The sequence below is a fragment of the Leucopleurus acutus genome (genome assembly GCF_964270905.1).
Source record: "Leucopleurus acutus genome assembly, chromosome: 4".
NCBI lineage: Eukaryota > Metazoa > Chordata > Mammalia > Artiodactyla > Delphinidae > Leucopleurus > Leucopleurus acutus.
Genome location: NC_139146.1, coordinates 118,127,066 through 118,199,154, shown reverse-complemented (window position 1 = coordinate 118,199,154; position 72,089 = coordinate 118,127,066).

Here is a 72,089-nt window from a genome sequence, read left to right as displayed (position 1 = left end):
AAACTATACTTTATGGCACTGTAACATTGGATACATGAGGTTATACATTTTTCAAAACCTATAGTATGCTAAAGCACAAAGAGTGAATGTCAATGTGCATAAATTTTTAAAATTCATTTAGGAGGTCAGAGGATCCCAGAGAAGGATAAATATCATAACAAGAGACTCTAATGGTATAAAACAAGATTGGGGACAAGGTACTGACATAAGTAGCTTTGGAAATGAATGAAGTCTATAAGACGAAAGGCAAATAGTACTGCACATAAATGTAACCGAGCTAATAAAGCTGTTTCTTATAGAGGAAGGGATTAACAACTCTGATACTGCTATATGTATGTATGTATGTGTATATATATATGCACACACACACATACTAGAATTGAACAAAAGGATTAGAACATGGTGAAAGCCAGGTTTTTTTTACTGCTGGAGTGGGAATTGACAGATAAGCAAGGGGAGGAGGCTAGAATGATCCATGTGTCAATGGATTAGAATTGGAGGCATCAGTAAGAATTCATCTTTGACTTGATATGCAGATTGTTACATATAGAAACATTTATGTGTGGGTATAAATACACGTAAATATACACACATTTTTTTTTGCTTTATTAGATGAAAGAATGTAAAACAAACAACACCCCAGTAGCAACAGGCACACTTAGTATCCAGATCTTGGTTTCTAATACTATTATCCAAAAAAAAAAAGAAAGGAATCTGTGCTCCTTGGAAAAATGGCTGATTCTAGGATTGGGACAAGAAATATACAAGATGAGCCTTGAACATCTCATAGGTACATAGGTAAGGAAGTGCTCAAAAAATTGATGGGTGTACGTCAAAGGGTAACAGGGACCAACTGAAAGAGCTCCCAATGGCCAAGGCTGGAACAATTTGAGCAACAAAATAAAGTAGTATTGTATTATAACTCAGAGTATAAAATAAATACTCATGAGTCTATACTGACATAAATAAATGATTGAATAAATTAATAAATGAGGAAGAAAAGACAAATATCCCATACAAAACATTCCAAATAAATTATGTACAAACTCCACCCTAAAGTAGGGGGACCTTATCTCCCCACTCCTTAAGTATGTGCTATGCATAGTGACTTCCTTCCAAAAAGTACAGAATGGAAAGGGGTTAAAAAAAAGAGTAGTTTTACAGTGGAGAAAATTGATGAACACTTCTTTAGCCAGGTGATCAAGATCAACATCAACTGTCATAAATCATAATCAAGTATATACCCTTGATAGGATGTGATGAAAATGGCCCTTACCATTGTAGTATTCCTGTCTAAAACGTATAACCCCAGTCTAATCATGATAAAAAGCCATCAGACAAATTCTAATAGAGGGGCTTCCTACAATATACTTGAACAGTACTCCTCAAAACTGTCAAGGTCATCAAAAATAAGGAAAGTCTAAGAAACTGTCATAGCCAAGAGGAACCTAAGGAGACATGACAAATAAATGCAATGTGGTATCTTGGAATAGAAAAAAAGAACATTATGTAAAAACTAAGAAAATCTAAATAAACTGTGGATTTCACAGTTTATAATAATGTAGCAGTATTGGTTCTTTAACTATAAGAAATGTACCATTCAAATATAAGATGTTAATAATAGGGAAAACACTATGCAGGGAGTAGTGTTATATGTGGGATCTCTCTGCACTATCTGCTCAACTTTTTTTCTAAGTCTAAAACTATTCTAAAAAATAAAGTCTGTTAATTTTTAAAAAACCCTTTAAATCAGTTCTATTTTATATATTAACAACAATGGGAAATCAAAATTAAAATGCAATACCATTTAAATAGCATCAAAAACATAAAATATGTAGAGATAAAATTTATAAAACATAAGAGTGATATGTACACTGTAAAGCATAAGACATTACTGGGGGAAATTAAAGAAGTCCTAGATAAATGAAGATGTATTTTGTTCATGGACAGAAGTCCAAATATTGTTAACATGTCAATTCTCCTCAGACTGATGGAGACATTCAATGGAATACAAATCAAAATCCCAGCAGGTTTTTTGGTTTTCTTTTTTGGTAGAACTTGACAAGCTGGCTCTAATAAGTATATGGAAATGAAAAGTACCTAGAAAAGTTGAAACAAATTTTGAAAAAGAAGAATAAAACTGGAGGACTGATTTTAAGACTCACTATAAAACAACAGTATTGGAGTAAGGATAGATATAAAGATTAATGGAATGGAATAGGGAATCCAAAATTGAACACACATATGTATATGGTCAATTATTTTTAACAAAAACGAAACATTAGAAAAGGATACTCTTTTCAACAAATGGTGCTAGAACTACTGGATAGTCATATACAAAAAAAAAGTGATCTTTGGGGCTTCCCTGGTGGTGCAGTGGTAGAGAGTCCGCCTACAGATGCAGGGGACACGGGTTCGTGCCCCGGTCCGGGAAGATCGCACATGCCGCGGAGCGGCTGGGCCCGTGAGCCATGGCCGCTGAGCCTGCGCGTCCGGAGCCTGTGCTCCGCAACGGGAGAGGCCACAACAGTGAGAGGCCCGCGTACCGCAAAAAAAAAAAAAAAAAAGTGATCTTTGACTCACATCTCACACCGTATACAAAATATGATTCAAAATGGATCATAGACCTAAATGTTAGATATAAAATTTTAAAATTTCTAGGAAAAAATAAGAGGACGTATTTATGATTGGGGGTCCGATAAAGATTTTGTAAAACTAAAACAAAAACTATAAGAAAATAATCTTAAAATCATTATGCTAAACAGAAAAGAAAATCCAATGTGTGTGTACATAATGTAGGACTTCATTTTTATGATACGGTCGAAAAGAGAAATCAAGTCTGCACTGACAACAGACCAGTGGTTGCCTGGGTCTGGGGTTTGGGCTTAGGGATTACCTGCGATGGGGCACAAGAGAACTCTTCAGGTGCTGCACTTATTCTATATAATAATTGTGGTAGTCATACGGATAAGTCATTTGTCAAAACATCAAATGTACATTTAAAATGAGTGTATTTTATTATACATAAACTATACCTTTTAAAGTTGACTTTTACAAAAACAGAAGAGCCCTTTTTATGTGTTCCTTTTGCATTTAAAATTAAAAGGGAGGGAGGAAAAAGTAAGAAAAGGCTGAGATGAACCAATCCTCCCCACCCAACATGCCAATACCACCACCACCAACCCCCCTACCCCGCCCTGCACGCTAAGCAGAACATCTTTTTTTAAGAATCAGAGAAACTATTTTAATTGGTTACATTTGTCCCATATGGTTCACAGGGAAATTTTTCGATTAAAGTGAGAGAATTTGTAAATGTAACCCAGGCCCAGGAAGGAGGCAAGTTATAAGTTAGTGTAATTAGGTCAAGGTTTTTATTTTGGGAGGAATAACATATAAACTTCAGTATTCTTGAGACTAAGGGATTCTGAGAAGAAAATCAATTTTTTGTGGCAGCAAAATATATTTGTTCTTAGACTATAAAACAGCAAAATGAGTGACAGCCATCACTGATGGAGAATTGGAACTAGATTTGAAGTATCTCTTTCCCTTCTGCTTTACCCCTTACTGATGGCCCAGAGAACATTCCTCTTCTTCACCCCACCCAGCCCCCTGAAGCTTGGGCAGCTGACCATATTTTGATATCCAAACAGCATGAGTGTGCAAAAGGAAGGAGGTGACTTGGAGTTGAAACTTTACTTTAGAATGATCTAGAAGTGACAATTTGTCAATAAATCATGTGGCCAAACCCAGCAGGAAGGAGCCCTGCCCAAGTGAGGACACTACAAAATTTCATGGTGAACAGGGTGTGGATCTAGGGAGGGATGAAGAATTAGGGCCATTAATGAAATAAATTGATTGCAATCATTCTTCATGCATGCAGTTATTCAAGTCCCTCTCACATGCAAAGTCTGCTCAGACCCATTGCAGGACCCACAAGTTTTTTCAGTTATTGTCTTAAGCTCAAAGTCCTGACACAAATAATGTCAGTTCCCTGAGCAAAAACTCTGGTCGCTCTCCAAGGCATTTACAAAAGTGTACAATACCCTTCACAATCTGACCTCAACTTCCTTTACAACATCAATTGCTCTATAAGCTCAGCCTCCTCTCCTAGGCAGGCAATATCTAGCCTCTCTCTATTACTTACCACACCTAGCACATTATGCTCTTCTGTGTGTTGATGGCTCACTCTGGCTCTTCTTTCTTCCGTTACTGCCCCTAAGCAAACAACATTTCTATCACTATGCTGTGAGTTCCATAAGTGGAAGAAATGAAACTGATTCTTATTTGTATCCTTAGCACCTGGAACATGGTAAGTACTCAGTAAATGTCTGTTGTAAGAACTAAAACATTCAACTGTAAAAAAAAAAAAAAAAAATGGAGGCCTTTGCTTGCAGATAATTTAACTGAGTCAAACTTCATTGCTTTTTCTCCGTACGTCAGTCTGGAAATCTGGAACTGGAAGTGGAACTCTAATCTACATGGTGCTTAGTAAGCAGTGGCATTCAAGTCATAATTTACACAAGTAGATACAGGCATTTTCTTTGCTGGCATGTCATATCTACATGCACGTTGTTTCTCTTCCTTGTCTGTTTATCCAGGAGGACTGAGAATCAATTTATTAGAAGCCCCACTCTTTCTGGTTTGTGCTTCAGTGTACGATTTGGGGGAAGAACTAAGGGAGGCTTAAAACACAGTTATAACATGACAGAGAAAGAAAGGGAACAAAAGAATGTGTAGGAGATGATTAAGTGCTTCTGAATTTACACAGTGAAATATGGACAGTTTAAATGTCTTTGCTACTTGCTTCTTTTCAAACTGTGAGCTGTTTCAAACACCCCATGCTGCTCCGAGATTAATTGAGTTCTGCATGCTTTCGGTTTGCTCCGGGTACCAAGGAGAAAGGATTTCCACAGAACCTGTATTTGCCAGAGCAAAGAGAATATCTCATTAATGTATGATTAATAGTCATTTGTAAAGTGATTAATTAGTCATTTTGACAATAAACTGAGTCTATGTACATGCCTTTGCTGGACTCAAGTTTCACATGTAGAAGAAAAAGAGAATGTCTTGCTTCTCCTTGCTTTCTTCCTGCACCAAGACTAGAAAAATCCAAAGACCTTTGCATATTCTGGTCTTGCCTGATTTCATCTGGTTTGTCTTTAAGAACAAAGGCCCTGAAATGGAAGCTCTCCAGCATGATTGATGGCTTCTCTTTCTATTTGCAAGTTGGAAATATAGAGAACAATTTTTTTCCCTGTAGGTCCTACTGCTTATTGGTACAAGAGTTATTTCCACTTTGCCATAGAATTGATTTGCAACATTGGTGTATGAGTTTGTATATTTTTCTCACTGGCCCGTCACAAAGCATAAGTCAGCAAGTCTTCTGCAGTATGATGGATTATGTAGCCAGGAGCCTCCTAGTAATGTTTCCATTAAAAGGATGAGCACATTGTCATTAACTTTGGGGGGCTGGAATCATCCAAATTCTGTACCTTGACATCTCACAAACTATATTATTTAGTAGCACTCATTTCCCCCACATCCAATACTATCCACTGAACCTCGGGTAGGTTCCTGAATCTCTGATCGCCCATTCTGTAAAATAATGACATTAGTAACACACTAAAGGATCAATAGCAATAGGTCTAAGCTTACATCCTGCTTCCTACCAAATAAAACCACTTATTTAATTCAAAAGAGGAAAAGAACAAAGTGGGGAAGAACACATCCTTATCTAAACTGTTACAAAGAATCATTCCTTTCAAGACATACTGAAGCACGTTAAGAACTTAATTAACCAAATGAAAACAGGAGCAGAAAAATCATACTTAAAACTCCTGATTTCTAGTTTTTTGTTAAAACCATTTGGTAGCATAGAAATGCTCATCTCCTCCTCTCCTTGTCTTTCCTCTCCTCCATCTCTGTACAGTTTGGTGTAAGAATTATATGAGTGTGAGAGGGAGGTATATTACCAGAAGGCTCTTTTAGAACAAATTTCAGTAAAACTAAATAAAACAATGTAATAAAATAAATATTAAAAACTAATTGTGATGTGTCTGGGAGAGGCATCACAGTGGTTAAAAAAAACAAACTGGCTTTGGATTATGACAGCTGGGTTTGAATCTTGGCTTCACTAATTTTTAATTGTATAGCATGAACAAGTAGCAATTTTATTAAGCCTCAGTTTTATTTGTAAAATAAATATACTAACATTTACCTATGAATATTGTAAGATTCAGATTTAATGCCTATAAAATGTACAAACAATGTCTGACACATAACTAAGTTTCCCTAAACTGATGTTAGATATCTAGATATCTATGCCTGTGTGAGTGTGTGTGTGTGTGTGTGTGTCCAACACTTTTAGTATCATTATTTCTCATCATTGAGAGATGCAACATGCCTACATAGCTTCAGGTACAACCATGGGGATATAGTTAAATGTGAGGGTCCAAGTGCTCTAGGGGCATATAGGGACGCCTGAAAGGAGATCTGCAGATTCTGAACAACCAAGGTCTATACCAATAAGAGATGAAGAAAAGTTTTAGTCTTCAGAACATTCTGTTACATAGCCCTGACTTTAGTTACAACCTTTCTGGAGAATATTTAGACTGAAAATTATATCTTTTAATAACTGACAGGTTATTTTTTTTCCATATTAACAGTCAACACACTGAAAAGCACACTGTATCACCAGTTATCCTTGACAGACATGGCCATATTACCATTTTCCAAAATTGTGTGACTCAGATGGGGAAATGAGAAGCCTCTGAAGTGGAGAGCTTAAAGAATACAGCTAATATTCTTTTCTAATATTCTTCTCTTATCATTCTAAGACATATTTTCTTTTCACATTTTATCATCTCTGATTGAAATCAGAAATGTCTTATAATCAATAGTCGGCCTCAGTTTAATTGGCAGCATTTTTTATTTCTTAATGGAACATAAAATATTAGTGTGACATAATTGATGAAGTCTTAGATTTGATGAAATATATTAAGTGGCTTGTGTGAACAAGAGCAGATATTTCCATAGAATACTCAGGGGTTCCATTAGGTGGCCTCCGGAGGGCAATGAGGGTACCACAATGGGACAGCAGAGCCCATGTCTGTACACTGCATACCACTTGTCAATTTAGCCAATATTTTAAGGTGAAAGAGCTGTTACGGATTTTGGTGGCAGAATATGTCTCAATTTAATAACAGTATAATTGAGAAGAGTGTTAGATAGGGTAGCAACTTTTTTGAATATGTAATAATAATTTCTATAAAGCATAAAACAATGGCCTTATCTTCTGAGTTAAGCATAGTAAACCTAATAGGAATTAATAGAGTGCTTTATTGTCACTTGACAACTTCCATTACCAAATTCACCATAAAACTAAATTATATATCTCTAAGAAAACTCAATCAATATCATAGCCAAGTCATGATGTTATTTTATGTAATTTCAAGCCAGCAATAAATATCTTTTGATTTTTTGATTTGCTCTAAGTGTCTGAAATGAAGTGAAATACTACCTGAAAGCAACTAGTTGACATCTTCCATTTTATTCTTAAGTTTTCTTAAGTCTTTGAATTCAGTCCTCCCAGGAATATTTTTTACCTTAAGAAATTTCTGGCTATAGTCTTACTTTTTTTCAGTTAATGCAAATGACATAATGACAGGATCATATGTATTATTTATAAATGGATAAGAAAATGAGCTTTATCTTTGGCATGAATGATTCCTGCTCTAAAATAAGGAAGAATGTTATATTACTAAAGATTTGTAATAATGAGAAAGTTACTGAGAAAGGTGTTGAATTATCCTTTCTTTCAAATAGAATTTATTTTTCATATCTATTACTTAGAATTTACCTACTATAGTTAGGGAGAAAAAAGTGAGTTCTAAATCCCCAGTTAAATCATAACTATGTTTTAATTCAATGATAGACATTCATTTACCAAAATCTGTAGTAGGTGGGACTCTCAGAAATAAAGAATAAAGTTTGTCTTCCCTGAATTATGTAACTTAAATCAAAATTGGGCACATCAAACATATTCCAAATTAGTAATATATTACACTCCTTCTTAAATATGTTCAGACATGGGGATTAAAGAGGGATTTTTCCAGTAAGCTAAAAAGCAATGATAAAGCACAATAAGCCAATCCCAGATTCATATTTATTTTTTTAATTTATTTATTTTTATTTATGCTTTGGCTGTGTTGGGTCTTTGTTGCTGCACACGGGCTTTCTCTAGTTGTGGCGAGCGGGGACTACTCTTTGTTGCGGTGCACGGGCTTCTCATTGTAGTGGCTTCTCTTGTTGTGGAGCACGGGCTCTAGGCAAGCGAGCTTCTGTAGTTGTAGCACGCGGGCTCAGTAGCTGTGGCTCGCAGGCTCTAGAGTGCAGGCTTGGTAGTTGTGGCACATGGTCTTAGTTGCTCACAGCATATGGGATCTTCCCGGACCAGCGCTCAAACCCATGTCCGCTGTATTGGCAGGCAGATTCTTAACCACTGTGCCACCAGGGAAGCCCCCAATTTCATATTTAAAAATCTGTCTTTAATAATAAACATAACAGTAGAGTGGAATGAAATTCTACTCAGTTAATAGCAAAAGATTGCCTTTCTCTGAAACTAAGATCAAATTCAAGAAAATGGGAATTCCAGATTTATTTGTAATTTGGATAATTATCTAAATGGATTTGAGTTCTGTGATTATTCTATTGATCATCCTAATCTTAGCCATCTTCAGTCATTAAGGTATTCACTGAAAATATTTAATATTTAAAATCACTGGTGTGACATTTCCGATATTTGCTCTCTCTTTCTCCTCAGCAGGTATATTTTCAGGGTGTGTGTGTGTGTGTGTGTGTGTGTGTGTGTGTGTGTGTGTGTTTAGCTATGTTAACCATGGGAAGATAACAACTCTATCCACCACTCAAAACCCACTTGATTTCCCACTCAACCCTTGACAGTCACTGATGAATGATGGAATCCAGTTTAATTATAACTTTTTGATGTCTGTTCTATGTTAGTACTCTTCTCTTGGCTCAATAGCATTCTCTTATGTGTGTTTTTATTCAAATTACTTAGTTTTAACCTATTTAGGTTCATACTCCTCTTTGGAATTACCATGAAATCTGAGGACAGGTTCCTTTCCAGAATACTGTTAAGTTCACACAGACTAACTCTCCACAGAAACTCAATGGGTGTGTGGCATTTAACATAATGGAAGAGACAGGTGAGATGAGAGTGATGGGTCTATGGCACATGGACAGCATACGTTCACTTGATTTTTGCGAGAAGGTGACACAGCTGTAGCCCTTTTGCTCTAAGAGAAGAAAGAAAGGCAGACCTTCATGTGAAATCTCCAGAATTTTGAATGTGAAAAACTAATTCAATTTTAAACATAAGATAGGCCAAACTGACATATTTTGGAGCCCAGAGTAGCTAGTGAGCCCTTCAGGCATGCAACCCCTGCCCAGGGAATCCAGCTAAAGACCCCTTCTCTCAACAATAGAATTGCTACAGCCATTCCCAGAAGAGCCATTCCCACCTGCCTTAAAGAGAGGGTGGAACTGACAGCAACAGGTTTCAATTCAGTAGGTGATATTCAGAGATGCCTCTAATCAGATGGATTTTCTCATAATCTCAAATACACAATCCAATATTTCTGATGTGTTCTGTTCCCACAGGTTCTCTCATCTCTCAAATATCTTCCAAATTCACAGGGTACACACACAATATATCTTTACTTAGGACCTATCATTTCCTGGCTCTGTGCTAGGCACTGGAGATACAATGAAAATAAACACAGCCCTTCCCTTGCAGGCAATCACAGACTACTAGGACTAGAGATATACAGAGAATTCATCATATGATGTCCGTGATATTGTAATAAATGAAATACCAAGGTACGATAGAAACATGAAAAAGAAATGGGGCAACTCTCTGTGGGAATTCATGAAAGATTTCACAGAAAAGCAAATACTTGGGGAGAAGTCACCAAGCACAGAAGGAGAGGATGTATGTTCCAGACTGAGGGAGGATAATGGGTGATGGCAAAGAGGAGGGAAACAGAATAGAGCACTACAGTGCTTTGGAAAGCATCAAGGGGCTTTACATGGCTAAAGTGAAGGTTCAGGATTGTACTTACAGAGACGGGTGGGGGCCTTGAATGCTCTGCTCTGCGTGCTATCTGAAAGAGTTGAGTTTTTCCTGTTCAGGATGGATAGAAGTAGGGTAGTGAAATGATAACTTCAGGATATTCAAATATGACTCCATACGATCCAATTCTTCCTGGTAGTTAGGCACTCTGAGTCTCATCATAGGCCATCCCCACTCAAGGTGGCCCATCTATATACGAAGAAATGTGTACGAGCAGTTTGGTCCCGCACCCCATGCGGTTTAATTTCCTTGAGGCTGCTTTCAAGCTGGCAGAACCAAAACAGCAGCAAACTGTATTTTCAGATTAAACAGAATTAAGGGAGGAAAAAGAAAGGAAATTAAAAACAGGTGTATCTGCTCTCAGTGAGAGAAGAAAGGAGTAAGTTAAGCTAGTCCACATGGAGAGACATTTGAAATGGAACTCAAGAACTGGCCTCATATAGAGACACAAGAACCTGAACTCCTTTGCTCTGCCTGATTACTTCTGCAATAACTTGCTAGTTTTATTTAGGAATCTCTCTAGTTGGGGAGGGAGTCTCTTATGTCGTTCAAGTACCAGCACTATATAAATGAAATAGCATTATAAAACAACAGACAGATATCTGCACCTATGCATATTAATGATGTGTTAATTTACTGCTGTGGTTCAGAATTCATAATGAGCTTTCTTTCTGCCATGTGCACAGTGGCGCAGTATAGGTAACATGTGTGCAATCACACCTTTAAAATAAATGCAGTCCATTAATCAAATATGGCCCAGGGTAGCAGGGAAAAGAAATCTTGAAAATGTGATTTTTATTTTATTGCTTACCCTTCCATACAAGTTTTGGCTCCTGGCCACTGATGGAGAGCTATTCCATGTGGCAAGGGACCTGAAGCTGACTGTAAGGAAACCTGCTGTGTTTCTTCAGTTTCTTTTTAAAAATGAACATGGCATTTTAAAAATCAACTGAGTTCAGACTCTTTCTTCCATGCACATAGTTGCATAGTAATAGAGCCCAAATCCTGGTCCAAGAGAAGCTGTGTTATAGCATAAAGGGGAAGAGAGATCACTGCAAGAGCCAAAACCATTCCTTCAGTCCCATTCACATACTTGAAAAGCTAAGAATTGTCCCCTCCCTGCCAGGTCATGCTTTTCTGCTGCCTTTCCAAAAGCATGGGTCTTCCCTATAATTTTTTTACCACTATGCAAGGAAACTAGTCACTTCAGAAATCCCAAATCTTTCAGATTATTGCCTGCAAAATCATATGTGGTTGATATCTAGGTTGGAGTTCACAAAAAAACCTTATTCTGTTCGACAAGATAACTGTAGCCTCACTAAAACTTTGCTTGAAATTTGTATGTTAAGTGAGATTGCACAAGTCTAAGAGGAAAAATGCATAATGACATAAACTTAATCTTTCCACCTATTTGTTTTCAGTTTTATTCTAAGAAATGAAATTGCAGTCAAAAATATTATAGTTAACATTAATATTATATAATAGAATCATTATATATCATATATAAAATATCATAGTGCATAATATATTTACAAGTAATTACAAGTCACATAATTATATGTGTAACTGATAGAATAAGCAGACAAAAAACAGTAAGGCTATAGAAGATTGGAAATTAGACTAATAAACCTGAACTAATTGACATGAGAGTACTACATCCAATAAATGCAATTTATACATTCTTTCCAAACTTACATAGAATATTTTAACCAAACTTTGCCAGTTGGTTAGCCAAAAAGTAGACTTCAATGCATCCCAAAGAATCTTAATCATTCAAAATATATTCTTTTAGCACAACAGAATTAAAGTAGAAATCATTAATAAAGGAATAGCTTTTAAAAACCCAAATGTTTGGAAATTAACCCAGGCACATATAATTAACTGAAGGAAATTACAAAGAAGAAATTACAATGAAAGTTAGAAGTATTTTTGACTTAAATATATATATATATATATAATATATTAAAACTTGTGGGGAGAATTCCCTGGTGGTCCAGAGATTACAACTCTGCTTTCACTGCTGAAGGCCCAGGTTCAATCCCTGGTCGGGAAACTAAAATCCTGCAAGCCACACTCTGTGACCAAAAAAAAAAAAAAAAAAAAAAGAGAGACAGAAAAAACTTGTGGGATATAGCTACAACTGTGTAGAGAGGACAACTTATTGCCTTATTTACACTTACTAGAAAAGTTGAAACTTAGCGATCTAAATATCAATCTCAAAAAGTTAAAAGAGCAGCAAATTATGTATGAAGGAAGTAAAATAATAAAGATAACAGCAGACGTTAACTAAATAAAAAACATATTTGCAGGACTTCCCTGGTGGTCCAGTGGTTAAGACTCCACCCTCCCAATGCAGGCGGCCCGGGTTCAATCCCTAGTCAGGGAACTAGATCCTGCAGGCTGCAACTAAGAGCCTGCATGCTGCAACTAAAAGATCCCACATGCCACAACTAAAAAAAAAAAGATATCGCATGCCAAAACTAAAAGATCCTGCATGGTACAGCAAAGATCCCGCATGCCGCAACTAAGACCTGGTACAGCCAATAAATCAACAAGCCAAAAATTAGTTTTTTGAAAAATAAACCTATGGAAGATAAAATTGATAAATCTCAGGAAAATTGATCAAGAAAAAAGAAAGTAAAAATTATCAGTATCAAATATGAAAAAGGGACATCATTACATACCCTACAGAAAGTAAAGACAAATACAAGGATATCTTTAAAAATCTATACTTTGCTCGCTTGTGCAAGTGCATGTGTGTGTGTGTGTGTGTGTGTGATGTGTTTTTCCTTTCTCTGAATTAAAAGGATAAAATATAAACATCTATGGTCCAAGGTCAAAAAAAATGTACGCTAACATTTAATAATATAGATGAAATGGATAAAATCCTAGAAAAACACACCTTACCAAAAGTGACACAAGAAGAAAAATAAAATCAGAGTATATATATATATATATATATATATATATATATATATATATATATATATATATATATAACCTTCCCTTAAAGAAATCTTCAGGCTCAGATGGCTAGCAGTGAATTCTTCTTAACATTTAAGGAAGAAATAGCACGAATCTTAAAATCTTCTAAAGAATTAAAAACTGAAAATAGTCTGCAATTCAATATTAACAAATTGAAGCCAAGTACTATTTTTTAAGGTTAATACATAATGATCAAATTGAGTTTCTTGCAGGAATAAAAAGATAATTTGACGTTTGAAAAATCAATCAACAAAATTCACCACATTTACAAAATAAAGGGGAAAACTCATATGGTCATTAATAGGTTTTCTTAAGTGAGATATCATACTTATTTAAACCACCATAAATAATTCCTAGCATCTAACAAATACATACTCAAAATTATATTGGTTTGTTTTCTTTCTTTTCTGTCCCCATGATTGTCTTCTTCTGATGCCACTCACATTAATAGGTTAAACTCTACAGGAGATCAGCTATGATCATTTTCTTTTAATCCTCAGTCAAACACTACATGTTCCCATTGGCAATGAAATAAATTCCAAAGTCCTTATCCTGTCACTCAAATTGCTCCACAGTATGGCTCAACTTATCTTTTCTGCCTTTTTCTCAAGACTCCGCCAAGTATTTTATATATTCTGATTTGCTCTCAATTGGAAAGAGCGTTGGAACCAATGATGAATTCACTGTAGAGAATTTGGTGGGTACGTCATCCTTTACATCTTCCATTGTTCCCCATATAAATATTCACATAAATAAATTTTCTTGAGGACCTGTCATGTTTTCTCCAATTGTGAAATGAGACCTAAGTAATTAACCAGTTTTCCTTTGCATATTGGTCACTAGAAATTTAAAAGTCATATTCAAGTCTAGTGACTGTGTAGGATTTTAGAACTTTCCTGGTTGTGTCTATTTCCCTTCTCGTCAAGCCCCTCTCTCCAAAGTAGGTGTTGAACTTTTATTATGATATGTATTTTCAATCTTCCCATTATTTTCCCTTTTAAATTATTTCTGACAATAAGTCTCTTGTAAATGGTCTATATCCCTTATAGAATGAAGTAGGTATGAAAATATCAAATTACAGTCTAGAAGAACATATTTTAAACTTTCAAATCTCTTTGGCTTTCTTCTTGATTTTTTTTTCTTAACCTAAATTATTGCCACATCACTACCACCACCCCATCACCTAAAATGTTTTAATCTCTTTACTCCAATGATCAAAATTGTATCCTTCCTTCAATGCTCACCTTGAACGTTGGCTTTCTCATGGAATTTTCCTCGCTCCCACTGACTGAGTACAACTTATACAAAGTTCACCTTCAAGTAACAGAAAACTGACTCAAACTTGCTGAATTTTTACTCTGAGCTCCTCCATGTGTTGACTTTTTCCTAAGGCGGCTGGGATGTCGAGATGACTACAGCAGTACCAGGCATCACATCAGTCATGGCAACATGCAAAGGAAAAAAAAAAAGGATCCATTCCCTCTCTTGCTAGAGGGTAAGGATATGTTTCCCAGAAGTCCTCCCCCAGAATCATTATTGGCCAGAGTTGGGGCATAACAATTCCTAAACTATGCACAGGAGAGAATAATCGAATTCCTATGATTGGCTTAGACTAATCAACTTAAATCCTCTGAGGCTAGGCATGAACTCAGTTCCCCTGAAACCCATGATTATGTGGAGAACAGTGGATACTAAACAAAATCAAAGATTTGTTAGAAAAAAGAAGAGGGAGATGAATATTGGGTAGACTAATGGTGGATTCTGTCATTGTGATCTCTCCCTCCCAGAATTCTTGGGGCATTTTGTTTATACCTGTCATAACTCACCTTATGTTTTCTGTGTTATAGTTATCTGTGTACCTATTTCATTTCTACTTCCTACCAGCATTAAGTTCTTTGAAGACAGCACTTTGAGGTTGCCCCACTTAACAACCTGAAGAAGGTTTGGCATATCAGGCACTCAGTAAGTGTAGGTTCAGTTAAATTCCTCATTTTCCTCCTAAACAGCCTTGGCATAAAAACTGTGCCTCTTTGGATTTGTGTCCATACCAGATACTTTTCTTTTTAATTTTATGAATTTTTAGAATTTTATTTATTTTTTTATACAGCAGGTTCTTGTTAGTTATCCATTTTATACATATTAGTGTAAATATGTCATAGCAGATACTTTTGCATAGCTTCATGCTTTGACTTGGAGTGCCTGCCTCCTATTAATTACCATCTACTGGTCCACACTTGTAAAGAGGCTGCTCATTCTACCTTGGGTGGAGTAAGTCCTGTGCATTGATTTTCCTGTAGGAAATGAATCCCTCACTTGTCAACATGCACTCACTCACCTGGGTCCCCTTCTGATTCATTTGCAGAATGGCTGGCAGGGACTGGGTGCAAACTGAGGCTAAAGGACAAAGCTTTTCTCTGTGCAAAGATGATTGACTCACACCTGGATCAAACTTGTGGCCCAGGCCTCATTAGCACCATATTATAATCCTGCAGAGAGCTCCCAGCCAGACCTAAGAGCAGCAAGAACAGCAGACAATGTGCCCTACAGAGGCCAGGCCCAGCCAAGAGGAGCCGGGGAACATCTGGTAGACTATAGGGTAGCTACAAAATATTCAATGTTTAAAGAAAGAACTCCCCCCAACCTTGCCAGGCCCCAGAGATATAGCATTTGAAGAAAGATGTCTCCTTACTCAGAGCTGCTCTCTTTCCACCCACCCTGGCAGCAACAGTAAAACTTAAATAATCCCAATGGTCCTTTTCCTCCTACAGCATGAATAAAATCTGAGTATGAACAGGCTGTTGTTTCCAGGATTCAATGAAATTTATTTTATTTATTTCAATTAGCAATCATCCTAATCAGCTCATTTGAAAATGTATACCCTGGAATGCACAAACACCACTCTATTCCCTATAATGGAAGAAAAGATACATTGTCATGTGGAAGAAAGGTGAAACAAAAAAAATTTTCCTAGTTAAATTCCTGAGAAGCAAACCTGACCAAATTTCCAGTAACTACTCTGACTAAAAATACCACTGATTCCATGTTAAAGATACTGGAGCACTTTTATTCATTAATGTCTGACCAGTTGATAGGGGGTAGTAATCATTATACATTCCCCAAAAGTGTTTGGGGACCCACAAAAAGCAGGAAAATCCTCTGGGATGCCCACCCAAAAGGATCATTTCTGGGAATGTCAGACTCGAATCGGGATCATAAAACTTGTTTATGAGTTTGGAGTTTAAATCTACACCACTCCCTTCAGCACATCTCTCTGAATTTGAAGATGTCTGTTTTCTTCGATCCAACACAATATAGGAAACCAGAGCATGCTAAATTGTTTCAAGGTGGCACTGTCAAACAGGACTGAGGGGGCATCACCAATCTGTTTTCTTACTTGGACTTCCTTGTATTATACTTCAAGTTTTCTAATTTTACTTCTAGATGAGCAAGATTCAGATAAAAGACCTAAAGCAAAACATACGAAATTAAAAAAGAGAGTTGGGGGAAGAGGAATTCTTTCAGGTAACTAATATGTGTGTGTCTTTGAAAAATAGTATGTTCCTTCTGCTAGAGTTGAAACTATGAAATCTAGGTACCAATATTCTAATGAAAAATGAATGAATGACTGAATGAATGAGAAAATGAATAATAGTTTAGGCTCTAACTGGTGCTTTGACATTAGATAAGTTACTTAGTCTCTCTGAATCTCAATTTCAAAATTTGGGGAGAGCAACAGTTTCTTCTTTGTAACGTAAGGGGGACTAGGTGTGATAACCTGTGCACTGTGTTAACACAATGCTTAATACATTGTAATAACCCAAGAAACATCCGTCACTATAATTATTATAATAGCTGGGCTTCCTGTTTCTATGGTAATAGGGCTCTGTGCATGGAAAAGGAATGAAGGGATAAGATATAGCAACTTTAAACCTCCTGACCACAAAGACAGGTCTTGAAGACCGAATCATCCTCAGTAAAATGTTATTCCAGACCGGGGAGACATTATTAACTGCGTCATAGCAAAAAAGAATGCTGCCAGCCATGAGGACACCCAGGTAACTAACGAAGACAGCAAGTAGCCAGTCAACAGCTCAATATCTTGATAGACCGACTTAACCAAAAGCAGAATCCACTGGCCAGAGGTCAAACAGCAAGTTACTATAGCCTGACTGAGGAAAAAGAATCTCCACAATCAGCCATCAGCTGAATGTCATAGTGCTTGACTTTGAAGCCCCAACTAGAGAACTGGTCTGAGGATGATTAAAAGGATACTTGATTTTCAATTTGTCCAAAGTCAACATTTGGGGAAGAATCCTAGTCTCTCTCTTTTCTCTCACACTCCCCTATCTTTTTAATATACCTGCTTTTTTTTACTCGTCTTCCAAACCCTTCCATACACCACAGATCAGACACACACTTACACACTCTAAAAATAGCTAACACTTGCATACTGCTTACCATACACTAAGTACAATCCTAAATGTATGACTATTAATTAAATTATCAGACCTTTGAGATAGGTACCACTTATAGCCCTATTTTTACCTAATAAAACTGAGGTACAGAGAGATTAATTAGCTTGCCTAAGGTCACAGAGGTGATAAAGTGCAAAGCCGCTATTGAAAGGAAGACAGTCTGGCTCCAGAGTCTGTGATCTTAATATGGCCACTGTTGGATGAAATATGAAGTAAATATTTCAAATATTCAGAACTCATTTAAAAAATATTCATTAAGGCCTGCAAAAATTAGGTTAATAAAAAAGTCTTCAACCTCAAAGATTTTAGAGTCTGGCAGATATGATAACTGCATACATAAATGACTATAATGCAAAGTAACAAGTGCTAAGTAACAGTGGTATGGGGTTTCAGGAAAGATGAAATTACTCCTGTCTTGGATGAGAAAAGTTTTTATGGAAAAGTCAAGATTTGAGTTAGGGCCTGAAGAAAGGGTAAAATTTAAATATTGAGAGATGTCATGAAAAGACATTGTAAGACTGTTATTTTTATTCATAGCTGACATTAGAATCACCTGAGAATGTTTTCTAAAATACTGATGCTTGAATTAATATTGATTAAAAATACTGATGCCCGAAAGGGTTAGTGTCAGAGTGATAACATGTGAAAAAGATTCCACTAGCCATTGCTGGCTTTGAAGATGCAAGGAAGCCACAGTAATTCAGGCAGCCTCTAGAAGCTGGAAAGGTCAAGGAAACATTTTCCTCTAGAGGCTCCTGAGAGGAATGCAGCTCTACCGAGATTTTGAGTTTAGCCTGTGAGACCCATCTTGGACTCCTAATCTCCAAAATTGTAAACTAATAAATATGTGTTGTTTTTTAAAAATACTGATGCCTGAGGTGTCACTACATATTCACTAGAATGGCTAAAGTTAAAAAAAAATATTGCCAAGTGTTGGTAAGGTTGTGGAACAAATGGACCTCTCACACACTGCTGGTGGGAATGGAAATGGTATAAGCCTCTCTGAGAAGAATATGGCAGTATCTATAAAGGTAAACACAGACTCACTACATGACCCAGCAATCTCACTCCTGGAAAAATAAAAACATGTATCCATACAAAGACTTGTTGCCAATATCCCTAGGAAAATTACTCATAATAACTGGAAATAACTGGAAACAGCTATACTCTCCATCAACTGGTAAAAAGAGAATTAAATTGTGGCTTATCCTATACTATGAAATTCTACTCAGCAATAAAAAGGGGCAACATGGAGGAGTGTCAAAAACATAAATATGTGATAAGTAGAAATAGTCACACCTAAGTGAATACACGCTCTATGATTCCATTTATATGAAATTCTAGAAAAGGCAAAACTTTGGTGATGGAAAGCAGATCAGTGGTTGCCAGGGGTCAGGTTGCAGGGGGACCAACCACAAAGGGCACAGAGAAACTTAGGGAGATAGAACTGTTCTAAGTATTGATTGTGCTGAAGGTTACACCACTATATACAGTTAACACATTTCATCAGGCTGTATAGTTAAATGGATGAATTTTATTGTACATAAATTATACTTCAGTTAGGTGACACCACAGCATAGATGAATTAAATCAGAACCTCTGAAAGGTCTGGGCATCGATATTTCTTAAAGCTCCCAGGAACTTCTAATACGCAGCCAGAGTGAAGAGAAGAGCTGCTGCTCTAGGAAAAAGAAACGTTATGCTCAAATGTATGTACAAAAATAAATAATGTTATTTTATAACTTTTTTTAATTTTTAAGAACAATAAAACTGGATATCTTCAGGGAATAAAGTAACTAGAGCACAGAGTCTACAAATACGAATAGAGCAAATTAGTCTAGAAATACAACTTAGGAAAGATCATGGAAGGCCATGTTTTTTCATAGTGAAAAAATGTTCCAGACTATCCATCAGAAAGCAAATTTTTCCCTGAAAATTTGTAGAGAAAATATTCTCAATTTTTAGAAGTAAAAATATTATTAATATTCATGTATCTGCAAAATATCATTATTGTTGTTGATAATATTCACGTGGACTGTATTGTGTCCATGCTAAGGATGATAGTCAAGAAGAGAACTGATTATTATATCACTTTTGATCTTGAACAAGTTTTCTACTTTTAACCTCAATAAACTTCTATTTACTAATCTGTAAAATCAAGTGTTAAGCTAAAGGATTTCACAGCCTCCTTCCAGTTCCATTTCTTCACATGCAAAGGAATTAAACCCAGGAAACAATACCATATTGAAAATAATGGAGCAGGGTCTCAAGGAACCTGGATCTGGAAACCAGTCAAGACACATGACTGTTATTCTTTCCTTCTTTTTTCTTCAGGGGCCATACGGTGCCTGTCCTTCCATCTGCTTGCTTCTCCTTGTTCTATAGACTCATGTTTTCTGCTCACTTATCTTGTATGTGCTCAAAATGTCAGCTTCAGCTGCCAGGTCTACAGGATCTTTCAGATTTGTTTACAAAATTTGAGAAAGAATTTTATCTCTGATTCCAACCTAAAGATGGCCCCTATCCTTTTGGGTCCAGTATCAATTCCTGATGCATTCCTATCTGGTGGGGTTTTGTTTCTGGGGGTGGGGTTGGGAAGCAGGGAGAATTTAATACTTACAACTGTTCCTTCCTGTGCAAGGCAGGCAATGAATCTAGCTAATACCTTAGCAATCTAGTCATTTATTTTTTACTTTGCAGTGTTAATCATGGATCCTGCTATCTTTGAGAGTGCTCTACTTTTATTATCTGAATATAAGTTCTGGAGATGTGTGTCGTTTGTTTGTATGCTTCAGGCAACATTCTTATACTGTTTACTGCAATTTCTTCTGAAATCAATTATCAATTTATTGAACATTTTAGAGCTATAAAGTTTTCCCAAATATTAGATATGCATTTCCTCAAAAAAAGGTATTATTTTTATATCTAACAAGAGAGAAATTTTTTGTGCCTGGCTGTCTGACTGTATCAGCAACTCTTTGATTTGAGGAGCAAAATCCCAAGAAAGTAGTAATTAAACATAGTTGATAATGTTGGAGGTGACATCTGATAGTCTGATACTTAAAATAGCCATAACTTGAGAATACTGAGAGTGAACAAAGATTTGTAGTTTAAAAATCAGAACTTAGTTCTACTATTATGTGTGCAACATGTACAGTAATTTTATGTGCACATATGCATATACACATAGTTTCATGTGTATTGTTAAGATCATTATAGAGTATATGCTTGGTCTCTTAGCTAACCCTTTCTGTTGTCTTTATACAGTTAAAGAACCCCTTCCAGCCCCAGGAAGAGAACTTAGTGTGCTACCTACTGTGTACATCTGTCTGTCTGGGTCCACTTCTCTGTGTCTGTCTCTCTCCTTCTCTTTCTCCTTGCTTCAGAAGTAACTCAAAAATTCTCCCTGGCATTTCCATGCTAACTCAGTTTTCCATGGCAGCATTTAAGCTTTCCTTGAGGGTGGATTACGCTCCCATGTAAAACAGATCAAATCTTTTGGGCCATTAACCATTCTTCAGGCGGTAATGCAGCACTGCCAGTATGAAATATAAAATTGCTCATTAGAAACCAGTAAGAAAAAAATATTCCCCAATAGGCAGAATCTAGCATCTCTAGATTGCATGCATCATCACAGCACCAGCAGCTGCTTCCTTAGGCACTGGCAGAATAGTAAATCTGAAGGTGTAGCTATTCATCTACAGTATGGTTAGGAGGAAGCCAGGAAAGAACAGAATAACACAGGGTGAAAAATGGGTTGCTGATTAGCTAAGGTTACTGTTTAACTCCAAACATTATGGCAATATAATCATCCTGCATCACTGTACAAGGGAAACTCAGTATTGCCCTAATTACTTTGCTCTTTTTATTCCCATCTCAGCATTACATCCAACAAATGAATGGGCAGACCATTCACTTATTATATACATAAATTTATATTATCTAAGATGGCATATGTACTTTGATCATGTAAAGAGAATTATGGGAATTGACATAAGTTTTTCATCTAAGTCTCCAAAGTCCTAGCCCAGGACACAGGGTTAAGCCATCACTCTTAAAATCAGCTCTGGCTCTGACTATTCCAGTGGGGGCAAAAGATATGAATTTTAAAACTATTCCCCCAAATCTACAGCCAGTGGAAAGTTCATTCATCGAGAAGGAACTGACTGACTTGACATTGAGGTGATACTTCTTCTAGGAAGGATCCTTTAGGAATCCCCAAAGTCTGGCCTCTAGAATTTTCCAATAGACATTTTTTATCTTGTAAATTTATATTTTTTATCTTATAAATTTAGAAGGTCCCAAATGGTTTTGCTCATTTAGGTTTATAATAGTTGTCAGACTAAATATTCTGCACTAGTCCACTTAGGAAGTATGTTATTTTAACTAACAAGAATATTATGTTTCGGGCTTCCCTGGTGCCGCAGTGGTTGAGAGTCCGCCTGGAGATGCAGGGGACACGAGTTCGTGCCCCGGTCCGGGATAATCCCACATGCTGCGGAGCGGCTGGGCCCGTGAGCCATGGCCGCTGAGCCTGCGCGTCCGGAGCCTGTGCTCCGCAACGGGAGAGGCCACAACAGTGAGAGGCCCGCGTACCGCAAAAAAAAAAAAAAAAAAAAAAAGAATATTATGTTTCATTTTATTTTGATATGATGATAATGAAAGATTGATGGAGTAGAACTGGAACCCTGGTGATTCTCATTTCAAGAAAATAACCTATTCAGTATTTCTCTTTTGAAAAACACCATTTTATCTTATTCATTGATGAATATGTAGATAGTCAAAACGAAACAAAAATCTCCTATAATTCCAGTGAACAGAGATAGCGTTAGTAATACATTAGTATATCTTTCCAAATATATCTATAATATTATATATAATTATACTTATATAACATACGTAGTATGTATTCTTTGTAGCTGGTCTGAAGATATTAATTAATATATGATCCTGAGTACATGCAAATGCGTGGGGCGAAACACGAATATGATTTACTTTCTCCAACACAGCTTTCCTTGCTTCAAAAGTGTGAATTCTCTCTTCCAAGCTTGGAAATTCAATATCTTTTCTGGTAAAAGTCATCACCATGGAAAGAGTACAAATAAAGAAGAATTCCAAAACAAAATAAAGCCCAAAAAGATAGGCATAGGCTTTGGGGATGGTTTTCTTCATCTAGAACTATCAATCAAGATGTTAAGCACTCATATCACATTTCTATCAAACTCACGTGAAACCTGGCACTTCCGAGCCTTGCTCCTCTCATAATCATATGTTCCTGCTCTCCGTCAAACAGTTTTCAGCTTCATGGCAGTGACATCTGTACCTCCAGATGTTAGTGTGTTTTATCAGGCCCTTCTCAGCCATTTTGATCAGGGTACATGTACACAAATTATACTATAAATCTTCTCACGCTTCATATGCTATATCAAATAAGTAAAACCAGCAAATTTACACAGAGCTACAGTAAACCTAGGAAATGTAGCTTGAGATGTAACACACTATTTATAAGGATATGCTATTATTCTTAATCCCTCAATTAATACCAGCTAGCACTACTGTACAGATTTATTACGGACCATATGCTCCTTAATTATCATCGCCTCCCAAAGTTACCACCCTGCACATCTGCAGCCAATGGGGGCTGCTGTTCCTCTGTCCCTGCCTCAGCAGGATCTGATAACCATTTTTCAGCTGGACACCTTGAAGAAGAGTCAACCCCAACAATGGCTCAGAAGAATGATTAAAATAAAATAAAAGGAAAGGGAAACAAGCTGTTTCAGGGAGAACACTGAGGATGGGGGAGATCCATTGTCAGTGATGTACCTCATCTGTTCAGGTTCATATTAGCTGAAATGTTTTTAAATTGTAGACTGTTAATGTTCCGCCTCCAAAATCTGGCTGTTGCTAATGGAATTAAAGAGGAGTTCTCCTCTCTTGAAGCAAAGGAGACTGAATGCACAGAGTGTGCAGACAGTACCATTGTTCTCAGATCAAGATGTGTCTTGCTGATTTAAAATCTTTTGGTCTGCACAATCAGGGGAGACATAACTCATAGGGACTTGGATTAAGTTTTTAAAGATTTACACTACAATTTTCAGTGAAGTTCTAGTTAATTAATCATCTCTGTACATCACAAAGGAACAGTTTTTATAAACTGTTTTTACCTTTATTGGAGTTTAACATTCTTAAGGTCACACATCTCTTTCCTCCGGTAGATGCAAGAGACATATGTACCAAGGCAAATGCTTCCTGAAATATTGTAGGCCTGATTAAAAGATGGCAAGCTTTAGCAGAAAGATAACTGGTTTGTGAATCTGGAGGCAGATGTTGGGAAAGTCACCTAACCTACAGTGTTTCATTTGTGTTACAGAGGGCTTAAGCTAGGTGAACCTCGAGGTTACCCCATCCCTACATTAGTGACACTAATGAACTAGTACTGAATTCAAAAGATTTACAGTCACTTGCATTTTAGCCATCCAGGGAGCTTGATGACTATTTTTAGTCCTATTCTATCTCAGTAGAAATTGAGATCTCAAGAATCCATTTATTCACCAAATATCATACAATCAGAATCACTTTGAGGGTCAGTATTTTGCTTTGGAAATTTTCATATTAATTCCCAAAAATTTCTTTAAAAATTTTTCACAACTAAAGCTTTCAAGTATTTATTTACAGAAATAAATAGAGCTTAGAATAGTCAAGAAAAATCTAGAAGATGAAGAACAGCAGAGCTGCAGGACTTGCTACCAGAGTTCAAGGCTTATTATAAAGCAGATAACTAAGACAGTGAGGTTTCAGCCCAAGAGTAGACAAGTAAACCAAAAAGACAGGATGCAGAGCTGAGAAACAGACCCACCCTGATCCAGTCACATGATTTATAATAAAGGTGTCACTGCAATCCAGTGTGGACAGGATAGTCTCTTCAATAAATGGGAAAAAATGAAATTTGACCGCTACCTCACACCATGCACAGTAATTAGTTTGGGGTGGATTACAGACCTAAATGTAAAAGGTATCTAATAAACTTTCTGAAAAAAAAAGAAAAACAGAGGAGAATATCTTCAAGATCTTGAGATAGGCAAATATTTCTTAAACTAGAAAAGGAAGAGTTAGCCATAAGAAAAAAGATAAATAAATTGCTGTGCATGAAATTTAAAACTTCCACTCTTTGAAAGGCACCATTTAAAAAATGAAACTGCAAGCCACAGACTGGAAAAAAATAATTACTATACATGTATCCAAGAAATGACTCATTTAGAATATGTAAAGAACTAGAAATCAATAAGAAAAAGACAGACAACCAAAATTTATTTTAAATGAAGGAAACACTTGATCAGGCACTTTACAAAAGTGAAGTATATAGCCAATAAACATAAAAAGAAGCTCAACATTCTTGGTCAGCTGAAAAAATGCAAATTAAAACCACAGTGAAATACTACCACACATCATCCAAAATGGTGAAAAGTAAAAGGATCTACCCTGTAATAGCAAATGTAGTGACAACGTGGAACTCTCGTATATGGCTGATGGGAACGTAAACTGAAGTAACCCCTTGGGGAAACTTTTAGCCCATCTACTAAATCTAAACACGGGTTTATCCTGTGACCCAACAGTTCCACTCCTGGGTTATGTCCACCAAAAACATTTATAACAATATTCATAGGAGCATTATTTATAATAGCTAAAACCAGGAAACAACCCAAATTTCCATCAACAAAAGAATGAATAACTAAGTTGTAATATAGTCATACAATGAAATAATTCACAGCAGTGAAAAAGAACAAACTGTTGCTTCATACCAGAACATGACTACAATCTCACTGAAATAATGTTGGGCAGAAAAGAAGCCTGACATGAAAGAGTATATATTATATGATTATACTTATATAAAGTTCAAAAACAGGCAATGGTAAATAATATATAGTGGTAAAGAACAAAATAGTGGTTACCTCTGGAATGGGGGAGAGAGTGAGGGCTGAGCAGAGGGCTGGAAACCTCCTGGTGATCTGGGTGGTGATTACATGCATATAAAATTTTCTTCTTGTGATCTATACACTTTATTGTTTGCAAGTGATATCTCAACAGAAAAGAAAATGTATGTGTGTATACCTATGTGTATGTATCCATCTTCCAGAAAACAATGTCAGATTATAATCTATGCGTATCATAATTTTTGTTCATGTTTTTAGTACATTTAAAATATTTTTCTGAATGTAAATTAGAAACCCTCAAAATAAAAAATTGAGTTTCCTCTGTAGATGAACATATTCTTCCTTGGACAGATTTACATTCTCAAACGGAGTATTAATGTAGGGCTCTCTTCTTATTTAAGCTGCCTAAAAAGTCATGAGGTAAAGAGAAAATTGTTTAACGTACGAGAGTGCAGGTAGGCATGTGTCGAAGTGGAAATTTTTTATCATGTCAAGTGAGTAATGCATTTGCAGAAATGGAACCAGAACCAACAGTCAGTTTGAGACCATTCTTTTTCCCTGTGAACTGAAGTGCATATGGGGCTGAATTATAAAGGACTGAGACCCAGAGCACCCCTGCTGCTCCCCAAACAGAAGTGAGATCCACCAAAGACCGGAAGCCCCAGTGGGCTCCCCTGTCCGGAAGCTTAGATTCAGAAGAAACTGACACTTACCATTTACTATTTTTCTTTAAAGCAGGCTTTAAAAAAAGTCACACTTTGCTGCCTCAATTTTCTCTTCTAAATGACTTTGATGCACACCAAAAATGGTACAAAAATGGCTCCCAAGTCTCAGCTTCCCATTTCCTAGACCAAATGGGCAAAGCTTTCAAACAGGGAGCGAGAAGATGACTTACCTCCAGTCTTCCTCTCTGTCTAGAATATCAGTTCTCATCCACAGCAGCCCCTCAGACTCAGGTGGTGTGAGCAGATATAAAATGAGTCACAGAAATGTATTGTTATAAGCAAAGAATCAAAGTTGCTTTTTAAGAAAGTAGTTTTAAGTAGTAACATTTCCATTTTAAAGTTGAAAAAAATGGCAGTTGAGTGTTTGATAACTTGCCATAGGGCACAAAACTAGAAAGAAGTAACTTTTTTTTATCATTAACTGTCTCTTCATGAGAGTGTATTGTGTAGGAAAACGCTCACACACTTGTGCCGTGAAATGATGGCTCATCTATTACACACATCAGACCTCCTCATCAAGTTATCACGAGCTCAAGGTCTTATTTTCAAAGAATAGGTAAATTCACCTCCATGGTACTATATTGAATCAGCCATTTTTTAACTAGGAAACTGCAATCACATATTAAAATGTTATGGTCACACACCTTAGGTAGGACAAATTCTCAGGCACTGGAAATTAATTACCTGACAGAACTTCTGGCTCAAAAGTGATATTCAAGGAAGCAAAAATAGCTACAAAGCTGTGATGTATAAAATATTACACTTTTTACAATGTTCCTGAAGAGGCATGAAAATGAACATGTAATCACTCTGATATTGCCTATATCCCTTTTTGTGTTTTCTACATAAGTGTTTTCTTGTTGGAACTTAGACATTCCTTCTTAAGAAACTTACTTTGTGTCAGAGCCGACAGATAGGAAATTATAACCAACTATGTAAATATGACAATTAACTTCCTGACTAAACAAAATAACACCTATTTCTGAATAGAAAAAATTATTTTAAATCAGTAGGAAATACCATGTAATGTATTTATGCAGTGTAGCTAGTTGACTCAGCCCAAACTATGTGTCATTGGAACAAGGATAACTGCTCGTGTAAAGCTGTTTTCTATCCATCTGAATTGTGCTGATTTCCCTCACTAAAATCTTTAATTCATTCTAGAATTTCATAAGCATAATTAGTTCAGAAAGATACAAACTCACAGAACATAAGACTTAAAATAGATTCAGAGGGCTTCCCTGGTGGCGCAGTGGTTGAGAGTCCGCCTGCCGATGCAGGGGACACGGGTTCGTGCCCCGGTCCGGGAAGATCCCACATGCCGCGGAGCGGCTGGGCCCGTGAGCCATGGCCGCTGAGCCTGCGTGTCTAGAGCCTGTGCTCCGCAACGGGAGAGGCCACAACAGTGAAAGGCCACAACAGTGAGAGGCCCGCGTACGGAAAAAAAAAAAAATTGATTCAGAGATGACCTAATCTGATTCCCTCCTTTTATATACATGAGGTCCAGAGAAGTGCTATGGTCAAGTTCACAGAGCTCCCATTCCAAAAGTCTTCTATTGTGACTACAATCTAACAAATCCAGAAACCTTCCCTATTTGATTTGTGATTCTCTAGACTGACCCTGATAAACACTAGTTTTAGAAAATCAAAGTTCTTTTTAAAGGTCAATGTTCAAATATAAACAAAAGAGGTTCTTTCATACCCATATAGTTTACTATTTAAAACAAAGGTCTGAGTTCCTTGACTTGTTTCTAACTATATGGAAATTACTACTGACAACTTTGAAGAAACTGGGAAACCAAAATGAAAACATCCTCACAATTCTAACATCTTAGAATGCCCACTAGATGTTGTCAGGGAATCATGCCAACTCGATGCGGAGTAAACAGCAGTGCCTGCATTTATGTTATTTCTGATATCAAAAAGCTTGGGCTGTGACTAAGGCTAACAGCCCTTACTACCTACCTATGAGACCCTAAGCAGGTTACATAACTTCTCTGTCCCGTATTTTCCTCTTGTATTAAATGAAGATAATAATACCACCTGTTCCACAGGTTTTTGTATACATGTAAACACACAGAAAACACATAGAACAGTGCCAGATGCACATTTTGGCTATTATCATTCTCATTATGTTGATGATAAGATGGGGATGATGATGATGATGTGTTGTTGCACATGTAAAAAGGAAACAGTGAATAAGATTTAGTTATTTATCCTTAATTGGTCATGAATAAATTAATTTCAATTTACTTCAGAATTATTTTAAAAATTAATCTTGTCTTAAGTTCACCTAGGTATGTCATCTCCACTTGCAAAGCCTAAACTCCATGCCTTAGATATCTCTGTATATAGGCTATAGAGCCTGGCAGCTTGCCTTATACATATCACCTGCTTAATAGGCATCTGTTGAATTAATGAATGAAGGTTTAAATAAACCAAGCTCGAAGGAAAAAGAGATTGCTGTCCCCGCCCCCTCACATACACATATCAACCCTGCCCAATTTATTGGAAGGTGCCCAAAGCACTGATGAGACATTTGGCTAAAGTCTTCAAAATAGTACACAGATAGATAAATGGTCTTTTTTTTCTTACAGCTTTTAATATCCTGTTCTTTATAAATGACTTTCAGACTCATTTTCTATTACAGTTATCTTCTGAAAATGTATTATACCCTAATAGCCAGGCTTTTTCTCTGTCTCTAATCCTAGCTTTTTGGTTTGGTGCTGCTTTTTTACTTTGAGACATTAATTTAAGTATTCTGCTTGTCAGTGGATGAGTGAATGAATTATTCATTTTATTATGAAGCATAAATTTTAAAGAACAGCATTATAACTTCTTTTTATATGCCCCAAATAATGGATCATTCCAGAAGCCATTATGGCACCCTTTATCTAACAGAGGGTGCACTTTTTAAAGCTGTGTCAAACTAATATGTTTTAGTATAACTATGAAACCTTAAAAGAAGCCAGCTCAATTTAGTATCTAAATAAAAATATAAGCTACACTTCAAGTCAGAAATTAGGTTATATTGGAATTCCCTGATTATTATTACCATTAACCAGAACAAATGATTAAGGCGAAGCCAATATGGCAGTCATGGCCTCCTCTCCATAATGATAACCCAAACCCTCACTCCCCTTATCCAAATGTTATCCTCATGCATATGTGATAGATATAAACTAACAAACAGGATTAATATAAAATAAATTAATCCCAGCATTAGTTACAATTTTTTCTAACTGAAGACCCTACCATACTCTGCACTTATGTATAAACATGCATATATAAATTAGACTGAATTGCACTAAATATCTATTAATATTGTATAAAGCATTGTATCTAAAGTTTCTGATTTTGAAGATCACTGTTAGACATTAATATTTTAAAGCTGTGTCTCCATAACCAAGCATTTTGAACACCCTATATTAACTATTGTTTTTTCCCATATGCTATAGCCTCTGCTCAACATAATGACAAAAACAATTTTTTAATGTGTTATTATAAACTCTTGTCTACATACCCCCTTTCTCAAACTTATTTCATTTGTTGTAAGAGCAGCGAGGTTTAGCTGACTGACATCCTGTTAGACTCAACAGATAATATGCATATTACTTTCTGACCCACCTTTATTTTAAAAAATTAATAAAAAGGAACATGAAAGATAATCATTACAGACTAAGGAACAGTCATTACAATGGAGGAGATAGATTTACTCAATGACAGAGAAGTGAATGAACCTAGGCAGTTAAGACTATTGAGGAGCATGAAAAGCCTTACTGATTATTTTAATTTCCTAAATTCTTTAGTGTTCTGAAAGGCTCTTTAAAACTTCATATTCTTTCACATTTGTCTGTCGCTATTATCTTGTCCAAAGCTCTCACTCACCTTCATGCTACCGAGAAAGACCGTTAGCATCAAACTGGCAAGATTTAATCAGAGTTTATTGCCTCAGATAAAAACACTGCCACATTTTTTATCTTTTTATTAAATTTACAAACTTGGGCATCCACATTAGGGATCAAAAGGTGATTGCCTGTTTCCTCTACCGGAATACAATGTTATACTTCTCATATAGTAAAAAACTCTTTCTTTTGGTTTGGTAAAGAGAAATGAAGTTTTTTTTTAATTGAAGCAGGGCCCAAGAACTTTCCTTTAGATTATATTCAGGATGATAATTTCCTTAACAAAAAAAAAAAGAGAGAGAGAGAGAAAGGATGAATTTAAACATCTGGCCCTCGCACCCAGATATATTACAAAAGCAAAGTAAGTACTATATTCTTGGAGTACAGCAATAATACTGCTGATTCAGAAGTCAGACAGTAGGAGAATTTTAGGGTGCCCATGTCTACACAGACACATGATAACAAAAATTAGAACTTTCCTTAACAAGGTTTAATTGTAGCACAGTTTTAGATCTCAAAGAAAAGTGTAACTTCTCCCTCCAAAAATATTTTTTACTTTATAAAAATGACTACCAACTTCCACTTTTGAGATTAGATGGTTAGATGTTCTGATTTGGAAACGGATTCCAGATCTACTGGGAGTATCCATTAGCTGTCCACCAGCACCTTGGTAGGCATTGGTCAAAAGAAAGCAAGATATGAGTGTCATTAAAATTACATTTAGTAAATATTAACAATGTTTCTTAATTATAAGGAAATTACAAGTATGTAAATGTAACTGCTATTTTTCTATTTCATCTCTTAATAATAACCACCATTTGCTGAGCCCATTAGATGCCAGGAACATTACATACATTAGCCAAATAAGATGGACATTATTCTGTGTGTGTGTGTGTGTGTGTGTGTGTATAAATGGAAAACAAGGACAGAAAATTGTCCGAGGCCACAGATAATTACTCACATGCAGTAAACTAGGATTCAAACAGTTTTCTCTAACTCCAAGACCACACCATCTTGTTTTGTCACTTGCTGCTAATGAATCAAAAATTGTTCAGCCTGAGGTAGCTCTTCAAAGTTGGTTGAATAGCTCACTATGTGTAATTCACGAGTGCCCTGCCTTACCTCCAAAGTTTTATATAAAAGCTTACATGTTCTTGAAAATAAGGTCTTCTATATATAATATTTCAGAAATGCTAGCTACATGTGCCTCAAGAATACATCATATATTTTGTAGTTGAATCATAGCACATTCTTAAACTGAAAGCAACATATCCAGATATTTTTACATTATAAATCCAAAAATCTACAAAGATATAGATCATTTATTTTACCAGCTGCTGTATGTGCATAATACCACATTGTACTACCAAATGAACTATTAGACTATGCATATTATTGGAATCAATATTTTTGAGCCTTCTTATAATTCCCTCTGGTAAGGCAGATTTAAATCTTTTTGCAAATATAAAAAAACTTATATATTCAAATGACTGTTGTTCCTCAACAATGTAATCTTAGAGGACTTTCATGCATATTCTTGTATACCAAATGATTTGTAGAGCTCGTCTTTAAAAATTAATTTCAGGGGAAGAATCAACATTGTGAAAATGACTCTACTACCCAAAGCAATCTATAGATTCAATGCAATCCCTATCAAACTACCACTGGCATTTTTCACAGAACTAGAACAAAAAATTTTGCAATTTGTATGGAAACACAAAAGACCCCGAATAGCCAAAGCAATCTTGAGAACAAAAGAAGGAACTGGAGGAATTAGGCTCCCTGACTTCAGACTATACTACAAAGCTACAGTTATCAAGACGGTATGGTATTGGCACAAAAACAGAAAGATAGATCAATGGAACAGGATAGAAAGCCCAGAGATAAACCCACGCACATATGGTCACCTTATCTTTGACAAAGGAGGCAGAAATGTACAGTGGAGAAAGGACAGCCTATTCAATAAGTGGTGCTGGGAAAACTGGACAGCTACATGTAAAAGTATGAAATTAGATCACTCCCTAACACCGTACACAAAAATAAGCTCAAAATGGATTAAAGACCTAAATGTAAGGCCAGAAACTATCAAACTCTTAGAGGAAAACATAGGCAGAACACTCTATGACATAAATCACAGCAAGGTCCTTTTTGACCCACCTCCTAGAGAAATGGAAATAAAAACAAGAGTAAACAAATGGGACCTAATGAAACTTAAAAGCTTTTGCGCAGCAAAGGAAACCATAAAGAAGACCAAAAGACAACCCTCAGAATGGGAGAAAATATTTGCAAATGAAGCAACTGACAAAGGATTGATCTCCAAAATTTATAAGCAGCTCATGCAGCTTAATAACAAAAAAACAAACAACCCAATCCAAAAATGGGCAGAAGACCTAAATAGACATTTCTCCAAAGAAGATATACAGAGTGCCAACAAACACATGAAAGAATGCTCAACATCACTAATCATGAGAGAAATGCAAATCAAAACTACAATGAGATATCATCTCACACCAGTCAGAATGGCCATCATCAAAAAATCTAGAAACAATAAATGCTGGAGAGGGTGTGGAGAAAAGGGAACCCTCTTACACTGTTGGTGGGAATGTAAATTGATACAGCCACTATGGAGAACAGTATGGAGGTTCCTTAAAAAGCTACAAATAGAACTACCATATGACCCAGCAATCCCACTACTGGGCATATACCCTGAGAAAACCATAATTCAAAAAGAGTCATGTACCAAAATGTTCATTGCAGCTCTATTTACAATAGCCCAGAGATGGAAACAACCTAAGTGTCCATCATCGGATGAATGGATAAAGAAGATGTGGCACATATATACAATGGAATATTACTCAGCCATAAAAAGAGACGAAATTGAGCTATTTGTAATGAGGTGGATGGACCTAGAGTCTGTCATACAGAGTGAAGTAAGTCAGAAAGAGAGAGACAAATACCGTATGCTAACACATATATATGGAATTTTAAAAAAAAATGTCATGAAAAACCTAGGGGTGAAACAGGAATAAAGACACAGACTTACTAGAGAATGGACTTGAGGCTATGGGGAGGGGGAAGGGTAAACGGTGACAAAGCGATAAAGAGGCATGGACATATATACACTACCAAACGTAAGGTAGATAGCTAGTGGGAAGCAGCCGCATAGCACAGGGAGATCAGCTCGGTGCTTTGTGACCGCCTGGAGGGGTGGGATAGGGAGGGTGGGAGGGAGGGAGACGCAAGCGGGAAGAGATATGGGAATATATGTATATATATAACTGATTCATTTTGTTGTGAAGCTGAAACTAACATACCATTGTAAAGCAATTATACTCCAATAAAGATGTTAAAAAAAAAAAATTAGATGATTACCCTTCCCAATTATTTCCCGAGTTTATACTCAAAAAAAAAAAAAATTAACTTCAGGGGAAGAATCAACATTGTGAAAATGACTCTACTACCCAAAGCAATCTATAGATTCAATGCAATCCCTATCAAACTACCACTGGCATTTTTCACAGAACTAGAACAAAAAATTTCACAATTTGTATGGAAACACAAAAGACCCCGAATAGCCAAAGCAATCTTGAGAACGAAAGAAGGAACTGGAGGAATCAGGCTCCCTGACTTCAGACTATACTACAAAGCTACAGTTATCAAGACGGTATGGTACTGGCACAAAAACAGAAAGATAGATCAATGGAACAGGATAGAAAGCCCAGAGATAAACCCATGCACATATGGACACCTTATCTTTGATAAAGGTGGCAGTAATGTACAATGGAGAAAGGACAGCCTCTTCAATAAGTGGTGCTGGGAAAACTGGACAGGTACATGTAAAAGTATGAGATTAGATCACTCCCTAACACCATACACAAAAATAAGCTCAAAATGGATTAAAGACCTAAATGTAAGGCCAGAAACTATCAAACTCTTAGAGGAAAACATAGGCAGAACACTCTATGACATAAATCACAGCAAGATCCTTTCTGACCCACCTCCTAGAGTAATGGAAATAAAAACAAAAATAAACAAATGGGACCTAATGAAACTTCAAAGCTTTTGCACAGCAAAGGAAACCATAAACAGGACCAAAAGACAACCCTCAGAATGGGAGAAAATATTTGCAAATGAAGCAACCGACAAAGGATTAATCTCCAAAATTTACAAGCAGCTCATGCAGCTCAATAACAAGAAAACAAACAACCCAATCCAAAAATGGGCAGAAGACCTAAATAGACATTTCTCCAAAGAAGATATACAGACTGCCAACAAACACATGAAAGAATGCTCAACATCACTAATCATGAGAGAAATGCAAATCAAAACTACAATGAGATATCATCTCACACCAGTCAGAATGGCCATCATCAAAAAATCTAGAAACAATAAATGCTGGAGAGGGTGTGGAGAAAAGGGAACCCTCTTGCACTGCTGGTGGGAATGTGAATTGGTTCAGCCACTATGGAGAACAGTATGGAGGTTCCTTAAAAAACTACAAATAGAACTACCATATGACCCAGCAATCCCACTACTGGGCATATACCCTGAGAAAACCGAAATTCAAAAAGAGTCATGTACCAAAATGTTCATTGCAGCTCTATTTACAATAGCCCGGAGATGGAAACAACCTAAGTGCCCGTCATCGGATGAATGGATAAAGAAGATGTGGCACATATATACAATGAAATATTACTTAGCCATAAAAAGAAACGAAATTGAGCTATTTGTAATGAGGTGGATAGACCTAGAGTCTGTCATTCAGAGTGAAGTAAGTCTGAAAGAAAAAGACAAATACCGTATGCTAACACATATATATGGAATTTAAGAAAAAAAATGTCATGAAGAACCTAGGGGTAAAGCAGGAATAAAGACGCAGACCTCCTAGAGAACGGACTTGAGGTTATGGGGAGGGGGAAGGGTGAGCTGTGACAGGGCGAGAGAGAGTCATGGGCATATACACACTAACAAACGTAGTAAGGTAGATAGCTAGTGGGAAGCAGCCGCATGGCACAGGGATATTGGCTCGGTGCTTTGTGACAGCCTGGAGGGGTGGGATAGGGAGGGTGGGAGGGAGGGAGACGCAAGAGGGAAGACATATGGGAACATATGTTTATGTATGACTGATTCACTTTGTTATAAAGCAGAAACTAACACACCATTGTAAAGCAATTATACCCCAATAAAGATGTTAAAAAAAAAATTAAAAAAAAAAAATTAACTTCAGGGCTTCCCTGGTGGCGCAATGGTTGAGAGTCTGCCTGCCGATGCAGGGGACACGGGTTCGTGCCCCGGTCCGGGAAGATCCCACATGCCGCGGAGCGGCTGGGCCCGTGAACCATGGCCGCTGAGTCTGCGCGTCCGGAGCCTGTGCTCCGCAACGGGAGAGGCCACAACAGTGACAGGCCCGCGTACCGCAAAAAAAAAAAAAAAAAAATTAACTTCAGAGATGATTAACCACAGACCTACCCTCCTGATTTTATATTTATAACTGCTTTGGGACAGCAACAGCCTCATCCATCCAAATATTATTACCCTGTCTTATTCAACAGGCCTGAATTTTAAATATATTTGTCTGATTTCAAGAAGAAAATCTTTCTCCACAATATTTTCCATACTACTCAGAATATTCAAGAGAATGTGTGATAGGCTTGGAAAGGAAATCCAAGACTGTATACATTGGAATAAGAGATCTTCTCAAGATGACAACTTCTAAAAATTGGAGGTATATAGCAACATTAAAAAAATAATTTGTATGACTTTATTTGTCACATCTTATGATACCTTAAGAGACTTTGGTTAATGAAATTTATACAGTTCAAATTTATCTTCCTGAAAAGGAACAAGTGTGGGAAAAAAATCATTCCAAAATCATTTTCAAATTAGATATGAAAAGAACTATCATTAATTTCTAGAAATTGTACAATCAGACTTCTAGATTTAGTAAACAAAAATCAAAAATTGTATAGAATTTGTGAACTCTGGAACTGGTTGGAGAAAGGGTGACCTGACAGATAATGTTCATGGGAAAAGGCAGCCTATGATTAGAAATTGTGGATAATCGAAAGTTACCTGAGGGTGAGAACACAACCTTAACATCATCTAGGTTGTCCTATTCTGATGAATTCCACTGACCCCTAAATACCCAGGAAAGAGAAATGAGGTTTTAAACCTCATTTAAAAAGAAGTTTAAACCCCGATGCTTATTCATGATTTCTCAGCTTTGAACCCTCATGATCACCTTATTCTTCTATACATACTTCCCAGTTTTATACTTTGGCATACTATTTTCTAGGACAGTAATGATGAGACCCATGTTATGTGCTTCCATAGTACACTATACATTATAGAACCTCACACACTTTGAATAATTACTTATTTAACATCCCCAAAAGGTAAATCTATTTCGCATCCGTAAAGGCAAAACCCAGATCTAAATGGCTTTCCATTACATCTCCGGTGCCTAGCAAGGTGCCTGGCAAATAGCAAATGAATATTGGAAGGAATAAAGGAATGAAGGAAAGAATGCAGGGAGTAAGTGATTTTATTCTCTGTAGAGTAGACCTTGATGCATAGTACAAGTAAATGTTTTTAAACTGGCAATACAATATTTTTTTATCGATGAGTATATTGCTTAAGCTTTAAGTATTTTACTGATAGTTTATTAAATATACATTTACTATTTTCATTTCTCTTACTCTTATCCCATCTCTTTCAGATAATGACCAAAAAATTCTCATAGTCCTTTTATTGATAAGAAACACACACCTACACACACACACACACACACACACACACACACACTTTTAAACAAAAGCCTAAAAAAAAGAAAAGTCTGTCAGAAAATCTCATAAGCTCTGGGGAAATAACACATTTCAACAAATCTTTTCACTTGATGAAGGATAGTTACTTTGAAAGGGAAAGTTTGCTTTCATAAATAGATTTTAACGCTAATGAGCCCACAAGAAAGGCTTAGGAATGACTGTTCTTGAAAAGATCAAGACTATTGTCACACTGAGAAACCACATTAAGAGCTCGTTAAATGGCCTGATTTAAAATGCTATACGAGCCCGAAGTATTCATAGTATATTTTTCTGCTTCTTTACGTGCCCAGGTATTAGATAATACCATGAAACATTCTCCCATAAAGGAATAGCTGAAGCACACCTCCTTCATGTGAAAGGGGCAGCCATTACTCAGCTCCAGCTACGGTTTTGCTAGAAAATTTAGGCCCACTCTTGCCATCACATCTTATTTTTCAAGAGAAACCAGAGATAAGATTGTTACATAAATCTCTTAAGCTTTTAGTGTTGGTAACTAAGCTAAATTTTCTGGACATGGTAGAGGGCCTCTACTTCTGGTTAGGATATCAGAAATTCACAAGACAGCCTTGTTCTGGGTGGATGAAGGGAACCGGAACAGAGAATATAGAGCAAAGCTGAACCGGCTGCTATAGGGGCTGCCAGATGCCTCCTCTAATAACTGGAACAAGACGGCTAAGCTATTAAATCATAGGTTTGTTGTTGGTTTTAAGCCATCAGGGAGAAACCTAAATGAGATGATGTGCCCTTCCTAGGACAAAAGAGATGCACAGCTATTTTCATACTTGATAAAGTAGGAGGAAAAAGAAGTATCTGCCATAGACAGCAATAAGGAGAAACCAGCCAAACTTTTCACAAACTTTTCACAGTCATGTGTGATTAGACTTCTAAGGAGCTCCAACCACAGAACAAGTGTGCACCCATCCCACCAGCTGTGTCTTCACCAAGTACATCCAAGTGATACAATGAAGGCTAGGAATGGAACAGGAAAAATAACAGAGGTCCTCTGAGGTATGCAGGACTTTCCCTGGTGCAAGGGGGCAAACCCTTGGGACTGAGGGCAGGAGAGAAATGCTAAGAAAAGTTCCTTCAAGGCCTTCACCCTTCACTGATGCTTGGAAGCAGGTCTCCACAGGTGGGATCAGATCAGCAGAAGGTTGAGAGACTTCTCAAAGAAAAAAAGGCTGGGAATGGGACCTGTGGGAGATACCACATGGCCTAACAAACATGTGTATGGGAAAAAGGTGAAAGCAAATAAAGATATTTCCAGACAAACAAATAGACAAACCAAAAACCCCACTGTGGATGCCAAGTAAAACACCTACAGGCCAGTCATGACTACCAGGGTTCAGAACTTTCCTCTAAACCATATAAAATATTGTCCATAATTCTCAAAATAGCTTATTGCCAATCCTATCAATAATGAGCAGGTAGCCAATAAATCATTTAGCTCAAATTTACTAGTCTCATCTTCAAATTAGATTATCTGGAGACAAGATTACCTCCTCAGTGTCTGGAGCTAAAAGTAGTCATAAGAATATGATTTGACTGAGAATTTTTTTAATGGCAGGGTCCCTGTTTCTTCAGTCTTTAAATCCCCAGTTCTTGGTGCATGCACAGAAGTTCCAAACAAATATTTACTGATCAGAAGAATGTAACATATTTTTATGAGCATTCTAGAGTCAATAAATTAACGAAATACTGCTTTTATTATCTAGGTCAGTTGCTCTTACCTCATTCAAGTTTTTATTTTTTTATAACCTCTATCATACATAGAGAAAACCACATACCAAGGAAACAGTTACACTAGTTGCAAGGTCAATGGGACATGGTTCATTTCTTATCGATTTAACATCATCATATAGCATAGGCCCGCACTGCTGATGTTTCATGGCTTTAGGGTGTTCAGGCAAAACTTTCCTACATTTAGTCTCTAAACAAGTTTATAAGGGTAACATCTATTTGCAAAATTGGAGCCGGAAGAATTAAAAATGAGTTGAAAATATTACCCATTTTTAGCTGGAAATGTTCCAGAGTATCCAAGAACCAGAAAACCAAACTCCTAAAGACAGGCCACAGAGGAGAGCATACTCCATTGGAGGTCTCTGTAAAGCAGCTGTCATCCCATGATATATTTCAGCAAAGTAGAGGACAGCCAAGATGCATTGTGGGGTGATCAAACTCACCTTGGAGAAGCATAATGGTTAATTGGCAGCACCAATATAGCTGCAAATGCATAAAGGAGATAAAATCTCAGTGTTTCCTAACTATTAGAGTCTACATGTCAGAGTGAGTTTTAATTAACAGAGTGCTATAAAGGCTTCTCAGAAACAACTATAAAATATAAATAAATTGTGGTCTGTGTAAAGCTTGGTGAAGAGAATTTTTTTGCCAATGCGGTAGAAAATCTAGCTTAATATTTATAGTGTTGATGGCGATTATATCTGCTCTATCTGATTTAGCAAGAAATATAATAAAAGATCTAGGAACACTCTGTTGCAAAGATGTTGTCATAAATAAGTCGGGCCTTAAATATTTTTACACCAACTTTAAAAAAAAACAGGGAATTAAATGAAGCAAAGAAAAATCAACCTATGATGCCATTGTGAATACAGTGTTTGTTAACCCTCCTATAAAATGAATCTTTCATAACCCTCAGGGAATAGACTATGCTAAAAATCAATGCCAAAACTTGTCACTACAGAATTTCCATGATTCTAAAGCTCTTTCTAAGAGAAAAAAAAAATGGAGCATAAATTTCTGTTACATAGAGTGTTTAATAGAAAACAGATCAAAATAAATAAAGCTGAACGCTATTGACAATGATGGAGGGAGCAGAGAGTGTCACTGGGAAGTAAAAGTTAGGATCACAGAACATACCACAGAGTTATACGTCTTGGAATTACTATAATTTATAAACCGTGAGCTCTACTGACTGCTTGAATAAGGCTGCAGAAGGAAAATTATGCCTGGCACCTACAGATGACATTGGAAAATTACCAATTAGTGTATTTTTAATCTGAAGCCCATAGAACTGGCTTTCCTGAGAACGTGTTCTCTGAGCACAGTCATTCTTGGGTTGCTCCAGACCCCGTTCTAGGGTGATAGATGGGCTGTACTTTGGAGGTTTGCTCATCATTTTGGAGGGTAGTTATAGGAAGCATTCAAGTGGGCTGTCCCAAGGGCTGTTCCTCCCTAGAGAAGAGTGTGCTCTGAGAACAAATGGAAGCCCTATTCAGCCCCAGAGCTAAACTCACTCAGTGGTCAGACTTTCTGCAAGTAGGATCCTAAAGTTATTTTAAAATGCAGCAATCCCAGGATTTTTACAAAGATTTTTGCTTACCATTTTAATCTTTTTTATTTGTTTTTAATTGAAACTAGGGCCAAATGCCAGCTCTGACATTTACTTCCTGTGATTTTGGACAAGTATCTTAACTTCTCTGTGCCTCAGTTTCCCCAACTATGATGTGATTAAAATAGTACTCATAGGTTTCTTGTGGGAATCATAATGCCTGGCACATAATATTGATGATACAAGCATTTGCTATTTTATGGAAATGTCCAAATCAAATCTTCTTATTACTTCAATCAGCTCTGAGCCATGTGACAGAAAACGAAGTAGCTGCTAGAAATTTTTATCTAATGAGGGATATAAAAACAATTTCCAGGTAAAGATCTCTGTGTAAAAAAAACTGTGAAGAGGGCAGACAGTAATCGATAGGGGAATCCACTTGAAAAAAACCACCCTTATAAGTTCAATAGGTATAAATTAACACCTACATAACATGATTTCCAAAGACATCAAGAAGTTTTCTTCTCCCTACTTTTACACCCTCCCAACCTCAAGACATACTTCTTCTCCAGGTTGATTTATATTTTAAATACTAATAGTTAGCGGTATAATATTTTTATTTAAAAATGGCAATCATTCCTGGAGTTATTAGAGCGTAGGGTAGAGATGGTTTCACATCAAGCATTATTAGTACTTTATTCCTTAGAGTAAATGAGTATTGGTATTTCCTGAGAACCAATGTTAATAAAAACAAAGCACACAAAGAATAGTTCTGAAAAAGATAAAGCACAGAAAGAGTAGATTAAAACCTCCAAAGACAAACTTCATCTTCTTTACATTCTTGCTCTGGGCTAGCAAAGCCATCTTATTAATATAAACTATGATGAATTATAGAATGACATTCCATAGAAGACGTTTTACCAAGTTCCACATAACAAAATCACCAGATTCCCTGATTCCCTCTTTTCCCATTACAAAGAAGACTTTGCATGTAAAGCAGGGCATGCTGACTGCCTGGAGGGTGGCAGGCTCCTCCCTGTTGCTTCCGCTCCCAATAATTACAGTGGATATTTACCAAGGGCAATTAGGTTTGTTCCCAAACTAGTTTGCTCCAGTTGCACTTGTTATAAAGATGTAATACAATTAAATTTTTGGTAAAATAATGTAAGTTTTAAAAAGAGAGGTGTTATGTGTCTTAGTTTGACTTTCCTCCCAGAAAGTCAAGCCTAAGACAAGGGTTTACATGCAGGCAGTTAATGTGATCCCAGGAGTGGAGAACCAGAAAGAGCAGAGAGGCAAGATAACAGTGCATTATTGAGCAGGTTATTGCTGTTAGCAGCTGAGGCCAAATTCCCCCAAACCCTCTAAGAAGCCATGTAAAATGTATCTACAGGTCCCATACCCCATTGATCGAAAGTTTCCCTTGGGGCATAACTCCCCTGCACATGCGTGAGGTTGCTGAAACCATGTATTTAGGGAGTTTCCCTAAAGGCATATCAGAAGCCTCTCATGCTATGGCATTAGACAGCCCTGGTAAACAGTACAGCTGAGACTGAATACTGTCAGTTTATACCTGCAAAATGATTGTGGCTGCAATAATAGCTGAAATGAAAAGTGGACCAAGATGGTGTGAGGTGTCCAATACACCACTAAAAAATCAGGTCATTGCTTTACAAAACCATAAAGGCAATAGCTAATAAAATATTGCTATCATGTTCAATGTGGGCAAAACAACTATAGGAGTTTGGAAAAACAACTGTAAAAGTTTTCTAATTGCTTCACCAGGGTCTGTCATTTCTCACTCCACTTGAGCAAAAATGAATTTGGAGATCATAAAAATGCATTGTCTTTGATGTATATAAAAAAGGACTACATATAACTCTAATGAGAAGATCTGTGCTCAATGAAAAAGTTTCTGGCTCTAGATCTAAAGACTGGTAAATGAATGTGTACTTATATTTTTAGGTTAGGTAAAACATTTAAGATACGTGTGTGTCATGTATTAATCATGCCTCACTTTATCCAACTTTTTGTAGTGGTTCCAATTGCATTTAGGTAAATGAGCTCTTACTCTATTTTCCTGAAATCCTTAATTTCATAATATTGCCAGGTAGCATGGTAAAAGCACTTCTCAGTTTATCTGAGACACATAGTACAAATTATTACCATATAGTTATATGTACTATTATAATTAATAGAAAATGTTAAATATATAATATTCCAAAAATTAATTTAGTAGCCAATACATTTACTTAGGACACCAGCAAAAGCCTCCCAACTGGCCTCCCTCTCTCCAACTTGAATCCACTCTCCAGAGTGCAAATATTTCGGAAGTGCAAAATTGATCTTGCCATCCTCTCTGCTGGAAATCCATTGGTCTGGAGCAAAATTCAAACTACTTATTCTGGCCATGGATTCATTCATTGTTAATTGAGCATCTTCTGTATACCAGACCCTGTTTAACTGTCTATCCTAATCACTTGCCGCTGCCTCCTCACAATTCAAACTCCAACCATTTGAATGTTGATCTTTCCCCCAGGGGTTAACTAGATGGTAAGATGAATCCCCCAGCTCTTTTAAGGCTCTGCTGAACTCTGTACCCCTTCGAAGTGGCCAGACATTCCTCCTGAGTAATGCCTGATCAAATGGTCATCTCCTGCTTGTCTGACTCCATCTTCATGGAAGATGTTCCTTATAAACTTCCAAAAAGCTACATGCTGCGTTTTAGCTACCATGTCTCTTGTTCATTTTTCTTTCCACTCCAGAAAAATACTTCTCCAAAACCCTTTCTAGTGCCAGTGAAGGAATGTATTCAGCATAGTGTAGATGGGAGCATCATTTATTACTCTTAACTGGTTGTTCTAAGGATTCCTCTGCTTCTACACCTTCCAGCCCCACCTCTTTCTATAGCACCTCAGCCTCACTGTCTTGTTACATTTATTATTGAACAAAAAATTAAAATATGTCTCTGTTACATTAAAATGTCTCATAAAAATGAAAGCAGAATTATAGGAGAATAGTTGACGTAGTTGAAGACAAGTTGATAGTATTCTTAATACTGGATTCTTTATTTTTTTTTAAGGCTACTTATTTTATTTTTTTTAATTAATTTTTTTAAAAAGTTTGACTGTGTTGGGTCTTCGTTGTGCGGGTGGGCTTTCTCTAGCAGTGGCGAGCGGGGGCTACTCTTCATTGTGGTGCATGGGCTTCTCATTGCGGTGGCTTATTTTGTTGCTGAGCATGGGCTCTAGGTGCTCGGGCTTCAGTAGTTGTGGCTTGCGGGCTCTAGAGTGCAGGCTCAGCAGTTGTGGCACATGGGCTTAGTTGTTCCGCAGCATGTGGGATCTTCATGGACCAGGGCGTGAACCCGTGTCCCCTGCACTGGCAAGCGGATTCTTAACCACTGTACCACCAGGGAAGTCTTAAAGTTACTTATTTTAAACTAAACTGACATTACTTGTCATGTGAGGGAAGAACAATTTTTAAATTATTTTTTATAATCATAGAGTCTGAGTTACATCTAAATTAGAGTTAATTCTAAATAACCAATATTTTATAACTTTATATGAAGTCTAACCTATAAAAATATTGAATCACCATGTTGTATACCTGAAACTAATATAATATTGTAAGTCAATAATTTTTAGTAAATAAAAAAAAATAATAAGTAATGTAAACTAAAGAAGCTTCATTTTTGCCTTTTATCACAAGAATAAGGCTGGATCAATCACCAGAGATAGTCATGTGCAGAATGTTTATCTGTATATCACCCATAGTTAATACAAAATCAATTCTCACTAAATGTTTGGGGAAATAATCTCTATAATTCAATTTTGTATTCTAAAATTACTGATAAAATTTAAATACAGCATTGGGTACTAAGTACTGTGGAAATGAATATGGTACTGAGGAAAACAGTAGAAAAAGCCCTGGCTACTGTATTTGGGGGAGGAGGGTCCAGAATTTCCTCATCTGTAAAATGAGTAGGTCAGACTGAATTGTCTCAAAGATTGTTTTTTAACTCTCAACACTAACTTGACTTGTTTCCAGTCATCCTTTTCACACTTGTTGACACATGAAGTTGACATGTCTTTTTTTTTTAACATAGAGTTATGCAATAACATATTATCCACATTGGATTTTATCCTCTGCCACAGTCTTCTTTTTCTTCATTACAAAACATTTCTCCTACTGTCTAATGTGGGTGTTGACAAGCAATGATGCAGACGCCTCGCATGTCTAAACCATGCTTGTCACGGCTGCTCACTACCACTGCCATGAATTGTTGTCTCCTTAGAAATCTACAGGATCTCTCTTCAAAAGTCAGGGCAGGGACTTCCCTGGTGGCACGGTGGTTAAGAACCCGCCTGCCAATACAGGGGACATGGGTTCAATCCCTGGGCCAGGAAGATCCCACATGCCCCAGAGCAACAAGAGAAGCCACCACAATGCACTGCATTGTACACTGCAACGAAGAGTAACCCCTGCTCACCACAACTAGAGAAAGCCTGCACGCAGCAGCGAAGACCCAACACAGCCATAAATAAATAAATAAATAAGTCAGGGCAGACCCAACACTCTTCCCAACATCCAAGCCACCAAGAGAAGAGTGATGGAAGCTCTGTACACTGCTGGTGAAAATCTCTAAGATCTGTTCTAGCAGCCTGACCTCAGTGCATTTAGTAGAGCGACCTGGAGCAAAGCTTGCTGCAAGTGGTGAATGCAAAGAAACAGGCTTCAGTCTCCCTTAGCATGGTGGGAGGTATCCATCTCATTGGTAAATGCTGTTTTGTAGCTTTGAATAAATACTGGCATGAGTTTCAAAATGTTTCAAACCATGACCTTTCTTTTCAACTGAAAGGGAGATTGAATATATCTGACATTAAAAGTTCAACCCTCCCCCAAGACATTTGTTACAGTAGGCTTCAGAAACATCATTAATGATCACCTCAGTAGTCTTGCTATATTGTCCATTCATTTATTCATTCTACAAGAACTTTTTGAAATGTCTACCAGGTGTCAGGTCCTATACTAAGCACTGTGGGTATAGAGATAAAAGACAATCTCGGGCTTCCCTGGTGGCACAGTGGTTGAGAATCTGCCTGCCGATGCAGGGGACACGGATTCGAGCCCTGGTCTGGGAAGATCCCACATGCCGCGGAGCAACTAGGCCCGTGAGCCACAACTACTGAGCCTGCGCGTCTAGAGCCTGTGCTCCGCAAAAAGAGAGGCCACGATAGTGAGAGGGCCATGCACCACGATGAAGAGTGGCCCCCGCTTGCCGCAACTAAAGAAAGCCCTCACACAGAAACGAAGACCCAACACAGCCAAAAATAAATAAATTAATTAAAAAAAAAACAAAAAAAGACAATCTCTGTGTTTAGGGGTTCACCATCAAGTGGGAGCCAAGCAATTGAATAGACAGGGATGCAAATAAATAAATCTTGTCACTCAAATAAATCTGGTCTGTTAACTAGAAACTTGTCACCAGTCTTATGGGCTTACTAGTAAAAGGCCTCTGAACTGAAATGAATCAAGAGCAGTAAAAGATCATTACTGAATACACTGCTATGCTATTGATTAGCTCCTATTTGTAATACACATTAATGGTGGAAAGTAACATGTTAAGTGCTAAGTATGAGTATTTTCCCCATCCAGTTAATAACTTAATTGTGACATTTGGGTTATATGTCGAGCTTCAGGCAGCATTCAAACTATCACTAAAACACAACAACATGGTGTCATCAAATATAGCGATCCAAAGATGGTAAAATTTTATGTATGTTTTTATGCATTACCTATGTACAAGTCAGCAAATCTATAACAGTAATTTGTAATAGACATAAAATTGATATTAATATAATAGCTATATTTAAGGTAACTGTCCATTTTGCCACAAAATGTGTGGTAATCATGAGATGCATAAAGTCTCCCTATGGGAGCCATGGACCTGACTCAGGAGAGCAGCCAACCCATGGGAATTCAGCAGGGACGGAGCTAGGAGAAAAGATACCCTGACTTTACCCCTCTTCCTCCTTCCTATCTCCAGTCAGTACTCCATGGGTGAACCCAATTAGAAGCCAGAGAGCTAAGGAGCCCATTAATGTGGTCCGTATAGGCCAGCCTCCCAGTATACAAAATAGGGTGGAGAAGCGTAAGGTGTGCAGGGACAGCTAGAAGAGATCTAGCACAGTACTAGGAGTAGTAGTAATAGTAATAGTTGAAGTAGTAGTAGCACTGAGAAATGTGGGCTGGATGCTAATACAAGTAGGTATTTATTCAACCCCATGACCAAGGGTATGGATTTTGAGATTGTAATCAGGATGAGTGTCAGTGCTATTGTGTGCCATCTTCTATGAGTGACTGAAGAATACTAATGTAGGAAGATAATTAATTATGTAAATGAAGCAATAAATATCCAAAAAGATGTTAATATATTGGAATGATAAGCTGAAATGAACATAATAACATCTATTTAGGGAAAATAAATGTTACATTTTACATGTTACAAATTAATCACAAAAAAAGAATAGAAGTAGATGTGATAAAACTTGAGAGCTTTAATTGACCAGAAATGAAATGTGAGAATATTATACCTCAATCTATGAATAGAAATACAGAATCAAGAAGGGACTAGGTCTAGAGTCATAATGTAAAGCAGAGATGGGGACTGATAAACATGGTGAAGGTCAGAAGTATCCAGAAACAATTCTTCTGAACCCATAACTTCTGAGCCCTGATGCAGGCCCTTGTCTTACCAGAGAGGCTCTGAGTTGGCTTTGTGTTAATAACCAGTTGAGCTTTCAGTCATTCTGCTTTTAGCTATAGTTTGCATCATATTTTTATGCAGCTTCAATTTGTCCCAGGTGAGAAATTTGTGATATTTCACAGAACTGGCAATATGCCAGTAATTTTCCATTTAAATCATATGCATAAAAAATATCTGACACAACTCATTTATCCTGAGACTTCTTTTTCTTTTCAATTTAAGATTTTAAAATGGAGCATTTTAAAGTAGAGATTGACATGAAAAATGTTCTCACAGACTCTTTGAACATGTCAGGGGTGGGAAGAATAGGAGAAAGCTAACAAGGTCTGAGCATTTATGTATTGATGTATTTAATCCACAAAATTATCCTATAATGTTTACAGTACTTATTTCCATTCTATTGATGTAAAAAATCTTAGCTTAAAGAGGCAAATAAATTAACCTATCTGTAAATAGCAGGATTCAAACCTAGGAAAAATAATATCTTCTTTTTTTTTTTATTAAAGAATATAGAACGCTTTTTATTAAAGTTCTTGTATCTTTTATATTGATTTCTTAGTCTTTTGAGTTTTTTTTTGCGGTACACGGGCCTCTCACTGTTGTGGCCTCTCCCGTTGCAGAGCACAGGCTCCAGACGCGCCGGCTCAGCGGCCATGGCTCATGGGCCCAGCCGCTCTGCAGCATGTGGGATCTTCCCGGACCGGGGCACGAACCCATGTTCCCTGCATCGGCAGGCAGACTCTCAACCACTGCGACACCAGGGAAGCCCTCTTCTTTGTTTCGATCTGGGATATTTTAAACCTTATTTCCCTTTGTAAATCCCCATTATAATTTTGCTGTAGTTAGCTTGCATGAGCCATAATTGGGAGACAAAACACAAAAGATACTCAGAAATGTTCAACTGAGTAATGATCAATAGAGGAGAATAGCAATGAAGTTCGTAAGACCTTAGGCTGACCAAACCTGTCATCAAACTAGCATTTGTCAATGCCAAGTTATTCCACTACTATACATCTATATTTCCAATCCAGGTGTTGCATAACTAGCTAGCAGATCATACATATTATACCAAGTCTAGTCAAATGTCTTCATCCATGTACACAAAATATCCTAAATTGCTAAGTTATTCCTAAGAGGAAAGTGGGATGATACTTATTGTAGACTATATTAATGAGTTATCATTTGCAATCATATATAAGCCATGTTGGTTTTTTGGATCACTAGTGAAAAAATATTATTAGCTTTCATTAGAATAGCTCAGATCTATTTTTAAAATAAGCTGCATTTGGGTAACATTAAAAGCAGTTGATAAATTCATCACAAATCCCACCCTTTAAAAAATAATAAATTATTTAAGAAGCTCTAACAGACAATGCTTGACCAACCAAATTCAAACATATGAGGAAGAAATACAGGTTCACTTTTAAAGGATGTAGTTCAATTGCTTGCATTATTTCAGATGCTGTGTTTTGAGCCTGTTGCAGACACACAGTGACTTAGGTCCATTCAGATTTCTCTGAAGCCCTGTCAAGGGCATGAAAACAGTCTTGCTGCAGAGGAGGCCAAATTCAATCCCCAAGGGCACCAAGAATTTTCCCCAAGGGCAGCACTTAGCCCTGGCCCGACTGCCTGGCTACAATGCTTGTTTTCAGCCATCAAAAAGGAAATGAAATTGAGATATTTGTAGTGAGGTGGATGGACCGAGAGTCTGTCATACAGAGTGAAGTAAGTCAGAAAGAGAAAAACAAATACCGTATGCTAACACATATATATGGAATATAAGAAAAAAAAAAAAAGGTCATGAAGAACCTAGGGGTAAGATGGGAATAAAGACACAGACCTACTAGAGAATGGACTTGAGGATATGGGGAGGGGGAAGGGTAAGCTGGGACAAAGTGAGAGAGTGGCATGGACATACATACACTACCAAACATAAGGTAGATAGCTAGTGGGAAGCAGCCACGTGGAACAGGGAGATCAGCTCGGTGGTTTGTGAGCACCTAGAGGGGTGGGATAGGAAGGGTGGGAGGGAGGGAGACGCAAGAGGGAAGAGATATGGGAATATATGTATATGTATAACTGATTCATTTTGTTATAAGGCAGAAACTAACACACCATTGTAAAGCAATTATACTCCAATAAAGATGTTAAAAAAAAATACAACATTTAGTTGTGCTATTGTCATGAACCTCTTGTGCCTTTGGGAGAGAATTATAGTCTGCCTACTAACCGCATGACCCAGCGCTTCAGTCACAAAGCTGCTAATGGTGATCATATGACAAATAACTAAACCACCCCGTTAAATGCCTTCTAGGAGCCCCTTCAGAAGCTAGAGCCAAAAAGAAGAGAGATGAGCAGTCAGGGAGGCTTCCACCTACTTCTCCCCCTTGCCACTCACAGCTCCTCGCCGTGTGCAGAAGGCAGCCCTCAGTCACTTAAGACTGTCTTGATGAGGGAGATGCTCATGGTGTTTGACTTTATTACAGCCGAGCCAAATCAAATGCACAGGCACTGCTTCCTTAGATGTCTATATTTCACTTAAACTGGGATAAAGCAAAGAAACTGGAATATTGTCTCATCATGCATTCTAAATCAGCCAGGGTAGAATATAATGGGGAGTTAATCAGATCACTGAGACTCTAATTCACTTGGTATTGATCGGGCAGATTCCTAATGGGACGGCAGACCAATTTCAAATTACAGTAAGTTGACTTGTCCTGGAATACCAATGACCAGGCTGGCGGATGAGCCAGGAGGACAGTGGGCTCTGCTCTTCTGATGCTCCCGCCTACCTGGCAGGCATGACTGTATAATCCGATGTGGCATTTAGCTAATTAATAGGGGATTGATGAAAGGTTTGGTTTTGAAAGCAGCCATCTCACTTGGATAAATGTGGGATCAGATCCCCATGGGGATGGGTAGTAGGGTCCTGGGAAGGTAGGTATACAATGAAAGCTAATGGAAAGTAATGCAATTAACTCAGGCTTTTAATTATGTTAATCAGTGACTTCATAGGAGCCACTGCATACAGAATGCATTCCTTAACTCTTTGCCAGCACCGTGTTTGTGATTCATGTCTGAACCAAACTCAAACATCAGTTTGAAGAAATAGACGTAGGCACATTTATATCAGTTCATTTTCCCCATGACTATAGGTTTCTCTGGCACGGAAGAATAGAGAGAGGAGAGAAGAAGAAGGAAGAAAGGAAAAGGGGAAGGGAGGCAATGGGTGATAATGAAAATTTTCTAAAGGAGACATGAGCTCGAAACTGGTTTTGTTAAGATTGGTTTTTACTTTCACTTTGTATTATTTGGCCTGGGAGTGTGAAAAAATGACCAGTGTATTTACATGTAGTTAGAGGAGCTGAAAGACCGAATTGATTAATTTTTACATTTTAGAATCAACCTGCTGAACTATTTGATGAAATACTTAAATGGATGAATTTATTCTAACAATAACTACTTGGCTTAGTTCCCTTCTTTAACCATCTTTCCCTCTCCTGTGTGGGTCTGTGTGTAAATTGTATTTGTGTGTGTGTGTACATGTGTTTGGTACCTGTCTATCAGGCTCCCATTTTCTTTCTAGAGGCAGAGAAGTCACAGCTCCAGGCAGACATCAGATGGAGGGGCCTACGGGGAACAGCTTGCAGCGAGCCCAGATGTTACGTTTGATGCAGATAGATGGACCCCAGCCTCCTTGCAAAGAAAGCAGTCATATTTTTCTCCCATAGGGGCTCTTTATTTAATTTTCAGTCTCCCAATATATCCTCAGATTACTTGCTTTAGGAAGTGAAACTTGACTTTTAAAAATCAGAGCTTTACTGCTTAACCAGAGCTAACACTCAGTATTTCAAGAATTTTTCCAAGTATTGCAATATTAACAGAATGTATTATTATCTCCATTTTACAGAAGAGAAAACTGAGACACAAAGAGATTCATTAATTTACCCAAGTTCATATATCTCACAAACCAGGGAGCCAGTGCTCAAACCTGCTCCAAAGTCCAGATCTATAACCACTATAACAGCCTGGACTCTACCAAGTAGGAGTCCAGAGAGTTGCAGAGGGTGAATGAAAAGAAAAGGGGAGCTATTCATGATAATAGCTGGGTCCTGACCTATTTTAAGTCCAGCATTATAGTCATCAGGAGCAATATAGACATACAATCCCGGTGATAATATCAAATTAGTCAAATTCAGTTCTTAGTTCTAACATGGATGTCATGTATGTATACATTTCTAAAACCAATACAATTCCCTGAGGAATTTGATAGGCAAATCACAGCATATTCATATTATGTAATATTAATTTCTATTTAAATGATAAAAGTTTGGTCTATGTGATTATATGAAAATAATGAATGATACAAGAAAGCCAGGATTACTTTCTCTGTCCAGAGAAGCTAGCCTGGCCCATGGGAGGCACCAATTAAGCGTCTACTGAATGAATGTGTTGAATGAATTAAATATTTATATGCAATTATGTTAAGTGAGAAAATAGAATAAAAAATTATGCATACCAATTGATTACAGCTCTGAGAGAGTTTTTTGAACAGAATGAAGTGTGGATAAAGTAGAGGTTATCAAAAAGTAGGTTGTTTCCTGACACTGCAGAAATACAAAGGATCATGAAAGATTACTACAAGCAACTATATGCCAACAATATGGGCCACCTGGAAGAAATTCTTAGAAAAGCACAACCTTCCAAGACTGAATCAGGAAGACATAGAAAATATAAACAGACCAATCACAGCACTAAAATTGAAACAGTGATTAAAAATCTTCCACAAACAAAAGCCCAGGACCAGATGGCTTCACAGCTGAATTCTATCAAACATTTAGAGAAGAGCTAACACCTATCCTTCTCAAACTCTTCCAAAATATAGCAGAGGGAGGAACACTCCCAAACTCATTCTACGAGGCCAACATCACCCTGATACCAAAACCAGACAAAGATGTTACAAAAAACAGAAAACTACAGGCCAATATCACTGATGAACATAGATGCAAAAATCCTCAACAAAATACTAGCAAACAGAATCCAACAGCACATTAAAAGAATCATACATCATGATCAAGTGGGGTTTATCCCAGGAATGCAAAAATTCTTTAATATACACAAATCATTCAATGTGATACATCATTTTAACAAACTGAAGAATAAAAACCGTATGATAATCTCAATAGATGTGGAAAAAGCTTCTGACAAAATTCAACACCCATTTATGATAAAACTCTCCAGAAAGTAGGCATAGAGCAAACCTACCTCAACATAATAAAGGTCATATATGACAAACCCACAGCCAACATTGTTCTCAATGAACAATGTGAAAAATTATAACCATTTCCTCTAAGATTAGGAACAAGACAAGGTTACCCACACTCACCACTATTATTCCACATACTTTTGGAAGTTTTAGCCAGAGCAATCAGAGAAGAAAAAGAAATAAAAGGAATCCAGTTGGAAAAGAAGTAAAACTGTCATTGTTTGCAGATGACATGATACCATACATAAAGAATCCTAAAGATGTTACCAGAAAACTACTAGAGCTAAATCAATGAATTTGGTAAAATAGCAGGATACAAAACTGATGCAAAGAAATCTCTTGCATTCCTATACACTAATGACAAATATGAAAGAGATATTAAGGAAACACTCCCATTTACCATTGCAACAAAAAGAATAAAATACCTAGGAACAAACCTACTTAAGGAGACAAAAGACCTGTATGTAGGAAACTATAAGACACTGATGAAAGAAATTAAGGACAATACAAACAGATAGAAAGATATACCATGCTCCTGGATTGGAAGAGTCAACATTGTGAAAATGACTCTACTACCCAAAGCAATCTACAGTTTCAACACAATCCCTATCAAACTACCAATGGCATTTTTCACAGAAATAGAACAAAAAATTTCAAATTTGTATGGAAACACAAAAGGCCCTGAATAGCCAAAGCAATCTTGAGAAAGAAAAATGGAGCTGGAGGAATCAGGCTCCCTGACTTCAGACTATACTACAAAGCTACAGTAATCAAGACAGTATGGTACTGGCACAAAAACAGAAATATAGATCAATGGAACAAGATAGAAAGCCCAGAGATAAACCCACGCACATATGGTTACCTTATCTTTGATAAAGGAGGCAGGAATGTACAGTGGAGAAAGGACAGCCTCTTCAATAAGTGGTGGTGGGAAATCTGGACAACTACATGGAAAGAAATGAAATTAGAACATTTCCTAATGCCATACACAAAAATAAACTCAAAATGGATTAAAGACCTAAATGTAAGGCCACACAGTATAAAATTCTTAGAGGAAAACATAGGCAGAACACTACATGACATAAATCACAGCAAGATCCTTTTTGACCCACCTCCTAGAGAAATGGAAATAAAAACAAAAATAAACAAATGGGACCTAATGAAACTTAAGAGCTTTTGCACAGCAAAGGAAACCATAAAGAAGACCAAAAGACAACCCTCAGAATGGGAGAAAATATTTGCAAAAGAAGCAACTGACAAAGGCTTAATCTCCAAAGTATACAAGCAGCTCATGAAGCTCAATATCAAAAAAACAAACAACCCAATCCAAAATTTGTCAGAAGACTTAAGAAGACATTTCTCCAAAGAAGATATACAGATTGCCAATAACCACATGAAAGTATGCTCGACATCACTAATCATTAGAGAAATGCAAGTCAAAACTACAATGAGGTATCACCTCACACCAGTCAGAATGGCCATCATCAAAAAATCTACAAACAATAAATGCTGGAGAGGGTGTGGAGAAAAGGGAACCCTCTTGCACTGTTGGTGGGAATGTAAATTGGTACAGCCACGATGGAGAACAGTATGGAGGTTCCTTAAAAAACTAAAAACAGAACTACCATATGACCCAGCAATCCCATTACTGGGCATACAGCTTGAGAAAACCATAATTCAAAAAGAGGTATGTACCCCAATGTTCAACGCAACACTATTTACAATAGCCAGGACATGGAAGCAACCTAAGTGTCCATCAACAGATAAATGGTTAAAGAAGATGTGGCACATGTATACAATGGAATATTACTCGGCCATAAAAAGAAATGATATTGAGTTATTTGTAGTGAGGTGGATGGACCTAGAGTCTGTCATACAGAGTGAAGTAAGTCAGAAAGAGAAAAAGAAATACCATATGCTAACACATATATATGGGATCTACAAAAAAAAAAAAAGGTTCTGATGAACCTAGGGGCAGGACAGGAATAAAGACACAGACATAGAGAATGGACTTGAGGATGGGGGAGGGGGAAGGGTAAGCTCGGATGAAGCAAGAAAGTAGCATTGACATATATACACTACCAAATGTAAAATTGATAGCTAGTGGGAAGCAGCTGCATAGAAAAGGGAGATCAGCTTGGTGCTTTGTGACCACCTAGAGGGGTGCGATAAGGAAGGTGTGAGGGAGACGCAAGAGGGAGGGGATATGGGGATATATGTGTACATATAGCTGATTCACTTTGTTATACAGCAGAAAGTAACACAACCCTGTAGAGCAATTATACTCCAATAAAGAAGTTTAAAAAAATATCAGTTGTTTCAATGTGAATTTTTAATAAAATAAAAGATTTAGTTGTCTGCTTATTTCCTTTGGCTTTTATGTTAAATGTACAATTTTTAGATTACAAATGCACAGGTCTTAGAATATAGCAATGTCACATCTAGGTGATGAAACGTAAAGAAACTCTAGTATACCTGTGTGATTCAACAGTATTTTTATTAGCTAAAAAAAATTGGTTAGTACCTAATAATCATCATTAGAAGAATAAACTGTGGTCTATAGAAGGGAATACTATACAGAAGTTGAAGTAACTTAATTGGAGCAACATGAATATCAAAATCAATGTTGATTTTTAAAAATCTACAGAGGTATACATACAGTATATACGATTTACATAAAATTTAAAAGTGCCTAAAAGAACACTATTTTATTGTTTACAGGTAAGAACGTAAGTGGTAAAAGTTTTAAAATATAGACATTAAAGATTTGTTAAAATATGGTAAAATGTTAATGTGTTAATACAGTAGTGTGTGTTCATATGTGTCTATTTTATATTATTTTCTGTACTGTTGTGTGTATGTTAATTACATAATGTATATAATTTAACAATCTTAATAGGAGTACACATTCACTATTTAATATAAGTAAAATAATTATTTATTGACTTGAATAGTACCTTGCAAATCATTTAAAAATATTATTTCATCTCCAGATACTTTACTTACCCTTCTGAGTATGTGTTAAAAGTTATTTGTGAGAGGGAGGAAGGAAAGCCTTTTCTTCCCTCATGGAAATTGTGCCTGGAGTGGATTTTACCTGTCTGCACTGGCTTGTATAAACCTGATTTGTCTAGGGGAAATGAATGGGGACATCAAAAGCAGTGATCACTAGAGAACACAAGGTAGTAGACAAAGGTGAGAACCATACCCAAGCAGGTCAAACCAGTTTCCTAAGAATGTAGTTCCATATCACCTGCATTAGAATCACCCAGGATGATAGTTAAAAACAAACTCCTGGGCCTAACCCCAGGTCTATTTAATTATAAACACTAGGGTGGAGCCCAAGAATTTGTATTTGTAACAAGAACTCTCCAAATGATTCCCATGCACATTGAAGTTTCAGAACTACTGAGTTAACCCACTCAATGGGTTCAGAGCATTTTTCTGAGGACCCTATGAACTGGTGGTTTCCCTTCAATTAGGAACCAATAGTCATTGAAAAGTTCAAGAAAACACGTGAGCTCTTTGAATGAGGAAAGGGACAAATCTGCTAGTGTTATGAGAATGAGAAGATAACGAGGAAAGCATGAAGGCTATAAAAACAATTTTAGGGTCACACAGCCATTCTAAAGATGATGCTCAGATGTTTGCTTGGAATAATAGATGGAAAAATCTGCTTACAATAAAGGTACCATCCGCCTTACCGACACACTGCTAGAAAGGAAGAAAACAAAACCAAAAGGACATTACAACCGATATAAAGTGCCCAGCCCAATGCTTGGTTTGCACTGCCTGGTCAATACACTATGCTGTGGTGATGGCCAGTAAGAGTAAGGCAAAAGAAAAGGATGCTATGAGAGCTAGCAAAACAAATTTCTGGATCAGTGCAGGATGGTCTGAAACCCAGGAGAAGAATTCCTGCAAAAGAACAAGGGCCTTCCTCGGCTCTCAGCTAGGGGAATCTTCCAGAGAGATGAGGGCATTGGCAAGGGCTGCAAGAATGGCTAAGAATATTAGAAACCAATCCCACGACGGCCTTTGGCACAGGGCAGAACAGATGAACTAAGTGGGAAGAAAAACTGGGACACAGGTTCTGAAAAAGACTGAGAGTCTCTCCAAGCACTGGAATGGTGTCAACCCACATCTCTCTAGGGCTACAATTGAGCAGCTTGATCTCACATTCAACCTAGATGGTCAGGCTTCGAAGATCATCAAGAGACTTCCAGCACCAGATGTTTCTGCAGTTGCATCAGAGAAATCAAGTGTAGGACTATAGACCATGAACAAGAACTATGAAGACTGTATAAGATTTGATAATGCCGACTTCTGTCGATGTTTGTTATTTTGTACCTGTATTTCTTCACAGTGATTAAGAGTAAATCCTTCAAATACAAAAGTCCAGTACACTTACTGTGGAGTACAGCAAGGAGAAAGATGAAAATTCCCCCATTTTGCAGTAAATTTGAAACATGGGTGGTAAAAGCTTGTAATGGGAAAGAATGTGGATTAAAAACCTGTGACCAGGGGCTTCCCTTGTGGCACAGTGGTTGAGAGTCCGCCTGCCGATTCAGGGAACACGGGTACCTGCCCCGGTCCGGGAAGATCCCACATGCCGCGGAGCGGCTGGGCCCATGAGCCATGGCCGCTGAGCCTGCGCGTCCGGAGCCTGTGCTCCGCAACGGGAGAGTCCACAACAGTGAGAGGCCCGCGTACCGCAAAACAAAACAAAACAAACAAAAAAAAAACCACCTGTGACCAAAGGAAACAAGCAAGAAGTGGGTAAGAAGCCACCTAAGAATTAGTTAGCCAAATAGGCTTAAGGAGGCTCCCCCATGGTTTTCTGACCCTGAAAAACATTCTTCATTATTTATTTTTATTAGACTAAGAACAAGTTGCTATTTTCCGGGCTGCTTAAAATAAAGAATGAAGTAACACAATATGTAAGAGATGCAATTAAAACTCTGCTGATGAGACTTAAAAAATATCCTGAAACTCAAAACATGTAATTTACTCTATGGATTTAGGAATAATGAGAGTGTTTCTCCCCCAAAACAGGGGTTAGGAGGAAGCCTCGTTGGAAGAATTCAGCTGACCCAATTAAGACCGTCTTAGAAAAATCAGACTGGGGAACTGAGGTTATAAGGTGTTAAAAGACAAACTAAGGCATACTAAAAAATGTAAGAGTTTATTTGAGCAAAAATCTACTCAAATCAAGCAACGCCAGACAGGAAGTAGTTAGAAGCACTCCACCATGGGAAGCGGTTGCATTATTTTTGGAAAGCCTAATTGGCTGTTTATGATTGGTTGTCCTTGGGTTTCCACTTCTTAACCTTGAGGCATTTACAGGCTTAGGTTTTGGTTTGCTTATGTAGGCTTCTAACTAATTAGAATCACCTCAGTGTAATGGCCCCCTTGCTTAATTAGTTTAACAAAGTAAACCTAGAAACACTTTTATAACTTTTCTTAATGTACCTAACTACAATGATGAAAATAGTGTACTTTAAAAGACATCAATTCCTTTTTTTCAAGCTTAGAATATTGTTTATATTGACCCCAGATCAGTTTTATCTTACCCTTAAGACTTTCCAGGATCTCTCTCCCAAATTATGATAAAATACTGAAAATTAGTTTTGGGGTTTTTTTGGTTTTGTTGTTGTTGTTATTTGCTTATGTGTCTGTCTGCTGCAGCTGGTATTCCTCCTGCACCCCCTCTCCCACCTGCATCCAGATGCCTGTTGCCCTGCCCCACCTCCCCATCCCTCCCTCCTCACCTCCACCTGTTAAACACTGTAGGAGATTTCTACCTGCTTTTCACTACATAGTTCCTAATAGCTTTCTTTTTTTTCCCCTCTCTCTTTATATAAATTGTAGATTCATTAACAAAAAACAAACTCTTGCCTTGACTTTGAGGAAGAAGCTCCTTGTTCGTGCAGTCACTGCACAACTCACTCTCACCCCTGAGTATGCTATACTTAAGATCTAAACAACTTTAGAGTAATTTATAAATATTTACAATTAGTTAAACAGATTACTGAATAGTATGTAATATTAGTAACATGATATTTAAGCACCAGGAGAGAAACTCTAAATCAATGATTGCTCTAAATGAGTTTTAGTGGGGCTTAGCATGCATGTGACCCCTTGAATACAGATCAACACCAGAAGAATGAGTTAAAGCAAGAGCCCCAGAGGTCTATCAACTCTAAGGCAGCCCAATTCCTTATTTCAAAATCCTGAATGAAACTTATTTACAGAACAGAAATAGACCTGCCAACATAGAAAACAAACTATGGTTACCAAAGGGGAAGGTGGGGAAGGATAATTAGGAGTTTGGGATTAACATAGACACAGTTCTATATATAAAATAGATAACCAACAAGGACCCACTGTATAACACAGAGAACTATACTCAATATTTTGTAATAACCTATCAGGGAAAAGAATCTGAAAAAGAATATATGTGTGTGTATGTGTGTGTGTGTATATATATACACATATATATACATATATATGTATAATTGCATCACTTTGCTGTACACCTGAAACTAACACAACATTGTAAATCAACTGCACTTCAATAAAAAATTTAAAAAATAAAAAATTCTGCATGAGAAGAAAGAATGTAGAAACGGATACATATATACTGGAATGTCCTGTATCTCTGATATAGGAGAGGGATAGAAGGGAAAAATTACTGCATCACCTCCTGTCTTTTAGTCTTTCTCCTGTTTCAGGCAATGACTTCAACTTTTTTAGCAAGATGAAGTTTTAATTGCCACAGGCTTTCGTAATCATTAGTGTTTAGCATCTCATCCCAAATGAAAAGGGATTCAGTGGAAAAGAAAAACACTGTTTCCCCTCCATCTCCTTTCCTGCTTGTCTTTGTGAGACAAAAACAGAATAATTATAGTCACATAGTCTGTTTCTTTATCAATAGCATGAACCTACAAAATTGTCTTTTCACTTATTAGAAAAGTACTTTTCTCCACCTGACTGCCTTTAACTTTATCCTTTGCTATTTTTCAATTTCAGGAAAACTCACTGCATACTTTTTCTTGTCCCTCTGATCAATACATTCTTTCACTGGGTTTACTTTTAGCTACTACTACTGGAAATTTGCTTAACTGGTTTTTTAGTTACACTCCCAAAAGGCCAGTGCCCCTTCCAAATAAATTCTTTTAAAACGTTTGGATATTTACTAACAGTAATGAGGGTTTGTGAACAGTATTAAAGAGATTTCACCAGCTGACATACTTAGTAAAAGATGAGGCAATAATATCAACAGGGCCAAGAATTCATTTCTTTAATGAGAAACTGGACCCTATCTGTTAACAGTTTGATGTAAAATGGTAAGAGGTAGCAAAGTACTGATGGAAGTAAGATTCATGGAAAGCACAGACAGCAAGAAAAGGACAAACAAGCAGGCTTCAACTTGAATCCTAGGTCAGTTGATAAATTCTCTGCTCTGTCTTATATGCTCTATGCTATTAGGGAAGCACTAGGCTCATAGTTACATATTTTAACCTAGAGGTCAAGGATCTTCAGGTGAATTCTGTCTCTGACGAAGGTATCAATTGGTAATCTCACAATATCCCAGAACACCCCGATGGTAAGGACATATAGGGATGGCTACTCAGGTTACTATTGCCCAGTCTCTCTCTTCTCATGTGTGAATTACCAGGTAGAGGGTCATCACCTGAATTCCTCTTTTATCAACAGTGCCTACTAGTAGTATGTTTGTCAAAATCTAGACTCTCCAGTGAGGCAAACTTCAAATGGACCCATGATCATTAAACTCTGAGGAGTTTGAAATCATGGCAACATATTATTTTAATCAGCACAGGCTATGTTATATTGCAGTAACAATTTAACCACTAAATCTCAATACATTAACACAACAAAAAGTTCATTTTTTCTTGATGCTACATGTCCAGTGGAGTTTGGTAAAGGGGTTTCATCCCATGTTTACACACTGTATTTGGCTGAGACTGGCTCTATTTTCTTTCAACAGTGCCGTCTCAGCATGTGGCTTCCAGTATTGCTGAGGCAGAAGACAAGAGAGTTTTTCCTTGTGTTCATGTCAAATCCAGTAACAGTTCATTGAACTGAACCAATTACAAGGCCCCAGCTAACAGGAAAGGGGCTGGGAAGAGTAGCCTTCCATCCACATATGGTGTCAATTTCATCCAAACAATATTTCATCAGAAAATCTCTCATCTAGTTATAGACTTGAAAAACATCCCCTATGGTAACATATATTATAGTCTCAATTATTGAAAGTCTTCATTCTTTAACACATTCTACACATTGCAAATTCTGAATTGCAATTTGAATGTTTTGAATTTTTATGTTAACTTTTTAATTAAGATATTAACATAAAATAAAATCATTCATGTTAAGTGTACAGTCTGCTGAGTTTTGGTAATTATACATAACTGTGTAATTACCATCAAATCAAGATAAAGAAAAGTTCCCTTACCCTCATGCTGCCCCTTTGCAGTCAGTCAATTCCAACTCCCATCCCACCTCTGACACCAAGTAACCCTTAATCCATTTTCAGTCAATGTAATTTTGAATACTTTGAATTTAATTTGTAGAATATGTTTCATTATCCAAAAGAGAAAATTAGAAGTCTTTTGTAACCTTTTGAAATTGAGACAATTTATTTGATAAATATGTAATGCTACTCATCATTCGCAGTGTCTCTTTCATATTGTTTAATAGTAGTCTCTTGCATTCAAATAACAAAAGATATACAGTCCAAAACACTTTCACAAGGCAACATCCTGGTGATTTATTTATTTGGAATGTACCTACTGGTTTCTCAGTGCTATTCAATGTTGAATAAAAGTGATCCTTCCTGTCTGTGTCTACATTACAATCAAATTGAGCTGATAAAATTAAATAGGTGAAATTAGGAGGTCTTCTAAATTTGCTTTGGGACTTATAGAATAACTTCTCTGTATATTGATGACAAGAGATAGTGATGTATCAACACATGTGAGTGAGTGTGTGTGTGTGTGTGTGTGTGTGTGTGTGTGTGTGTGTGTTTGTGTTGGAGGGTCACTACAGGGAGCTACTACAAGTATTCACTGCACAGATGAAAATTCCCTTAACTTCTCCCTCATCACAGAGCTGTGACAAGGGATCACAGTAAATCCAGGCTTGGGAAATGAACTGAACCCTCCAGTCAGTGGGCACTACAACAGGAGGCTGTCAAAGCCCCAGGGACAAGGTGAGTTACCCATCCCTTTCAAACCCAATTGTAATTTGCTCTTCTCACCTTGTGGGAAGACAGATGATTGTCAGGAAAGGATTTGCCACAGAGCTCTGGGCATGCACAGTAGTGGATGGTGGCTTTGTTTTAGGGCACCATAATGGCAGTCGAAAGGAAAATTGTTGAACCAATACAAGTGCAAAGGGCACGAGTAACATAATGTTACTCATAATGTCACTCCTTGAAAGAGAGAGAAGACAGCTATTTGTGTTTCTAGGGAACCAATGAGTTGGAGCAGTGTGCAGATGGTGCTAGTGAAAGAGTAATGCATGAAAAGCAGGTGTCCCCATGCTTTAAGTGAAGATCAGTATATGGATATTTGCTAATACTTATTTGCACTGTCATCCAGAAATCTACATGGAAATCATACCTTTCTGTCAGCAACATTGCAATCTCAATGACATGCCATCCTGACTGAAGTATTCATCTTTTCCATTAATGGCTCAACAAGTATTTTGTGAGTACCTGCTCTCTGCAAGGCAAAATATCAGGGTCAAGAGAGGAGAGCCACATCCAGCAGTTGAGTTTCCCCAGGTAACACTATAATATAAGTGCTTTGCTTCACTTTCACCCCCTCCTTCAGGGTTCCCTCTCCTGCTACAACATTACTCCCAGGAATTTCTCCCATCTTCATCTTTCCTGAGAATCTCCACTGTAGCTCTTATACATGATGGATTCTAGACTAGAACTGTCCAAAAGAACTTTGTGCAATGATGGAAATGTTCTATTTCTGCCTTGTCCAATAGAGTAGATATTAGCCACATGTCTCTTTCAAGCATTTGAAATATAGCTAGTGAGACTGAGACACTAATTTTTCTATTTTTTAATATTTTAATTCATTCAAATTTAAATAGCCACAGGTGGCTACTCCACTGAACATTACTTTTCTGAACATTTTCTATTTCTTCATCTTTGCCCCCCTCCCCATACTTACCTTTTCTATTTTCTTCTAAGTAACAGCAAGTTCTTATATTAACTTGGTGCATTAAGGATTGTATCAATGAAGGACCATAATACCCTCTTAGGTACTGTACTGATAGCATCCCCTCAATTCATGCCCTTCCCAGAACCACAGATTTTGATCTTATTTGGAAGTAAAGTCATTGAAGATGTAATTAAGATGACATCATATTGGACTAGGATGAACCCTTAACTCAACATCATTGGTGTCCTTATAAGAAGAGGAGAAGACAAGCAGAGACACAGAAAGAACACCATGTAATGACAGAGGCTGAGATTGAAGTGATGTGTCTACAAGCAGGGTACACCAAGGATTGCCAGCAACGCCAGAAGGTAAGAGAAAGGCATGGATCACATCCTCCCCTAGAGCCTTCAGAGAGAGCATGGCACTGCTGACATTTTGATTCAGACTCCTAGCCTCCAGACTGTGAGAGAATGCATTTTTGTTGTTTAGGTTACCCAGTCTGTGGTAATTTCCTACGACAGCCCTAGGAAATTAATACAGGTACTTAGGTTGCCTTCACCATTATGTCATTTAATAAAGGCTTTATGGTTTTAACTTTGACACCAAAATTATTAATGGTGAAAATTGTAAGGTCCATGGTACAGTAACCAGCAATAAGGATGTTCAAGGCTAGTAAAGGACAGATGGTGCCTTGATAAAGTGAGAACTTCCTGTTTCTTCCCATCTAGATTTTCTCCCTAACCAGACTTTACCTCAGAAGCCTGCTTTGCATAGTGTGAGACATCTTTTTGAATCAAAGATGTGAATTAAGTCTTAGAAGGAAGTCTGGCTTCTGTCTGCAGCCCATTACTGACCTAAGGCTGTGATGATCACATTAAGAAAATAAAGCATTATTCATTCAGAGAAAAAACATGACAAGTAATGATGTATTATTCCTAAAACGTAATATTCCTAAAACATCTTTCCTAGAACTCATGGAAATACAAACACACATGTGTGTGGATAATGTGTGTACCTTTATAAGCACAAGTGTGCATATAAATGTGGTTATGTAAGAGTGTATATTATATTGTATGTGTATATCATGGAAATGAAACCTGTTTTCCCTAAATGATTGAGTGCTTTTCAGGGAAGCTGGAATCCCATCAATAACTTCCCAAGAGTGAGCTAGAGACCTGTCTCTCAAAGGGATAGCCTTTAATAAGTTTTGTATATATTGAAGTCAGCCTTGAAAACACCATCAAGATGAACTAGAATCCACCTGACGGAGACACAAAGACCCCAAGACCCACAGTTCTGTGCCTCACTCCCACTTCTGTTGAGGTGGCCAAAAATTTGGAGCAAATGTGTATCCAACGTACCACAGTCTACTCCTTTTCTATGGATGCTTGGATTGTTTCAGTCAGATAATATTCAATAATATGTCCATTTAATGGGTTTTAAACATGCAGGGAATGTGAAATATTTTATGGACAAGTTTTATTTTTTGTTTTTTATTTTTACCTCAGAGAGCTCTTAGGAACTAGTGTCTGGCCCTTAAGTTTCACTTGAACAAACAGATCCAGTGAAGGAAACCACAGCAATCTATCAGAACCCAATAGGTAGGTCAATGAAGCCACAGGAGATGACTCTCTCAGGCAGGCCACAATAGAACAAAGAAATAGCTGTTTTTATTAATACAGGTACACCTGAGAGGTAGTGACAAAATAAAAGCCTTTTCCTATGGCAGGAAAGACCTTATTAGACCATAACTGATGGGATCCAGGAAAGGTTGCAGAGAATGCCACTGCATCTCAAAGGGGTTCATGGCATTCCCATAAATTTCACTGATGACATTGATCCCAGTCCTGGAAAAAACCTTTGTAAGGGCTGCATTGTTAGGCTTCAGTGGATTCCTACTCTTTTCCAGAAAGCTATATATCAGCTATAAATTGTTATTGATAAATGTTGGAACACAATTCTGATGTTTTCAGAGATTGTGCAGCCTGAAAACACCCCGTGTGTGGGAGAAACTGAAAAAGGACACAGACAACCTGACAGGTGTGTTCACATCTACTGGGAGCTCGACAAGCAGCAGGGTGTTTCAGTGCCCACAAGAAGGGAGGGCACTCACACAACTGACACAGATTTGCCCCAAGCAGCACTTTTGTTCCAGCCCTCTCTGACAGCCATAAGCGCTCTATGACGGAGCTTGGACTGCTCCTTGTCAGCTATGCGTGAGTTTCAGAGGTTTGGGGGTTCAGAACCCAGTCATTTGCTCTTATCAGAGTGCTACTGTTGATCTGCCTCCAACCTGAAAAAAAGATTTGCAGGACAGCAATTGTACTGTAGGCTGAGAAACACCTACATTTATAGTTGGAGGTGTGGGGCATTGATGAAGAAAGATATGAAGACAGTGAATACAGCGTACAGAATTTTATGTCCTAGAATTTCCTGATTTTTTATTCAGAAGACATCATCTATTGATTCTGAATAAAGGCAGGGTAACTTTTCTTTTATTGTGTGTGACTAAGATATATAAGGCTCTTTTAGTGCATGTTTTAAAACATGATTGCCCAGTTCAAACAAGAACCAACACACTCCCAGTAGGTGGAACTCAATTCCATGCAGATGGCAGCAAAATATCTACCAGTGTGTGATGTGTTTATTTAGCAGGACTCCGGTCAACATTCTTCTTCAATAGGTTTTCTTTACTTATTGAGGCTTCAGTTGTGAATTGGGCATTTGGCCTACAAGGTCCTATTTTCTAACAAATACACTCATCCCTTACATCCACATGAGAGACACATTTTTAAAAGTCCATAACTTCAGAAATTCCCAATTTTCATTATTTAGATTTGCGTAAATATCACTCTTCCCTAAAATCTTTTAACTTCTCTCATTGAAAATCTAAATCAGAGATTAGAAAATGATGAGATCATGTAATATATTCACAGCTGAGCTATTTTAGTGCTTAAAGTAGAGTAAGGGGCACAACCAATATATTCCAATGTGCATTAAAATATATTTGTTTTTAAAAATATGTCTTTCTGTTAGATAGACTCTTATACGCAGGCCTCTCACTATTGTGGCCTCTCCCGTTGCGGAGCACAGGCTCCGGACGCGCAGGCTGAGCAGCCATAGCTCACCGGCCCAGCCTCCCCGCGGCATGTGGGATCCTCCCGGACCGGGGCACGAACCCGTGTCCCCCGCATTGGCAGGCGGACTCTCAACCACTGCGCCACGAGGGAAGCCCTGGCAAGCCCTGGATAGACTCTTACACATATTAATATAAATAATGAAAGAAGGAATTTGGAATTTCCTATTTGCTGGGGGAAATACTAGTAATCATCATTTTGTTCCTTAAAATATGTGGATTGTTTTAAATTTAAAACTTGACTTCCGGAATGTTTTAATATATCATTTAATGCTCTATTACTCTTAGCTTGACATTTCAAAAAGTAGTAGATAGAATTCCTAAGAACTTTTTAATAAGCATCCCAATTATTATTTATTAAGATTAATGGAGATGCATGCACAGTTTAAGAACAAAATTGCAATTACTTATTATATCTAAATTTATGACTGCACCAAATTTGAAGGCAGAATAATCACAAGTCAAGGACCACAACTTAAAAGTGTAGGGAATAATATATTAACCATTGATCATACAAATAATTAAGGAAGAGTATAAATAGTGGTGAAGACCAAGGACTTAATCACCAAAGATACGCAGATTTAAACTCCTGTTCTGCCACCTCATTGGCTGTTGCGAACTAGGGTCGCAGTTTTCTACTCCATGTGATGGGGCTAATACTTCCCATAGGTTGTTTTGTGTGTGAGAGAATCAGATAAAGTAACCCATGTAATGGAGATATCACAATGTATAGCACATAGGAAATAGTATTTGGTAGCTATCATTTTTTAAATAACATTCATGATAATAACATATAAAGAGTGTTTATAGGCATACAAATTAAACAAACTCGAGGACTGTTGCATGATGAAACAAACAACTTCTCCTGAATTAGGGGAAGCTACAGAAGTGAGGAGTGACCAACTAACAAGGGAGAGCATGTAAACCGGACCAGTGGAGGGTAAGGATAAACTGATGAATAGTCCGTGGAGCACCACACTCATGCTCCAAACTTTTGCTCCTCAAACCACTTTGAGTTTTGTGAGTGAGCAAACATTTTCAAAATTCAGTGAAAGTGTTTGCTGCAATTGCCAAAATAAAGCATAGCAATGTTTCTTATTCAATTCTTATCCTCACTTTTGAAGGAAAGACTGACTCCACAGCTCCTCCCCCAAAATGCACTAACTTTGGGGGATATGGAAAAAAGTTAGATAAGAAACATCTTAGCTAAAAATGTTGACTAATTTTCAAATAGGACTCACTTTGATAAAGAAAGTTCCAAGCAAACTTACAGTTATTACCTAGCCTTAGAAACGGGTATATTACCTCCTGAGGCCAGCGCAGTGAGTGTTTATAATCCTGATCCTGCCTGACAGCAATGCGGCATTTAGTACATTATTTCTACAACACTGCTGCTTGCTCCACCTCTGCTTTCTCAGTCTTCTGCTATGAATCTCCTACCCTTACTGCGGCTATTATTTCTCAGGATTTTGTCCTCCATCTGCATTTTATTACTAACACTCTCCCAGGGAAATCTAACTGCATCAATCACTCATATGTATATGCTGACAAGTCCTGAATATGTAATTCCTTTTCCTAAACTCCAAATTAATATTCCTAATTTTCTTTGGACCTCTATATCTGGCACAGTGGCATAGAGTAGAAAAAAGCATCCTCCTGTTATTGTTAAAGCTTATTATCCAGCATATTGTTATGGAATTATCATACTTTCAGGAAAAAGGATCAACACCATAGTCCTAACAATCAGCCATGAGTGAGGCAAGTCTCTCAGACAAACCAGAACTCCAGAGGAAGAGTCAGCTTGAAATTTTCTCTGCTCTTTGAACCAGGAAAAAAGGGCAATATCACCAAGAACCAGTTCTGAAGTGGTAGAAATCACAATGGGGCCCACTACGTAAAAATAACTTAGAGCTGGAAAGGAAAGGCAAAATGTCAGGAAAAATTTCAGCAAGTGTCTGTGACTGAAGGTAGCCATCTTAGAAAGCAAGGTATATATTGAGGAAAAATCTAAGACTTGGGAAAATTTAGTTATGATGGGGTCAAACTCCAGCCTTTTTATTATCAACTTCTTAAATTCTCTCTATTTTTCTTTAGCCTTTAGTGACCCTAATGTTGAAACCAAGACTTTCTATCTCAGTTAGAAGTGACCAAGTGTAAGGGTTTGCTCATGCTTGTGTAGTAGATTTTATAGGGGTCCTTGGCCCAGAGGTGGCAGAGAGGTGGCAGACAGTTAGTTAGGGTAAGTGAGAGTCACTTCAAGACTACAAAGCATTGTCTTGCTGCTATTATGGCATCTGTGCTCAAAATCTCATGTAAAACATATAAACAAAGAAAACTCCAGGAGAAGGTCAAGTCCACCAGAAGGTAAAACTGAGGGTCAAATCAGGGCCAGGTGGTAAGCAGCCCTCTGGCCTGAAATTCTCCTTAGTTCTCATATCTGCTAAAGGAACAGAGGGTTCTGGGTTTGAGTTTCATTAAGGATCTGTTCCTTTACATCTAACATTCAACAACTCCACTAGGAAACTTACTTATTGCTGCTGGTTGTCAATTCCCATTCCCCAATTCTGTGTTTTATATCTCTCTTAATACTGTTATGTGACTTCTCTGAATCTGTTTCCTCACTTGTAAACACGCAGTGCCAATACTTGACCTAACTACTTCTCAGGATTTACCCTCTACAGGTTAGGCCTTAATCTGTGCTCTTTTAATCATGTCACTCCAGTGTTTTCAAAAACAACAAACTGGTTCAAATATATATTCTTCATTAGGTTTTTCAAGGGTCCCTAAGAGTATTCCAGCTCTGTCTATCCATTCTCTTCCACGATTACGTTACATTGAACAGTCTTATTATTTTCATTCTCCTTGCATGCATTCAGTCCTGGGTTTCTATCTAATTGTCATAAATTCTTAAAACAGAAAAATATATGCTTGCCTTTAAGCACAGTTTTCGGCTTACATGGTCTTGACAAATTCATGTTGATTGACCCTCTTCCTGTCTTTTTTAAAGGCCAAACACTTAATTTTGTATTTTTAAAAGGGTCTATCTCATCTTTTGTATAACACCGTCTGCTTATTCACTCAAAATAAATTAAAAATTTCATACAGCTCTGTATTTGTACCTTCTCTATCACATGAACCTAAGATATACCCTCATTCTCTAATAAATTGCTAAGAGACAGTTAGCTAGGGTAAGTGAGAGTCACTTCAAGACTACAAAGCATTGTCTTGCTGCTATTAAGGCTAAATTAGCCTTTGCATCAGTGCTCAAAATCTCATGTAAAACATATAAACAAAGAAAAGCAACTGTCTTCTATGAGTGCATAATATGCTTCACTTATTAAAAGAGTACCCAGCAAGTAGAGGAAGTTTCCTTATCTCTTCAGGACCTTTTAACCTACACTGTGTCCAGAATACTCAGACTCACACACACACAAACAGTATTGATTTCCAGAATCTTCTCCATGGAATGCCAAAAATAATAAAAAATAAATCAAAAGCAACAGCCTCCTTCCATTATGTATTAAATATCTTCCCCATGAAGATAGGACAAATAGAGATGTATATAGAGAGCAATGGAAACATAAATCTAGTGTCATAGTAATCGATTTCTGCCTTGTTCCTTTATTTCTCGTAAATAATGATCTTCAGATCTTTCATGGTGGTTCTATAGAAAAAGTCAACTCCAAGGTCCCTGGAAGCGTTTCATCTTTGATAAAACCAATGATGCTGCTTCCTCTCCAAAATCATTACATTCACTCATTTCTTTTCATGGAGTGAAAACAACATTTAGTAGAATGAAAAGAAATTTAAAAGAGTATTCACTTTAAGAGCTTTCTGTCCAGTCATGTATATGGTTAATAAAACATTTTATATTGTTCTATGTCAAACCAAAAGAGAATTCTCTAGAAAATGTGGTCCCTGCATATTACCAATAAACTGCTAAAAATAAAACATTGATATTGATTACTAGAAACGCACTGAAAAGTCTTAAATATTAAGTAGGCCTGATTAGACCTGAGGCTCAGCCAACCTGAGAAGTCTCAGCTAATGAGATACAAAGAAAAATAATTCAATCTGCTTAATTATGTGAATTCAGTAAGCAAAGACCACTACCACATTTTTTATACAGACCTCCATGTTCTTTCCCATGGCTCATTTCTTAACAAAATTCATAAGATGATGCATGATCAAGCCAGATCATTAGATTTTAGGACACACAGGAAGATGTCAATCTATTTATAAGATAAACAATTGAGGTTGAATTCTGAATCTGACACTTAATTATCTATATGCCTTGAAAAAAAATCATGTAACCTTTTTATATAATGAGATAGCATAGAGATATAGATGGAAAGTAATAGGTAACTGTCAAGCATCTATTTAAATCATGTGGCTTGTGTATCTTAGTTTGAAACCAAGATGCTTTCTGGGGCAAAGGAGAAGGGATTCCAAGAGGGACAGATAGAAAGTAACATGGGGCCAAGATTAAGAACTGATTCAGAGTAAAGTTTGACAGGGCAAAAATAAGTCCTATAAATTGAGCCTTTCTCTTTATTTTAGTAGTAGTAGTTGTAGTTGTAGTAGTAGTTGTAGTTGTAGTAGTAGTTGTAGTAGTAGTAGTAGTAGTAGTAGGTGGTTGGTGGTAGTTGTGCTATTGGTGGTACTGTTATTTCCAAAGGCAAAACTCACATGAGGTTGGCAGTCATGTTCTCAGTGGCCTAGTCATTAAAGCTCATATATGTCTTAATAAGTCTAATTACTTTAGTGAATTGTTCTAAGCAGGACTCATGCTTTGTTCCAGCCCCTCACTTCAGGGTATACACCTTTATAAAGGGCTACATTTCTCTGACACAGAGATGTAGGAACTGAGTTTTTGTGGGACCTTGTAGGTGGATGTCAAACATAAATGCTGAGTGAATCTTATGGAGAAATCAATTGTGTCAACCACAGATTTTCTGGGTCAGTAGGTTGGATGTAATAGAAGTAGTTACAGATGCCTAGGATGATGACTCTTGTAGTCACCAATCAAGCCAGTCAAAAACACAGTGTTTAAAAGAAACAGATACCCTACAACCAAAGAGTTGAGAAGAAACGATGTGTTTTGTATGATAAATGAAATCTGTAATGCCATTGATGAAAAGCCTTCACGTTCCTCTAATATTCCTCCCCCTGCACAATTACACCCATCACATTTGGGTAACTGTGCTACGAGGTCAACTAAAGCCCATGGACTCTGATATATTAATACAACTTTACAGTTCTTCGGGTGAGGATTTTTTCTTTTAATGAAGTATTGATATCTGTGCCCCACATACCCACTTTAACCCAATGGTCATCATGCAAAAGAGGAGCTACCAGTGACAATTCAATTTGCTTTTTCAAGAATTTGCAAATGTAGTCAAAGTCGACTGGGAATGATGCATCCTTTACACAACTTTTACATTAAGGAGAAGTGTGCTCTATTGGATTACTATCGTAGAGGCAAGAACAGTAAAAACTAAAAATGACATGTTACCTAATCATTACTTTGACAATAATTGTCATGAACAGAATTTCTTTATAGATTTTGGATGTAGTCTTTGAAGCAAGAAAAGACTCAGATGCTGTGTCGGCCTGAGCTAAAAGGATTTTAAAAATTTAATCTTTAAGAGAAGCTCCTGAGATACAGGCTAAAAGAGTTTATAAAGGTCATAAAAAAATTAACTTATCTTGCTGACTGAAGCTTTTTTAATGCACTCTAAGTTACAAAGGAATTGCATCTGGAGCCTTTAGGCCAACGGTCTACTATATTTTTCTCTCATTAGTAAGGACAGCAAAAAACTGCATTGGGATTTTTACCACCGCAATCATCTCGGATTCATTAGTCTTCATGACTGAATATGAGGAGAGCGTGGAGCCTGTGGTGTAGGAATATTTTGCACTTATCTCATTTGCTCACACTGCAGGTCAGGAGACAGCCGGAATCGTGGATGGAAATGGACCTGCTACTGGGGCTAAACATGGTTAAGAGTCAGACCGACTTCCATCAGGCCTATAGGAAAGAAATAAATATAATAAAATGTCTTTAAGGCAAGGGCTATTACTTATGCAAAGGAGAGTTCATACCTCTCTTGATATGTAGCATCCAAAACAAAATGCGAGGGGCCTCTACCCATGTCATTGGCATGGGATGGAGCTCATTCCTGAGAATTAGATCCAGGAAACCCAAGGGAAGGGAACTTCATCTTGTGAATTTCAGCTCCCTCAACTATAAATTAGGGATAATCAACTGGCCCTTCCTACCTCATAGGAAATTGTAAGCCATAGATGATATATTTGAAAACATTTTATAATGATTAAGCTCCATATAAATATGTGCATTATCATCATATTGACCATGAAGACCATGATTATGCCTAAAAGATAGATAGATGAATATAGTTACACCTT